Source organism: Convolutriloba macropyga, chromosome 9 (assembly GCF_964194025.1).
Source record: "Convolutriloba macropyga chromosome 9, txConMacr16.3, whole genome shotgun sequence".
Lineage (NCBI taxonomy): Eukaryota > Metazoa > Xenacoelomorpha > Acoela > Convolutidae > Convolutriloba > Convolutriloba macropyga.
The window spans coordinates 52,278,125-52,328,866 of NC_134476.1; the positions used below are offsets into that span (position 1 = coordinate 52,278,125).

Genomic DNA, 50,742 nt, shown 5'->3' on the forward strand with positions numbered 1-50,742 from the left:
TTCCATTAATTTGGCCGGATTGAAGGGAAAAGTAATTTGTAAATAAAAAAAACTGTAATTCAGCTGCCAGATACAGAAATTTCAGCCCAGGAGAGTTTATCCCGGACCTGTGTGTCATAACAATTCAGTACTGAATCATAGAATTTCCATTATGATTTTTACTATGACCAGAGTTCTGATCATGGCACTTATTAGACATTTCATGGTAAAATTCATAGTAAAATTCTGAATTTCTTATGAACATAATGATTTTTTCTCTGTATTTATTCTGAACATTATGAATTTTTGTCTGTTTTTGAGCTGATCAGAATGAAAAAAATGGCCACTTTCTGAGACTTGGGAAAAAAATCGTTAGGCAATTTTAAAAATTAATTCGCCAAAATTATGGATAACTAAAAATGAATAACAAAGGAATTCACATATTCATAATGTTTAATGTTATCACACATTAATTAGTTATTTAATTATGAGAATTAATTTTTCATTTGGTACGCACTGGTACACTGCTATCGCAACAGGAGATATCGTGGTCGGCGACATTTTCGATCGCAATAGTGTCTGATCAGAACCGTTTTTCAGCACAAAAAAAATCTTTGAGCAGTGGAATGCTGGATGAGATGCGTTGGACCGCCCCTTAGTCTAATCAGAAGCTATATCGAATAAATAAAAGCGCTCAAATAAATAAAAAAATTTAATACTAATCTCTATAGGAGATATGTATAGCATTTTTCATCAAGTTTACAAAAAAAACAGAAGCTACGTATTGTAATATCACTGTTATAATTTCTATCATTAAATCAAATTACTTCCGAAAACGCTTTAAAATGTTTATCACTACAACCAGAAACTGAGTGCCTGGAATTTGTAAAAGAAAAATTCTGGAGAGCGATGATGGTGACGTATGTGTTAGAAAGGCTTCCTGTCGTCTTGAGTCAGATTGGAAATGAATTTAAATCTACAATATTGTGCTGTGCAATAAAAAAAAATTTTGTCGGAGACAGTTTCATAAGAGGCCATTCTGGCACGGATGGTCTGTCTGTTCAGAAGTCTTTCTGGGATGGGAGGTAATTTCAACCTGTTGTCTGTTTGTCTGTTCTGAACTCATTTCAGTCTAATCTGTTCAGAAGTCTTTTTGGCCTAATATGGTCTGTTCAGAAGTCATTTTGGCCTATTATGGTCTGGTCAGAAGTCATTTCTCCTAGTCGGGTCCGTTTAGATGTCAATTTGACCTCTTATGTTCTATTCAGGCGTGATTTTAGCCCGGAGCTTCAACCAGGGTACTAAAACGTCCACCATACGTCAATGTATTTGGCTGAATGGGTGAACAGACTTCAAACAATTAACAAAATCCAGCAATTTTGAAACCTCGAAGGCATCTGACAGAGTTAATGTTTCCGGCCCAAATTACTTTAGATACCCAATCTTTTTCCACCTTGTTGCATCAAAGAGAACATTGAAAGCTGTGATATATTTTTTAAATTCATGTCACACTCAAAAATTAGAACTTTCAATTGTAAAAACAGCGTCAAAGGATTAGAGTTTACTTCTTAAAGAACTAAAAGGTCTGGAAAAGAAAAAAAACAGTCCCGAAAGAACTGCAAACTTTTATTGATTACAAACATTATACAAATTATGGGTCGGTTAGCTGGAAATCTATCAGATTTAAGAGAATTTACTGAACCATGTTTTAGGAAAAACAACATTGTGTGGTCGAGCTACGAATACATTAATTTAATTTCACTTAACTATTTGACTTAATTCTCCCACCGATGCTTTGTTTCTTGTCATCAAGTGAATAAACTACAGCTGTTTTGCCAAAGATACCTGAACAATATGTTGACAATGAATTGAAACATGAAACTCTTTGGAATTGGGCCAAATATTTCCCACTATTCTACCCCAGACCAGTCCAGTACAAAATACCGGCGTACTCTTAGAAGAAGATTGCCGGCGTACTCTAAGAAAAAGGTCAAGACCGATGGTCATCGGACACCTAATGTGTACAGATTTTTGAATACTCGAATTGCGCCAGTATGTCTCAATACGACTGTGAAGTTTAATAAACCAAATTTACTACTACTGCGGTGGCTCCATGTGAGGCTGTATATCGACTTGCTCATACCGATTACACCGAAGAAAGAAATAAAATCATGGCAGCAAACAGCAGCCAATCATTTGAGTCATTTTCGTAAGACTGCAATGACTTTTCTCGACTGAAAGACGTCGGCAAATTATGTGTTTCTGTTCCTGTACAAGACTTTCAGTGAGCAGTTGAAATTTTCAGAAACTTAGAAAACTCGAGTGCTTTGTTTTATAACGATATACTTGAATTAAGCAAAATCTAAATCTAGTCAAAGTATTTGATAAAAATCCTTTACAATTATGCTCTGCTAAAACTGGACTAGCTATTGTAATTAATGTAAGATCATAAAATGCGATGAAGTTTTATATGTTATCTAACTTCATTTTAACACCATTGAAAACGGTGGAAACTTCAGAGAAAAAGAGGGCACAGATATTATGAGCATGTTTTCGGTAAAAAATATGAAAACAGAATTCACCTTATTGAGGTATAAAACGCGTAAATCCTCTCAGACAATGAATTCGACTGCACGCTTATACCTCAAATTTTTTCAGAGTTGCAGGTTTTCCATTAATTTGGCCGGATTGAAGGGAAAGGTAATTTGTAAATAAAAAAAACTGTAATTCAGCTGCCAGATATAGAAAATTCAGCCCAGGAGAGTGTATGATTAAAACATACAGAACAGAATTGAAAAAAGTACATAGAAAGCAATTATAACTAAATCTATAATCTCTCCATGATAGTCCTCCAAATTTTATTATAGTTTTGAGGGGTGCCCAAATATTTCCAAAACAATATGTAAAAAATGTATATCTTCCGAATACATAGTCATTTTCCACAAGGCAAAACATTTTGAAAGACATGAGATCAATCCATAACCTGGCAGCTCCATCAAAAACGTAATTATTCGTGCAGTTTGTTTGTCAGTTTATTCAAAAACGTATTTGTTTTGAACCATTGCTTTGTTTGTTTTGAAGAGTCTTCAAAGTTTGGAAAGCAGAAACTCTATTTAAATTTAGCCTGATCGTAAAAATATTTTTTATTTTGTTTTCAGTGAATTTTCAAATGGCAGTATTTGATACTTCAATTTTAAGTGGCATGATGAACCAAACTTTGTTTGGTGTGAACTTGATTCTGATGCCCACTTTTGTTGCTTAGCCAGTGAAAAAAGTAAACAAAATAGGATCTTTTGCGTTTGTACCTCTCAGTACGTTATTTCTCCCCCCCCCCCCCCTATGACAGAGCACCTTTCACCACACGTTAAATCATTATGTAAAAATATGCCACGTGCGTCTGGGGGTGTAAATAATATACACCCACTAAGCTGGGTGTATATTATTTAGCGGGACAAACGGAAAAGATCCAGAAACTTGAATGGTACAGAGCAACAATGCACTATAATTAACAAGAATCAGCGCCAGTGTTTAAAACATTTTTATAATCCTCACATCAATTGAGAATAAGTTGTTATATTGTAAATTACTTTTGTGCTGCTGGCAATTTTTGCAGGAAGTTCACTACCGCATTTTGGTAGCTTAAATTCATATCTGGAAAAACATTTAAGTTTTTACAGAACTTTTCTCATACATTAAATCGTCTTTCTAGTTAGTAAATATATCTATTACGGACTAATTTTTAATTTCTTATGAAAACACTATGTGATATTTGGATTCAAATTGAGGCTTTTAACTGATTTAGCTCTCTAATGTCAAATAAGTTCTTCAGATTAGTTTGTGACTGAAAATTTCCGGTAAATATCAAATGTTCATCAGCAAATTGTGCAAGATAGTAGTGCTTGCTAATATGATGACGGAGGTTGTTTTTATGGCGGTTGTAAAGGAAGGGACCAAGAGCCGTCCACTGAGGAACACCATGGTGTACCTCATTGCAATCATTGTTTTTACTATAACTTCTTTTAGTCTATGGCGCGAATTCTTGGATCAATTGAACCACATTTTAGTCAAAGCTGACTAATATTAACATTTGGTATTGAGTATTTCGCTTCTTCGATCAAAAATGTTTTTGAAAGATATATTCTTTTCGATAATAAGTTAAAGAACTGTTTCTCCTATGTATATTGATGTATAATTTGTAGAATAATGAGCTCAAAAACCAGCTTGTTTTATAGCTAGCAGATGGCCAGAAGATCCGGGTTTAGAGAGCAATAAATTTGTTTGGTTGAAGGGTATGGTGTCAAACACTTTTTATGATGCATAAGAAATTAAAATAGGTCTGTAGCTCTGTGGGTTGTCCATTTTTTTATTATAGAGGGTAGTGACAAACCACAAACCTTTTCTTCACAGCCCACGGAAGATGACATTTTTCAATGCGTTATGTAGGACGTGCAACCATTAACAAAGCACCAACAAGCACCAACAAAGCCCTGACTTGACAGAAAGTTTGTTAGAGTTAAGTTAGTGGATTTTCGACCCATATTGATGCAAGACTTTGATTGTCTCATTGGTAGTGAACCCAAGATATGCATCTATCACTGTATCTGGGTATAAATGTAGAATCAAATTTGTTTGCATTAATTAACAGTACCATGACTAAATTTCAACGGTTTCCTCAAATGAAAAATTTGTTAAATGCTCTCACAGTTTCTCAGCTCAATATTCACGATTCTTAACTAGGTGATCATGACGCACTGCCATCATTGTTGTGAGTCCCAGAAAGTTTTTCGTCCTATATCAGTTTTTTAGAAAAATTCTCTGCTCAAATTAGGTTTTTGGTTTTTTTTTTGTTTAGATCAACATCTAGATCACTTTTATTTCGACCGTTATGGGTTCAATTATTAGTAAATTTACTTCCTCTGAGATGTTAAAAAGTGTCTTTGGAGAATAACACTTGACACTACATCTTTCCGGTCTTTCTAGAAAAAACCGAGCAAGGATATTTGAGTGCAATGTTTTGCCCGCGTGGTTGCTTGCCAGGTGACAACGGACACATTCGATATCTACAACTGATATCTTGAAGCGCGAGCTACTCTTAGATTCCTTGTCTCAAGCGTTAAGTGGTGAGTATTCGTCAAATATTGTGTTACCCAATGAGAGGGGGACAACGATTCTGATGAGTTTTGACGTCTCGCTCAGGGGAGTGGAGCTCAAAGTTTTATTTCTCAACATTTGGCTCGTTAATCAGAGGCAGCAAAAACTTGGGAGCAAATACAGTAGAATTAGCAAGGATTTATCCAAGATGGCAGAGAGTGCATTTCCACTGATGATTCAAACTGAACTGGTATTAATAACAATGATCGTTCCTGAACCAAGATCTTCCCAATGAAAAAAATTTAATCTTTGTGAAAAAAATCATATATTCTGAGTTATTTGGTTGGCACCGGAAAAACATCTCTATTTTAAACTTGTTCGTTCATAATAATAATATTTTAATAATCATCATGAATTTCACTAAACTTGTTTTCACCAAGTTTCGTAAGTCCCGAACGGAACTTGAATTTTTTTCTCTCAAACACTGTTTATTCATATGGGTATGATTTGTACTTAAGCTTCTTCTGAGATAAAAGAAATAGATATCCTTTGACTTCTCTTTTGAATTTGGGAGGACCTGAATATGAATTATAATTTGGAAAATCACGCTCCAGTGACATCAATTTGTTGTAGCTTGTAATTCGGTAGCAAAAAATAAATCGCCAACGCTGGCAATTGCATTCGCTTCAGTATAGAAATATTTTCACGTTAGATCGTGTTTTGGGATATCAGTTTCTCTTTTGCCAAAACTGTTCTCCCTGAAGTGGAACTTTATTTTTCAAAACTTTGTTTAAAACTTCGAGATCCAAGAAGACAAGTTGATATGAGATTGGAAAAAAAATTACTGATCGAAGACGATCAATTTAATCTGTATCAGTAAAATGACTGCTTGACTGTATCTATTTTGAATCTTTTCACTGAAACTTTTCCATTTGCCTGACAAAAGTTTTAATGGCATACCAAAAATTTGATCCATAAAACAAGACAGATATTATGTATGTTTTGACCAGAACACATTTTACTGACATTTTTTTTGACTTGGTATTGATCTCTTTATATGTGCAAACCTCAGATTACCTTTTTTTAGAACAATACTCAAGTGATAATCTCAACATAAAATTTCATAAAACTATATGCCAAGGTCTTTGAAAAATGTTTCCTGTGAGATGATTTCTTTATTGGGAAGACGCAAAATCTGCTTATTTCATTTTTTGTAAGGAATCTTTAACTTTTTTAAACTTATTGAAAAAGAAGTTTAACCAATTCTCCATGCTCCAAACAATAGCACTCCAAACAATAACACTCCAAACAATGTTTTTTTCCAGCTGCATTTTATTGTCTAAAGTACTGATAATTTTCGTGTCATCGGAGTATAAATAGCACTCATTGACTATCATTTCGGGGAGGACATTTACAGAAACGGAAAAAGAAATTCTGTAAAAATTAACCATTGAGGCCCACCGCTGGTGATTGATCAGAAATAAGATTTTCCTCCAAGATATTACAACTCTTTGCTGTCTGTCAGTCAAATATTACGCAACAAACCTCAATAAAGCACTACCAAATCCCATTTGCCATAAATTTTGAAATATGATATTAAAACTAGTGGTATCAAAGGTTTTTGCTGTGTCGAGATACACTGTCATCGGCATTTCGTTTGCCTCAAGTAACTCATGCACACTTTTGAAGTAGAGAAGCAATTGCACTCTTGGGGTATTTTAACTATTTTTTTTGTTTCTTAAAATTAATCAATTTGATTTCTTCTTATATTCTTTCATAATGATTTCAGACTACGAGTCCATCTATTCTGTTTTCGTGTTTGTTCTCTTCAATCAGAGTTGTTGGTGAGATACCACTCATTTGAGGTCTCCCGAAATGATTCAAAATGAACCTCACAATGGGGTCATCAGAAAGGTTTATTTTATTTTCCTAAAGCAAAATTTTCCCAAAGCGGTAGCATGTAAATTTCCTGAAACGAACTTTGACTGACGCACCTTGCCGAGACACGCAGTCCCTTTCGGTTTGTGCAGCCACAGTAAACAAGACACTACAAAGAACCGATGAATGGAATCCCTACTTTGACGCTAATTTTTACATGCTTTTTTAAATTGAAACATGCGCAAAGATCTTCCTAGTTCAAGCAAACATGTCAGATGTTTCCATGCCAATTACCATGAAAAAGTTTGACAAAGATAACCATGATCTAGAATTTTTCGTATTGCCAAGGATAATAAAATTTGTTTCACTGGTTTGAGGATTAGATTAAATTGTTGTTGATTTTGAATACAATCCGATGATAGATCAAATACAAAATAGTCTTTTCAACAAGTGAGCTTCCTATTAAATTCTAGAGAACCTTTTTTGATGGGGCGAGCAAAAATCATTTCATGGGCATTGTGGATTGAGTATTGTCTATTTATTTATGGTCATTTTGGGTTGAGCAAGGGTCGAGAAATAGCATTATAAGAGTCAAGCTATGAACAATGTAGAGGTCAAGCAAATTCCTTTCTTGGGCAAAAGTCTTAAAATAAGTCTGCTTCTTTTCTATTCTGGAAAACTTTTTATCCATTTTTGCTGCTGTATGATCTGAAAGCACCATAGACTCACAATTATACAGAACTATATAGTATAACTTAAAGGTCCGTTGTACAAACGCAAAACTTTTTTGATTTTTTTTCTATTTCTATGACAAGGCTCTTTTCATAAATTTCATTGAGTGAAACTATGTAGCTTAACTGTAAAGGTATCTTTCCATTAGTCGAAAAACTGCCATTTGCAGTAATTTTATTTTCCAGGACAAAATGCACAAGACAAAGGGGCATACTTATTGACTACGCAATTACTGAAGTTACTGGTCGAAAATGGTCATTCCAAAAAAAAATGGTAAACTGATAAATTCTTCAGTTGATTCTTAAATTGCAAAATATAGGCGGAATAATGTCGTTCAATAGCCGCAAAATAAACTATGGAGGTCCTTCGAATAAATTCAAAGTACTGTATTCCTAGAACGATTGCGCATGAATGACCTTTGCTCAATTTTACTTTGAAGTTTATTCTGAATTTATATTCAAAAAGTGAAAGCAGAAGTATTTTAATCAACTCTCTTTGCGGTAACAACAGTTACATAACTTACCAATGAAATGTCACGTTAGCGCCCAAGTAACATTACGAAATCTGCTGTGTCGTTAGACTACAACTTTATAGCATTCTCGTCTCACCACTGCTGATGTATAAATAGTGGCCATAAAAGAGTGGGATCTATTCTGTTTCAGCCCCCCAACTTAGTGAGCATAAATCTTTTGTGACCCCCAGGCGCACGTGCTATTTTCTTACATAGTACCATGCTAGATAACGATATATAATTTGTAACTGGGGGTCATAGAAAACACTGAGGGGCCAAAACAGATTAGATCCAAAGAGTGTAATAAAATCGTAATCTAGCAACGGCAAAAGTGTGACAGTTTGATCTTTTAATCATCTCGTTAGTCTACAATTACAGTGTGGTGTAACTTATATAACTGTTGTAATTACAACAAGAGTTGGATCTATTCTGTTTCGGCCCCAGTGTTTTTTATGAACCCCAGTTACAAATTATATGTTGTTATATAGCACGTTATTATGTAAGAAAATACACGTGCACCTGCGGGTCATGAAAAATTTATGCTCACTAAGCTGGGGGGCCGAAACAGAATAGATCCGAAGAGTTGAATTAAAGCATTAGCACGTGTTTGTTATCACTTCTACGAAGTTATTCAAGAACTCGGGTTCGCCCTGGAGATTGATATTTTCTCGAGGTCGATGACAGCCGTGTGGTAATATTCAATTAATTGTGATAAAGTCAGGTATTCCTGGCTCAAAAAAGATCAAACGATTAATTTGAAGACCTATACAGAATGCGGTGCAAAAACCTAAGAATTGAAAAAAAAACTGCAGAGTAGTAGCATTCACTCCAAAAGGTTGCACTCTGACTTCTAGGCTCGTGATCAATTGGTCGTAACAAAGAACACGGAAGACAGCCTCGGATATCGAAACGGAAACGACTCGATTTTCGAGTAAAATAATCTCTAATCTAGTGTTACCTAAATCAGAATTATGGTGGCGGGTACGCGCGAGGTTTGGTGGATAGGTAGGTTTGGGGTAGGTAGTTGGCGTCAAGTAGCCGGTTAGAGAGCTAGGTGGGTTGGGTGAGGTAAGTGGGTGGGTGATGGGTAGTTTGGAGGGGGGGGGAAGGATTAGGTAGACGGGAGGTCGGTGTAGGTAGGCGGGAGGGTTGTAGGTAGGCGGGAGGGTTGTGGGTAGGCGTGTGGAGAGGTTTTACAGGACAAATAGTTCATCTCAAAATGACCTCAACTAGGCTATTGTTAAAGCCCGTTTGAAAACAAACCAACGTTCTAAAAGAGAAGTTAATGTTCGAAAACAAAAAATGTCTCAGGTCAAGTCAACAGCAAACTTGCTTCAGCTTAAGAAAAAACAACCAGTAAGATGTCAGAAACGTCTCGAGGGCCTGCAATAAACTAACCTAACCTAAATTAGCAAATTTAAAGAGAAAACAGATCATTTAAAAATTTAGAAACTGTTCCAAAAATTGCAGCCATAGTTTTTGGCGGTATGCGTAGGTGAGACCAGCGACTGGTTGTGGTTGTTCAAATGAGTAGAGTTGGGGGTTGGAAGCTGGTTGGTGGGGGGTAGATAAGTGGGGCGAAGAGGGGTTAATTACATGAGTAAGCGGTGGGAGGTGAAAAAGGGTTTAGGTAGGTGTGAGTGGGGTGTCTATAATTTGCATAGGGGTAGGGACAGATTCAGGAAACTTCTCTGAATTACTTTTCGACAGTAAAAAATATCAGCTGTTCTTTACTACTATTTATCAATATCTAAGCGACTGTTGAAGTCCAATGTTTGAAACAGAGGGCAACGTTCTAAAACTAGACAAAGTATGCGAAACAGTCAAAGTTCAAGTCACGGTCAAACTTGCTTCAGAAAAAATAACGAAGCAGGACAAAGCCTAAATTACAATCAATGGAAATATATTAAATAATGTACCAACTATCGGCATTTTCCAGCAACAATGAAAAACAAAACCAAATATGCTAAACCCCTTTTTTTCAGCGTACCATATAACTTTTAAAATAAAAATATTTTATAGATTCCACTAGATACAAAATGGACAAATATTACAATAAAAAACCAGATTTCCCCTAAACCATTGAAATGCTAACTAAGTTGAGAAAAACATACGTTAAAATTTGGAAATGGTTACTCCAGTAAACTACAGAGACTTTAGAAGGCCGCTGAGGCATTTGACTAAGCGTTAAGTCCACAATGCAAACAATCACAGCGAGCAAAGGGCGTGAAACATGGAGAAATTTTTCATGGAAGGAATTATAATTAAGATTAGAAAACTATTATCTTCCAAATTGAAAGCATCACCTAAATGCTTTTATTACACCTCAGCAGCAAATTATAATGTCTGTCACTAAAACAATAACTCAAAACATTATATAGTTTCTTAGGCCTAATTGGAAACGGATGAGACCTGTCATTATTGGGACTAAGGCATCAAAATTAATGGCAAATACGGGCAAGTAATTCAAATACAAAATCTGAAAAACTACCTAATTATTTGTGACACCAGATTGAATCAAGGTCGTGAAAGCCAGCAGATATCAATTGGAAACAAAGAATAAGTTCAATATTACCTCATCAGAAAACCAATACGACCTGTTGAGACCAATTATTATTACAACAGAAGCAAGATACGGTCAATAAACAAAAATTCACAAATATTTTTTTTGAAAACTAATACACCGAAATCATACAAACCTGTAGCTATACACTCAAACGATTCATTAGATCTACTTTTGCCTCATTAGCAACAGATGAAAACTGTCATTAATTAAATTAAGCGATAAGACAAAAATAACACTATACGCGCAAAACCCAAAAATCCGCTGTTATTTTATGAAGACAACTAGGATCAAAGTTATAAAAAGCGTGAAATACCCAATGAACGATTCAAGCATTGACAACTTGGCACAATTAGATAATATGTTAATCTTTTTTTTCCACATAAGACTCAAAAAGTTTAAATAGAAATTAGGTTTTCACAGGTTAAAAAAATTCCTTCTTAAAAACCAAAATTTTGCACTCCAACACCGATTTCTCACTCGACTTTAAAAGCAGTTTTAACGATCACGCGTCAAACTTACTCGCAGTTTCCCTCCCTTTAGTACTCTAGTTTAACTGAACCTCCACTCTAATTTGACTTCACTTTGACATCAAAAGGTCGGAAAAGTGTTAGTTGCTTAAAGAAAGACAGCGTACCAATTTGAATTGTCAGAATCCTTTAGAATACCAATACACCTCTTCGAGTCGTAAAAACCTGTTGCATACCAATACTTCTTTTCGAGTCGCAGAACCCAAAATGCGGCATATTATAGTTTCGCTAGTGCTTCGCGGCTATCAAAAACCTCGATACCAGAGCTGATAAATTAATTTTTATTGAAAGTGTAAATTTCTATGTTGATTCAAAACTCTGACAGAACCTTAGTTTCTGGCAAAACTTTCTATTCTGTCTCGGCTGGGGTATATCTTGCCAAGAACAATTATTGGAAGTGGAAGTTTCATGATGAAAAAACTCGGGTTCATTTTTAAATTGAACTGCACGGGAACTTTGTAAATACTGTTAATTACAAATTAATTGCTCCAATACTGTATTTCACCTTCAACGCATTCAATCAGAAATGTTCACGAATCTTTAGAACAGCATCATTGAACAAAAATACAATGAATTGAAAGGTACAACTTAAATATAATCCGTCAAATGCAAGAATGATGTTTTTCACGATTTTGAAGTACAACTTCTTTCTTCGACTATGCAATATTTGACTCAATAAACTCAGTCATATTAGGTAAACAACTGAAAAGAAACTCAAGTTTGTAACTAAAATAACAATATGAACAATGAGGAACACCCGATCGGCCACAACTGCCAAAAATCTCCATCTCAAGTCGTCTTTCTGTTCTTCCCGACGCCGTTCATCTTCGTCCTCGTCAACCGAATCTCCGGACGGACTCTCGCCAAGTCTGTCAACCACAATCGCAGCCTGCTCCGACATTATCCGTGTTAGGGCCAACTTCAAGTTCAGCTGGACAGCCCTGTTGGAGAGGGGAGTCAGTCCAATGTACTTGAGATAGTCTGATGCAATCAAGTTTTTCAGCCCTTGGGTCATACATGGTCTCCAATCACTGTGTGTAAGACTCACAACTGAAAACATAGCACGTGACTAGCTGATCAAATTATTCTCATGACCTTGATTGGTTTTGAATATTTTCCTAGAAACAAATATCAAAAGGACGTATCAACTTGACTAGATTCGGTAGTTTGGACTGTACGGAAGTGGAGAATAGACTAGTAACATAACAAATCAGCATTAGATAAATTAGAACAAAGTTTAGGTTACGGGCATCTAAAACTCATGGGTTTATCCTGTTTCTCTTTTTTTATTTTCAATTTTGACAACACCGATTGAACACAGCGAGCGAAGCATGAAACTAGCCTGGAAATCAACGCAATGATTTGACTGGCACAGAAGCCCGTAATGTAATATCCGTGCACTGTTACTTTTTGGTTTGGGGGTTTTTCTTAAGCACCAAGTTTGTGAACCAATTGTCAGTAGATGGCAAACAGCGAGAAAACCGTCGAAATCAATCTAGGGAGCGAAGTAGTTCCCGGGGACAGTGGGGTGACGACAGACGTTATAGAGGACATCAACAAGATCGTGGGTTCAACGATCGGCGGCGATTTCCAACGCCAGGACCTAGTCACCGAGACAGATCTTTCGGAAGAAATGTGTCCTTCCTGTCCACAGGCTCTGCGCTTGAAACCCTGCCTGTCGTTCCTCCTTGACGGTTCATCTCTTCCGAAAGATCTGTCTCGGTGACTAGGTCGTGGCGTTGGAAATCGCTGCCTATCGTTGAACCCATGATCTTGTTGCTGTCCTCTATCACGTCTATCGTCACCCCACCGTCCCCGGGAACTACTTCGCTCCCTAGATTGATTTCGACGGATTTCTCCATATTTGTCATCTACTGACAATTGGTTCACAAGCTTGGTGACGGCCTCCACTAAATCCTCTGTTTCATCCCGTCTAATTACCGCAACTTTCAGTGTTTGCTCGTCCTCTTCTATTCTTGTTACGGCTTCCAGATGCAAAGCTCGTTCCAAAACTTTCAATTTTCATATCCTTGCGCCGATTTGCTTTCTGAGATCTAACCTCACCTGACTATGGTTGATTCCTTCTAGAAATCCTCTCAGAACCAGATGGCCTCTAATGTCCTGCGACTCCGTTCGGTAAGCTTTCAAAGCCAAGTGCTTTAAATCTCTCAGAAAATTGGTCAGTTTTTCTCCTGGTTGCTGTACGCGGCGAGCTAGCCGTCCCCAGAAAACGACCGGTTTTTCGCTATAGTGTTCTCGAAAAGCTTTAACGCATTCATCATAATTTTCTCTTGTAGCTTGCGGTAGAGTGCGATAGAACTCTATGGCAGATTTTTGTAGCCTAAGTGCAAGGTAATGCGGTCGTTCATCAACTTCGCGGGTCGGATCTCCTGCAGTTCTTTTCCACTTTTGTAGTTCCTCTAATAGAATAGCTCAAAATACGTCACGTAGCTTTCCAAGTCTTCTGAACCGGTAAACGCTTCCGGTTATAGCATTCTAGAGGTCGAGCCCGTTGCCATTTTGCTGTTCCCTACTTGTATCGTGCCTCTTTTAAAACTTTGTTTAGTTGATGAAAATAATAGTTTCTATAAAATAATTACCAAGTAGATCGTCAATGGAAGGTTTTTATTTTTATCTTTGAATTTCTTAAAACACTCTTTATTTTACTGTTTAAAAACTTCTGGTTATAAAACCTAACTATTATTTCAATATGGTATTTTCTTTTTAGTTATATATTTTTTTTAAATTTTGAAGAAGTTTTAATTTACAGTCTTATAGATGACTGTCCCACCTAATTTCTCTTTATTATTTTAATATTATTCTAACTGAACTCCACTTTGTACTCTTTCATTGATGTTTATAATTTTTTTTTCAAATTACGACAAGGATGATATTAGGTGCTTTAATTTTCTTTTACTTTGTCCTGCTTTTTGTTACCTGATCAACTTTTTTAATTACTGATAGTTTCAGAATAAGTCAATATATAACTTTCAGAGTACAAAACAACGCAATTGTTTTAATTGATTTTACAAAGCAAATATCCTGAAGTCTTTTCCGATGGTTATGCCGCTCGTTATCTTCAAGTCAATTTAGCAACTAAGATCGAAAGAAAAAATATTTCCTAGACTAACAAGACTAACAAGACGAACGCAGTGGCGATCAGTTTTAATTATCAACAACAACTAGAGAACACTCTTTATTTCTAATCACTTGGTATGATGCGCTCTTTCCACACAAAGAGTTTTCGCTCTTCACCAACGTGTAAAAGTTAGCCCCACGCGAGTAAAATCTCACTTGTGAAAACTGATTTCTGCCTCTGATTCCGCTGTGACTTCTACAACTGACTCCCACAAAATTCGGTAGAAATTTGTGGAAATTGGTGATTTGTCATCTCAAGTCGTGTTATTTGTGTATTTATCTGGATATTAACTCGATTCTCGGGTTCTCGGGATTAAAGTGCTTTTTATTTGCGTCTTCCTACTGACAAATTTGTTAAAGATTTCAAAATGTTAACTTTTTTTAAATCTCTGTCGCCACTGTAATATCCGTGCACTGTGCACTGTTACGGTTTGGGTTGGGGGTTTTTTCTAAAGCACTTTAAATCTCGGGGCTACTGATAAAAATCTCTACTAAGACTTTAATTTAATTATGAAGATGTAAATATTCAAACGGTTTAATACAGAGTTAGAATTATTGGTTGGAAATACAAAACGTTTCAAAAGATGAGAAGATGTAAAGCTACTAAGAGAAAGGCAGCTCAATTATATGAGGTTTAGTTTCGAATACGGTCTTTGGTTTCGGTCCTATCAATGGTTGATTAACCTTAGATTGTTTTTACCCATTTTCGTTAATCTCATTGGGATTTTCTCATAGTTATTTTCTACCGCACGGGTCCCTGTTAGTTAAACTAACAGATAACAGGTCTACCTGCCTGACGAATCCCGTCAAGAACAAACATTCCTTGACGTCTCCCGTCACGATGAAATTCCGTGATGATTCCCATCATTATTTATGATGCTTTCTTTATATTGTTAAAATTCGGTTCACTCTTAGTAACCATCTTTTTGTTCTCCCACTTATTGTGAAATATTCGGATAGTGCTTTCAATATGTATTTTTTGAGCATGTCATACTTTAGATTCTATGGTTTACTACACTATGACCTTGCAATTATTAAAAACAGCAATTTTCAAAGAAAAACAGAAGATCTAAAAACAATTGCAAAAAATGGCACAACCGAAAAGTTCGCTTATGAGGGAAGATTAACGGTATCTAACCCTCACTGAAAAAAACATAAACCGACTAATGTCAGAAGAATTGCTCTCGAAACACACGCGAGGCAACTTAATTCAGGGGCTGTAGTGTTGATAAATTTTTCTTAATGGGTGCAAAAATCGCTAACCACGCCGAGATTCGAACCACGGACCTCCAATACCTCCGGCTATCAGTCCTTATTGTAGCTATGCTGCAATCGATTTATTTTAGCAACAAGCTTTACTTCGGAGTGAGAGCAAAAGAGATCACTCAAAAATGAAGAACGAAAACGTAAAAAAGTCACTTGTGAAAGAATTGTCTAGAAGGAAAAGCGCAAAACCGGTCAAGCGAAAAATTTGCATAAAAAAGCCCAACACGTTTGCAATGATTGCTACGAACTTCGTTCGAGAGCAATTAAACAACGAAAACATTCAAAAAGAACAAGATGAGCATAAATAGAAATGTCATAAAATTTATTAAAAAAATACTAACGATTTTAAAAAAACAAATGAAAGGCAACAAATGCAAGGAGACCTGCAATGAGGGGCTTCATAAAAATGCGGCAAAAATGATTATAGCAAATTTTCCCACAACTCACAATTGAAAAAACAGAAATTAAAAAAATTAACATTGCTACATGCAAAATCTAGCTACATACTGAAACATTTAAACAGCAATTTCGTCAGAAGGACCTCCCATCAATGAGACTCGGTATGAAGGCAAGAAAAAAACAGATAAGAGCAGAACTTGAAAATAAAGAATTTTAGCAAATAATTGTTTTTAAATTTAAAACAAGTGGTTGTCAGAAAAACAATCAGCTACATAATACTGGACTGACATATTTGCAACTAGGTACCATCAAAACAAAAGAAAAAACTCCAAGGGAAAAACTTTCAAAAGTCGAATTGGTCAGCGCGAGCAAAATAAACAAGATTTGATTTTTTTCAGTCCATTTAAAACAATCACTTAAAATAATCACAGTTACAAACTCGCTGATCAAACGTTCAAATGTCTCCTATTCGTAACAAAATGCATTAAAATCTTCGATAATCAATTGCACATAAAACTACTCTAAAAGCCACACGAGAAAAAAGTAAAAAGCTTCAATAGATAAAATGTGTTGCTCAAAATTGCATCTAAATATCTAAGAAATGCTTAGAACGTTCAAAAATGCTTCCAAAAGGTGCAATAAGTTGTTTACTTATGTCGGAGAGCCCACTTTGATTGACGCAGTTAGGAGTTAAAACACGAACTGCTTTAGTTGTTGAGAATTTCTGGGAATCGATAAATTGTTCTTAACTGACTCTAGTCAGTAAACGTTCAAAACTGAAGGACAAATATGTCCTTGTAGGGTAGATCTTTGACTGTTTTAGACATTTTTTCAACTGACACTTACCCGCTACGGACATGATACAGAGTAGAGTCATATGCATCATTATCACACATACAAAGTACAGCAGAAGAGGTACATTGCTAGAACTGGCCGGGAACAAATCACTGAGGGCTGCAAAAGCCACCACCTGAGCCAGCAACACAGTCATAGCAAAGCTCACTTTCTCACCAGTATCGGCGGGCAGGAAGAACGAGAGACCAGATAAGAGATAGATCGTAACAATGGGTATAATCAGAATCATGATGTAGAACAGTGGCTTCCTTTTTAACTCGACAGTGAATCTGAGTTCGTAGCCGGATCTGATGTTGGTGATCTCGTTTTCTAAGTTCGTGACTTCCCATTCGTCATCTTCTATGTAGTGGATGTTGGTCGCAAACCCAGACTTGCCAGTGGTCGCTAAACGGAGAACAGCGAGGTCATTGCATCATAAGATTACTAAAGTCAATGTTGTTCGAATACTGATGAAGGAGTGCATTTTTATTTAAGTCAAAAATAATGAGAGGGGCGAAAAATCCCAAAAATTCTATTTTTGTCACACCCAATGAGCGGGAAGTCCATATAGCAGTCAAGGGTACGAAATTCACAAAATTGAAGTAACTCATGAAAAAGATAAAGGCGAAAAATAACGCTTTTTGAGGAAAACATGGAGAAATTTTCTCGGATTAAGATGAGAATACAGGTCAAACATCGTAATTTACTGTTTTGTAAATTGAATTTTCTCTGTGAATGTGGATGGCAACAAGTCCCTCAAATCGAAGCTAACCTAATACTTCCAACTATCTGGTTCTTCGGTAAGGGAAAAAAGACATATTTTTAGATCTGCATAATAATCACGGATCTCTTCCGTTTGTGCCCCCCCCCCCACCAGTAGGGTTATGCTCCCCAGTTACAGAGCACGTGTCATTACATAGTTAAAACATTATGTAAAAATATAGCACGTGCATCTGGGGGGTGCAAATAATATGCACCCACTAAGCTGGGGGGGGGACACAACCGGAAAAGATCCATAAACACCAACAATATAATTGAATGTGTATACTGACTACTAACTTAGTTTGTGTAGATCTCGGTTTTCGTTCACCTCGATGGCCTCAAAGATGACGTCACAAGACTGTCTGTCGAATGGGAACTTGTATACATTAAAGTCACATGACATGGTATAGGTCTCTCTCCTGTTTTGCGATCTGATGGAGCCATAGTGGAACAGACTTATTGTGTCATATTTCTGGTTATGCTCTGTTCTGATCGCGTTTCGCGCAACTAAATCAACACAAAAAATAGAGATAGGAAAAAAGATATTTTAGAGCTGCACAAGATCTGAGATCATGTTGGGTTCTTTGATTATTGCTTAGTAGCCGGTTGAGTATTATTTTGTCGCTTTTTACTCATTCTTTTGATGATAATTTCGATTAATGTTTCTAATTGCCCGTCTTGCAAGGAAGAAATTATAAGCATGGGAAATTAAACCGGACTAGCGTCAATGCCGAGTGAGACCCTCTTTAAATGGCTTTCAAAGTATAGATTCAAAATTCTAGATTCCGAATCTTGGCTGTGAACACATCATTGTTTTTTATCAGTTCAATTTTCATGACACAAAATCAAATCCATTTTTTGAGCTCCCCGTCATCAAGTGCCAAATCCTGAGAAAAAACCACTCATATTAGAACAGCAATAGATAATTTCAAACATTTTTGGCGCTCATCGGAGATCTCTTGCAAAAAAAATGACAGATGAGAACGTATTGATATAACTTAGACAACCTGGGCCGACCAAATCAACTCTAATCCTCTGGGATGTAAACTTCTGCTAATTCCGTTAACGCAATCAACTTAAGGGTCTTGAAATAATTCAGGAAATTTCCCCAAACAATCTTATTCCCTATAGTGAATAAATTGGATTCAAGCTTGGCTATGACAATGCTTTAATTTAATTGGACGAAAAGTGTGTAAAATTAGTAGTATAGCATGCCTTTGAGATTTTCTATCCACTATTCATCCCTGCCTTCTTGTCCATCGACCTTCTACAACCCAGCAGCATCGACCCAAATACAACTTAGCAGCTACAACAACAACCAACAAGTTGACAACTACAACTCCTACCGCAGAGTCCCAGGCCAACCAACGTTCTGTACGAGAGCGCCCTCACGGCTATCCAAAGCGCGTGTCCGGGAGCCTTCTCACACCGATCGAAATATCAGGACCAAATATGCTAAGCACCACAGCTTTGTCATAATTGGAGTAGGGCTGGACACGAGCTTAGACGAGATCAGAGCAGCCATTAGCACAAATTACCCTGCAAAGATGAGCCCAGAGCACATCAGAGCTCCAGCCATGCAAGCGCCAACTCAGCTAGTGAGAGCCTTTACCAGATGCAAGACCACGAATAATATCCTGATCAGCCGCGGCCTGATGATCGTACCCACCCATTAGAGTTGAAGAGTCCAAGACCAGCCAAGCCCTATTCTTCTCTTCCGAGACGTGATGTGGTGATTCAATGCTATCAGTGCAAAGGTTCTGGCAAGAAGTTGAATGAATGCTCCCAAGAAGCCCCATGCACCAGATGTGATGGTAATCACAAGGGAGCTGACTGCCCTGCTGCCGAGATACCCCCAAGAGTGTCAACTGTCAAGGAGACCATGCAGCCACCTAAAAAGGCTCCAAAATGTACTAGGAGGAAACATAAGTCAACCGATCCGTCACTGTGAAAACATGCCTGCAATCTCCTCTCAGCATTCATACGGGATCTCTACATTTCTAAAGAGTTGCTATGAAAGCGTAAAGTGGATAAAAATGAACAACTAATACGCAAGCGTTTTACCTTCTCAGTTGTGTTTCTATTTTCCCCGCCTATGCTAACTCCGCATCTACGCGTGCTCCGCAGGCTCAGCGCTCCTATATAGCCCGCCCGGTTTTCCTTTGTGAAAACATCTTCCCCAATTAGTAGTTCTGGAGAGAGCTTTACGACACGCCACCTGCAGACTCATCTTTCGATAGAATCGTTGCTGATTAAGTTGCTCAGTCAGAATCTGCATTGATTTTTCTATTACAACCAATTATACAAGTATATAAAACCCTTGTGTTTCATTGTAAGACAATCTTAGAGTAGGTTTGTGTCTGATTCGCATTTCCAATTTTTTCGATTGTTGAAGTTCGCAGATACTGCTTTCGGAACCTGTCCCATATGAGATTCGAGTAAGCTTGCGTTTCTCTAAAGAATTTTCAATGATCAACAAATTCCTCTGCGCATGTTAAAAATGGTAGACAAACGGTTCTGTTACGCATCAAGAAAAGAATTTTGTGTGGGGTTAATAGCTTCTAAATCGTTTACGTCAGAACTGACTGGTCTCAATAGCTTTCAATCAATATTTGCTCAAGACACATTCTGGTTGAGAGGACATATACGGTAACTGACCGGTTCCCCAACAATCCATACATTGCTCTCTTGTAACTTCTGAGCAGTCGCTCCGACACTCCTCCAAAAGGAGATGCAGCATGTGGATTGAACTTCCACCTGCTCCCTTTTTGAAATAAATGTTCTTTAATTCTTTCTTTGCTCCATACCGTGACATACTCTTTAAACTCCCGGTCTGCGCCAATGAAATTTGAATCGTTGTGACTGATGATTTTTTATCGGTTTACTTCTTGAGCTATGAACCGCATAATTGCGTTCAGACAACTGTAAACATCCAACTTTGGGACTATCTCTATATGAACGGATCGTATTGTTAGACATATGAACAAACAAAACCTTCACTTTTCATTTCTGCGCCCATTTTTTACTAACGAAGGGCCAAAAAAGTACTTCAACGTTAACGAAAGCTGTTGAAGAAACAAGCCCTTCTGTAGGTAGAACAGCCATCACTGGAATCATTGTCTGTGCTCTGCCTATTCGGAACGTCATACATTCATTCTTTATGGAACGTAATGTAATTGTTACACCAATAATCCTAAACCGTTGATGAACAATGTTTCCAAGATGTTCGGTCCCCTCTTGGTTTTTTTCCTTGTGCTCTTTACGCAAGGAAATTTCGATAACGTGATTTTTCCATTGGAACAATATTGGATGCCTTTCATTGACGTTCAATTGAATTTTGCCATTTCTGCCTCTGGCACAAGTGAGTCCTCTTTTGTCAATGAAAGGTGAAATCTGCAGAACCTTACTGCTTTTTGAAATCTCCTTTTGAACTTTGAGACATTTCATCACTCCGGCAAACTGATCTGGCTGTAGTAACTAACGTGGCCAATTATCGTTGTTGTCGCTTTCGTTTTGCTCGATGCTACACATATGCCATTGTATTCATCAGTCGGTTGAATTTGCTCAATCGTTCCCACTGAATTATGGTTCTCTTCTCATCGGCCTGTGTTATGAAGGCTGAAGCAGGTATGTTCTGCTCGCCTGAGGCAGACAAATTTGCCTAGCTCAGTTCATCCATTTTCGGGTTGCTTCAACCAGGCAGGCCCAGTAAGCGACTCGCTTCCCTTGAGATCCTCTATATTAATTACTCTGGTGCCAATATCCGCTGGGTTGTGAACACCGCTCACGTTTCCACTGTGAAACAGCAATTGTAATCAGTATCTCAACCACACGATTGGCCAAAAATATTTGTTGTTTACGGTAGGAGCTATGTATCCACTGCCACACGGCAGTTGAGTTCGACCAGAAACTGCAACTGTGTACATTTACCTCGTGTTCCTTGACAATCTGTCTTTCAATCTCACTGCCATGACCACTGCGTGCAATTCCAAGCGTGGTATTGAAAGATGCCTTATTGGTGCCCTCATCATTTTCCAATTACAAATACCAAGTCAGCTGAGTATTCTTTTGGCCGAAAACGTAGATATGCCAATGCACACATCAAGTCTTCGAATGCGTCAGCAAACAACTGAAGTTCAACATTAACCTTTACTGTATTGGAGAATCTTCTATGGATGCTGCTTTCAGCTACAATGTGAAATTCTGCTACAATGTGAATTCTGCTATTGTACAGGGTTCCACTTCGTCGAAATATTGTTCATTTTTTGTCAAGATGTTCTTCAGGAGTCGTCTCATGTGAACACTGAATGCAGCAAACAATCCAATTCGGTCAAACACTGAAGATACCAGAGAAAAGAGCTTCCTTTGGGCAATGAGAGCAACTTCTTTGTTAACACCTATGCAGATCTGAAGACAATCAGCAGTAACATTCCATTGCAGCCCAAGTATAGATGACTACGTTATTTGGCTCTTTTTGCAGATTGATTTTAAGTCTTCCAGTATTGTTGCCTTTACTTCATATTTGCTGCTGATCAATTCCTTCTACTCTAATCCATGTTTTGAGAGGAGAGGCTGTAGTTGATTGAACACCTCGATAGCTGCTTCCAGTGTTTCTACTGATTTGATGAAATCGTCCATGTAAAACTTATTGTGGATTGCTTTTGCCTCTATAGGAACCTAATTTTCATCATCGAAGGTGACTCGTTTGAGGGCGTATTTTGCGCATGTTGGTGAATTTTCGCTCCAAAAACATAGCGCTAGTACTCATATACTTGCACCGGTTCATTAATTTTTTGTCTCCATAAGAATCTTAGCCAGCTCATTTCTTGTTCAAGCTCTTGCACTCGCAAAAAAAATGATTGGATAATCAGATGTCAGGGCTATTGGTCCTTCACGAGCTCTGAGATTGCTCCGATCGAAACATGCACCTTATCAAGTCAAGCTACTAGCTTGTCATTCAGGCGCACATATATCATGATGCAGCGTTGCAAACACAGCGTACTTCACCGGGCTTGTTAGATTGAGCACTGGATGGTGTGGAAAATAACTTTTCGCAAAGCACACTTGAATTTTGATTCCTTCAATTCCTTCAAAAACCCTTTTTCAATCCCAAGATTGAGCCATAATTGTTCAGTAGGTTCCTCCACAGCATTCTCACTTCATAAAGATTGCCTGTAAAATTTGTCATACTTCCTAGCTTCTTTTGTGCTTGCATTTCCTTCTTTGACTGACTGACGACGTTGATTTTGGAAGCTAGGTTTTTGACGATTTTCCACTATTTTTCATGTTTTCTGTGCAGGCGAAAAGACAAACATTTCGCGTTCTTTTTCCCTTCATGGGTCCACTGACTACCCATCTTAATTCAGTCAGGACAGCGACAGGTTCACTTCGTGTTCCATCTGGTACTCCGATGCTTTTTGTAGTTCACAGTCATCTTTTATAGAACCATGCCCACTTCCATCAAACTGAAACTTCTGTTTGGAAGTACACTCAAGTATTGAAATTTTATTTTGAGTTTTTGTAGTCATAGTTTGTATTGCCCCACAAAATCGACGGGTGTACAAATATCTCAAGCGAATGCACCTTTGAAAGTAATATCTTTATTTTTACAGGAACTTTCCGGTCTTCAGATCTTCCGTTATATATAAACGGTCTGTATTAAGCGTAACATTGGTGCCTTGGACTTGCAATTTCTATTGAATGCTTTGATCAAAGAACGGCACCGTTGTTCTACTATCGAGGAGGGCATATTTGTTGAGCCTTTTCCCACTGCTCAGTATTGAGACTGGAATTATTTTTAAGAAGGCTTGTAACTTCGTTATGATTTATTGTTGCTGCGCTTACGTTGACTGCGTGGTTACCCTCGTCCGTTTGGTTTTTCTGATTGTAGCAATCGGTTGTGCTTTTTGGTACATCCATTTATACTGCACTCGTTGACCTTGTAATCTGTGTTCGTCCTTTTCCCAGAAATCGTAACGTAAGCGTTGCTTTCCAACTGCTAGATATCGATCGTTAATACAAAGGTTATTGAATAATGGGCAATTCCAAATACAATGGGTGTCATCAGCTAGCGGACATTGATTGCCTTGCGCGGACTTCGTTTCTTTCATGTTCTCGAACTGGCAGTGAAATTTGGTGTCTTCGAGAAAAATTTTTCTTCTTTTGTATTACGTCTGTCTTCCTCTTCTGGTTCACCTTTAAACGCTGAGAATCCTTCATGCACTAATGGCATTCTCAGAAGCCATTTTTCAACCACGATTAGATCAGGCCAGTCCTCGTCCTTGACATAAAAACATTTCTTTCTGAGTATCTTTGTTATTTTATCAACTGCCATATACAATGTTGAACTTGATTGCAGATGACCAATTCGTATGTACTCTTTGAATACGTTCACAAAGTTAGATACAGTAACAGAAAACTGAATCAGTGCCTAATTTGATTTGCTTTTCACAGGCTCTCAAGCTGTGCATCTATAATTACATGCGGTTTTCCATCTTTTCTTTCTAGAATGCCCCAGGTAGCACTTTAAAACTGTCCAGAATACCCCATTCATGAGATTGCAGATTTTGCTTTGCTTGTTAGTGGCCTCTTCCAGTGGCTCCTTTTCTCGGAGTTGAAAAAGTATGCTTTTATCCGCTGTTGCGATAAAGATGCTAGAGCACTCCGGCGGATTCCCATCAAAGCTTTTCAATTTCACTTTTGAAAGTTGACCAATGCTGGTTTGCCTAGAAGTGTATTTGAAGCTAATTTCACAAGAAACTTCCTGCTTCTCGCAGCTACAAGAACAATCAAGTACGTTTGTGAATCGCTCAATACGTTTCTGTTCATTCAATGTTTGGCTGCCGCAAATAATGGATTCTGGTCTCAATAGAGGTCGGGCTGTCGTTAATTTCCTCGGTCCAGTATGAGACACTTTTCTTTTGTGACTCCCGGTTGAGGGGTGACTTTTCACGCAAACTGGCTGGCTGAGAATGTTAGTCATTGTTCTCTAGAACCGTTCTTTTTAATTTGCACTCTTGCTCACATTCTTCTTCGAGGTGTCGCATTTCAAGCTTTCTCATATTGAGCTCTAGTTCTAACTTGTCACAATTTAACCGTGCTCGCTCAAGTAGCAAAATTGCTTCGAAGTTTACGTCAAAGTCATTCAACTTTTCATCTCGTCTTTGTTTTGCTGACGAAGTCTCAGAGGCCTTCTCGGTATCTCGACCGTTCAATAATGCGTTGTTTTGACAGGACTGAGAATAATTCCCCAGTTTGATGAGCGCTGTTATCCTCGGTGTTATTAGCTTCCTGCTTTGCGTCGACTGAATCGTGAATCATTTTTGATTGCGTAGTCTTGTTTATATACTGAAACCAATCTTTGTCCATAGTTTCTTTGATCTCTGCTGCTCATCGTCTCCTCTTTTCAAGAAAATTTTGCAATGGTTTGACTTTATTATGAAGCTGTAATGGCTTGGGAAGTCCCTAATCTAAAGGGTGAAAAAATTGTTCATAAAAATTTAAATTCATTTGACCGATATGAATCTTTTATTTGGTAGTTATTCTCTCCTTAGCTTTAAATCGTCTATGCTCAGCTCTAAATTCTATCGAAAAGTATCTTCTTGTCAAGCTTGTCTAGTAACAACCATTTCGGTTCTTGTTTTGTAACCTTAGGTTTTCAATATCGAACAAAACTGGATTGCTACAGATCGCACAATACGGGACCCCTATGTATAGCAGTTCAATCCGATAGGGAAACAAATCGAACACAAAGATATGTCTAAAATCTGTGAATGCAGAAACATTTAAACCTTAACTTATTTTGGGTTTTGCTTATTGCACTCACGAACTGAAATTCCGGAAGCTGGGGTTCGTAACAGTTGAATTGCAGCTTAATTATTTCTTAGATACAGGACAAAGTAAGAAATAACTTATTGCTCAAAAATTTTTCACTACAAGACACATTAATAATTTATTGCTCAAAAAAATTAAAAACGCAAGACACAGTAACACGTTATTTACTGCTTAAGAAAGTATATTTAACGCTCAGGACAGTTTATTTTGTTTGACAGTTTTATTTAAACTTTATCAGATAGTTTGTTGAGCTATAGGAAGAAAGCTGTTTCCTGAGGCTGCTTTAGATGAGAGCTAGTTGGATTGCTATTGTTCTGTCTCCCTTTTTCTTCGTATAACGTGGCTATAACTGTAGTCTCAACTATAACTAAAATGGGACGATTACTATCACTAAACAGTTGCTATGACAACAAAAAAGCGATAATTATGAACATCTAATATAAAATAGTTTTCCCTTCTAAGTAGTGTGCTTCTGTTTTCGCCGCCTACACAAGCTCGCAACTGCGCATGCTCCACAATGTCAGCTCGTACACTCCTACCAATGACACCAGCGACTACAACTGCGACAGATTAAACTATTGCAAAAGCGGACCTGAGCGAGCAGGAATTAGGATGTTCAAGAAGGGTGACAAAACCTACATTATATCATCATCCATTTTATCACCTGCCTGCTGGAGTTCAGTTGCTTCAAAAATTTTAGTTGCTTCAGTTGCTTTCAAAAAAATATTCTTTTTCACCGGACTTGCGCTTGGAAAAGCACATAGCAAAGACAGCATTGAAAGCTATATTTCAATTGGCAGCTTTTCAATTCTCAGCCAATGTAGCTGAACATAAATTATTTGTATGCGGTCGAACAATTTCCCAATTAAAATTTATATCAAGTTTTCAGAAAGCGAGTCCAATTTGCGACAAAGCATCAGGTATTTTTCGTTTTTGTTGTTCACTGTCAACTCCTTCATTGACACTTTAATCTCAAGGTTGAGTTGTGCTGGTTCCTGATGGTCAGATTTAATTTAGTTCCATTTCAATGAAATTAGGAAGCTGCCATGTGCTTTTTTGTGTTGTGTCAAGATTTTCACTGAAAGCTGCCGACACCTACTCAAACAGTTATTTTTTTAGCTGTTTTCATTTTCTAAATGATTCAATCTTTGTTTACATTTTTTGTTTCGGATTAGACATATTTTGACGTTTCATTTTTTTCTTATTTCACCCAGACAAAGGTATTGAGAAAATTGCTGTCCCAAAAACTAGCCGAGGTGATTATTAGCCGAAAAAGCAAAAGTTGGCATACTGACAGAACTAATTGCCTAAGAAAATTGCTGACGCTAACATAAGTGCAACGCGCAATTATCAAACTCGCTTACAAATGAAACTTACGCAATTGGCATTGCTTCACAGGCCACGGCCAAGCCTCCGTGGCTTATGGACTTGATATGAATCTATCACAACCGAACATTAATTCTCGCATTAACATCTATGAGTTCTCAATTCTGGTTGGTTAATGTTTCCTTTCAGCTAACATTCCATTCTGATAATTTTTCCTTTAGGCCCAATTTCCTATACTAATAAAATTAGCATAATTGATTATTTTTTGTATTGGTTTATTGTCCAGTAACTTATGCACACTCTTGGCTGAGTTTTAAGCGCAATATTCGTTTCTTAATTTACAAGGTTTTTTCATTCGAGCGAATAAATTGTGCTTCACAAGTGGTTTTCCAGAGTCTCAAAATTTGTTCTGGCTGAAATGCAGGCTATTGATTTCAAAAATGGCCAGTGTTCCGCAAAAAAAAAATGTTTATCTTGTAAGAAACTGGAAGCAAAAAATTGACTATCTTGTAATAATGACCAAAATTGGGTATCTTTTAAGAATCTGGCAGAAAAAAATGGCCATCTTTTATGAATCAGGCAATAGTTTTTCCAATTTCTATTTATTTTCGGAGCTATTAACAAAAACTCGAGCAAAAATTTGATTGTTTCGAAACGAATTATTTTGTATTCTCATGGAAACAATATGTTGAACAGCAAAGCTGAACATTTAGTTATTGAGACTAATTGAGTATCGAGTCATGCAACGGTAATCTACAGCATAGCGTATAACAGAGTTCACAAAAGTTAACTGCAAAAACGTAATATCCTGACAGATTTGAAACCGCGGAAACGAACTAGGCGGTGTAAAATTTTCCTTGTCTTTGATAGGAGATCCGCCGTTACACTATTAAAAGCCATTTTCCTGGTAACATTAGGTACTATTTTTGTCATTAGAATTTTAATGATACAAGTTTATACAAAGCAACCGCAGCTATTATACGTCAATCTACAGCTATATTTTAAAAAGTTCTCTTTTTGACACTTGTTCGACTTTTATTGAAAACAAACGCCTGGCTTGGAACAATTGTTGTGCTTACCACAGCAAACCGCAAGTCGCCTTACATGTGAGTTATGGCAAAAAAGGATCCAATTGCCCAAGGGATGTTCGTACGACTTTTACAACTACTCGGGCAATGTTTTGTCAGGTAAAACCAAAACAGTTTTTTCAAAGATCTTGCACGATAAACATTCGCCTTAAAAAATCTTGCCAGAAGACAAATCATTTTGGAAGATAAGCATTTTCTTCATTGTTAGAAAACCAACTCTATCCCAATTCATCCGACAGAAATAATGTTTCAGCAATAACAAATTGTGTCGAGGTAGAAAATATTTTCATGTTGCATTTATCTCTGAGCGGTTGATTTCGAGTGTGTTCATCAGAACCTTATACTCGCTTTGAATTTTAAAAAAGAAATTGATGATTCGAAACATTTGATTTCTCAATCAGAGTATAAAAACATATTATGTTTTCGTAGTTCATAGATGAAGGAATTATTATTTTTTCACGTGTGCTGAAAGTACTTTTAGCCTATTGGTCGCATTTTGAATTTAACTGTTTGAACAAAAAAAAGTTTGAAAGACAGTGAAGCTCACTGTTGTGTTGTGTTGCTTACCACATACTAACCTACAGTAGGAGTCCAAAATGTGCCCTTTGGAACAAAGAACTCTTTGATTCCATAATAGGAAGAATTCCAATCAAATTCATGGATTCTGGTCTCAATAGAGGTCGGGCTGTCGTTAATTTCCTCGGTCCAGTATGAGACACTTTTCTTTTGTGACTCCCGGTTGAGGGGTGACTTTTCACGCAAACTGGCTGGCTGAGAATGTTAGTCATTGTTCTCTAGAACCGTTCTTTTTAATTTGCACTCTTGCTCACATTCTTCTTCGAGGTGTCGCATTTCAAGCTTTCTCATATTGAGCTCTAGTTCTAACTTGTCACAATTTAACCGTGCTCGCTCAAGTAGCAAAATTGCTTCGAAGTTTACGTCAAATTCATTCAACTTTTCATCTCGTCTTTGTTTTGCTGACGAAGTCTCAGAGGCCTTCTCGGTAGCTCGACCGTTCAATAATGCGTTGTTTTGACAGGACTGAGAATAATTCCCCAGTTTGATGAGCGCTGTTATCCTCGGTGTTATTAGCTTCCTGCTTTGCGTTGACTGAATCGTGAATCATTTTTGATTGCGTAGTCTTGTTTATATACTGAAACCAATCTTTGTCCATAGTTTCTTTGATCTCTGCTGCTGATCGTCTCCTCTTTTCAGGAAAACTTTGCAAAGATTTGACTTTATTATGAAGCTGTAATGGCTTGGGAAGTCCCTAATCTAAAGGGTGAAAAAATTGTTCATAAAAATTTAAATTCATTTGACCGATATGAATCTTTTATTTGGTAGTTATTCTCTCCTTAGCTTTAAATCGTCTATGCTCAGCTCTAAATTCTATCGAAAAGTATCTTCTTATCAAGCTTGTCTAGTAACAACCATTTCGGTTCTTGTTTTGTAACCTTAGGTTTTCAATATCGAACAAAACTGGATTGCTACAGATCGCACAATACGGGACCCCTATGTATAGCAGTTCAATCCGATAGGGAAACAAATCGAACACAAAGATATGTCTAAAATCTGTGAATGCAGAAACATTTAAACCTTAACTTATTTTGGGTTTTGCTTATTGCACTCACGAACTGAAATTCCGGAAGCTGGGGTTCGTAACAGTTGAATTGCAGCTTAATTATTTCTTAGATACAGGACAAAGTAACAAATAACTTATTGCTCAAAAATTTTTCACTACAAGACACATTAATAATTTATTGCTCAAAAATATTAAAAACGCAAGACACAGTAACACGTTATTTACTGCTTAAGAAAGTATATTTAATGCTCAGGACAGTTTATTTTGTTTGACAGTTATTTAAACTTTATCAGATAGTTTGTTGAGCTATAGGAAGAAAGCTGTTTCCCGAGGCTGCTTTAGATGAGAGCTAGTTGGATTGCTATTGTTCTGTCTCCCTTTTTCTTCATATAACGTGGCTATTACTGTAGTCTCAACTATAACTAAAATGGGACGATTACTATCACTAAACAGTTGCTATGACAACAAAAAAGCGATAATTATGAACATCTAATATAAAAAAGTTTTCCCTTCTAAGTAGTGTGCTTCTGTTTTCGCCGCCTACACAAGCTCGCAACTGCGCATGCTCCACAATGTCAGCTCGTACACTCCTACCAATGACACCAGCGACTACAACTGCGACAGATTAAACTATTGCAAAAGCGGACCTGAGCGAGCAGGAATTAGGATGTTCAAGAAAGGTGACAAAACCTACATTATATCATCATCCATTTTATCACCTGCCTGCTGGAGTTCAGTTGCTTCAAAAATTTTAGTTGCTTCAGTTGCTTTCAAAAAAATATTCTTTTTCACCGGACTTGCGCTTGGAAAAGCACAGCAAAGACAGCATTGAAAGCTATATTTCAATTGGCAGCTTTTCAATTCTCAGCCAATGTAGCTGAACATAAATTATTTGTATGCGGTCGAACAATTTCCCAATTAAAATTTATATCAAGTTTTCAGAAAGCGAGTCCAATTTGCGACAAAGCATCAGGTATTTTTCGTTTTTGTTGTTCACTGTCAACTCCTTCATTGACACTTTAATCTCAAGGTTGAGTTGTGCTGGTTCCTGATGGTCAGATTTAATTTAGTTCCATTTCAATGAAATTAGGAAGCTGCCATGTGCTTTTTTGTGTTGTGTCAAGATTTTCACTGAAAGCTGCCGACACCTACTCAAACAGTTATTTTTTAGCTGTTTTCATTTTCTAAATGATTCAATCTTTGTTTACATTTTTTGTTTCGGATTAGACATATTTTGACGTTTCATTTTTTTCTTATTTCACCCAGACAAAGGTATTGAGAAATTTGCTGTCCCAAAAACTAGCCGAGGTGATTATTAGCCGAAAAAGCAAAAGTTGGCATACTGACAGAACTAATTGCCGAGGAAAATTGCTGACGCAAACATAAGTGCAACGCGCAATTATCAAACTCGCTTACAAATGAAACTTACGCAATTGGCATTGCTTCACAGGCCACGGCCAAGCCTCCGTGGCTTATGGACTTGATATGAATCTATCACAACCGAACATTAATTCTCGCATTAACATCTATGAGTTCTCTATTCTGGTTGGTTAATGTTTCCTTTCAGCTAACATTCCATTCTGATAATTTTTCCTTTAGGCCCAATTTCCTATACTAATAAAATTAGCATAATTGATTATTTTTTGTATTGGTTTATTGTCCAGTAACTTATGCACACTCTTGGCTGAGTTTTAAGCGCAATATTCGTTTCTTAATTTACAAGGTTTTTTCATTCGAGCGAATAAATTGTGCTTCACAAGTGGTTTTCCAGAGTCTCAAAATTTGTTCTGGCTGAAATGCAGGCTATTGATTTCAAAAATGGCCAGTGTTCCGCAAAAAAATGTTTATCTTGTAAGAAACTGGAAGCAAAAAATTGACTATCTTGTAATAATGACCAAAATTGGGTATCTTTTAAGAATCTGGCAGAAAAAAATGGCCATCTTTTATGAATCAGGCAATAGTTTTTCCAATTTCTATTTATTTTCGGAGCTATTAACAAAAACTCGAGCAAAAATTTGATTGTTTCGAAACGAATTATTTTGTATTCTCATGGAAACAATATGTTGAACAGCAAAGCTGAACAATTAGTTATTGAGACTAATTGAGTATCGAGTCATGCAACGGTAATCTACAGCATAGCGTATAACAGAGTTCACAAAAGTTAACTGCAAAAACGTAATATCCTGACAGATTTGAAACCGCGGAAACGAACTAGGCGGTGTAAAATTTTCCTTGTCTTTGATAGGAGATCCGCCGTTACACTATTAAAAGCCATTTTCCTGGTAACATTAGGTACTATTTTTGTCATTAGAATTTTAATGATACAAGTTTATACAAAGCAACCGCAGCTATTATACGTCAATCTACAGCTATATTTTAAAAAGTTCTCTTTTTGACACTTGTTCGACTTTTATTGAAAACAAACGCCTGGCTTGGAACAATTGTTGTGCTTACCACAGCAAACCGCAAGTCGCCTTACATGTGAGTTATGGCAAAAAAGGATCCAATTGCCCAAGGGATGTTCGTACGACTTTTACAACTACTCGAGCAATGCTTTGTCTGGTAAAACCAAAAGTTTGGTCAAAGATCTTGCAAGATGAACATCCGCCTTAAAAAATCTTGCCAGAGGACAAATCATTTTAGAAGATAAGCATTTTCGTCATTGTTAGAAAACCAACTCTATCCCAATTTAACCGACAGAAATAACAAATTGTGTCGAGGTAAAAATATTTTCATGTTGCATTTATCTCTAAGCGGTTGATTTCGAGTGTGTTCATCAGAACCTTATACTCGCTTTGAATTTTAAAAAAGAAATTGATGATGCGAAACATTTGATTTCTCAATCAGAGTATAAAAACATATTATGTTTTCGTAGTTCATAGATGAAGGAATTATTATTTTTTCACGTGTGCTGAAAGTACTTTTAGCCCATTGGTCGCATTTTGAATTTAACTGTTTGAACAAAAAAAAGTTTGAAAGACAGTGAAGCCCACTGTTGCGTTGCTTACCACATACTAACCTACAGTAGGAGTCCAAAATGTGCCCTTTGGAACAAAGAACTCTTTGATTCCATAATAGGAAGAATTCCACCCAAAGTCAGTGTGAATGTTGTACACTGTGAACGTCATAGTAGCTGTCCAGATTCCCTCTCTCTCATTGATCTCAATGATCTGGATCAAGTCTGGATTCACCAACAATTGCGCTTCTGGATATTGGGAATATCTGGGAACCTTCTTTGTCAACACCTCCAGAAGTTCCCTTTCCATGTTTACGAAGGTTGAGGAGTCGAAAATTGGTGATTGCTCGTTGTTGAGAAGCGAGTTATTAATGGCATTAATTGTACGAAAAGTTAAACTGACCAACAAAAGAATGTGAAAAACAAAATTTCTGCTTGTCGACATCTTGAATGTTCAATTCTAAATCGACCGTTTTTGCAAGAATTCGATGATCACTTTCGGAAAATTTCACTGCATGAAACCAAGAAAATGTCTATGGCGACTAAAAACCAAACAGTCAAAATTGATTTCTATTTTCTAGGTTAAATAGTTTGAAGAATAAAAAGGAAAAATTTTCCTCGTATGATGACTTCAAAACATGTAACTTCAGCTAGCCAAGATTGTTAACAAAAGGAAAGTTGAAAATTTCGGATAACGAAAATCGTTTCAATTGTCATTTAGTAAAGTGGAGATAGAACATTTAGACGAATGGGCGTTTAGCAGAATGAGATAAAATGAGAATTCCAGCTGAACCATGATTGAATGGTTCAGTCAAAGAGAGCTTTCATTAAAAAGCGCCGAAAGACCTGGCATGATTCAAAACGAGCCCAAACCAAATTTGCCTTTAATAACCCTAAATAACCCGTAACACTTCTCAAATATGTTATAATTTGCGCTTAAATTTAATTGGCCATTTCTCATTCTGCTAGACGCCCATTCGGGGTTAGAGGAAGGCAATAAAATTACATGTATGATTGAATAAGAACATAACAGTCCAGTGGTTACGCGTACGCAAAATTTGGCGGGTAAAATTTGTCTGAATTCGAGTTTTAACGAGTTGCAATTATAATTGCAGCTATAATTTGGGTGTTATTCTTGGAAATTAATTAAGACAATTAATGCTAGAACTGAGAGCGAATGCTATCGTAACCGAATACTATTCTCTAAGGTCTTTCTCGTCAACGTGATTTTATCTGTGTCAGATCAATGACAGGTTTCTTTGACTGTGATCCCAAGGCAAACCAAAGTGCCATCATAGGGGTTCTGTTCAAACATGATAAACATTTTAAGATTTATTCCAATTGTGCAATAGTCAAACAAAGCACAGTGAAGAAAAGTTAATTATAGTTGAAAACTATTATCTATTTTAATTGATTAACAGGTAAACTTATAAGTAAACTATGTCGACGTAACGCTGTGTCGATTACAAGATTTCCAAAAATTATAAGAATTTTGCGACGGCTAGTTAAGGACTGCTAGACGGCCGTGTCAACCCATAATGAAATATCGGATCTTTTCCGTTATTGACCCTTCCCCCCCCCCCCCCCCCCCTCATTTGGCACATATCCCCAGTTTATATGTTTTATAGCATATGAATGGCTTTCAATACTATTTACATATACATATATTTAGTGCCCTAGTTCTGGATGTATTACAACCAAACATTGGATCCGTCTACTATGATTGTGTTCGAAAAACACAATACTTCAGATTGCATTTAATTAAAAAAAATTTCCTTGCAAAGTTTCGGCACTATTGCTTAAATCCTCTGTCGGTTCGCTTATACGTCGTCTTAATTGAACATAATCAATTACATATAATAAGTATTGTAAATGCACTAAATTGCCCAATTTTGAAATATATTTAATTGTGAGGGAGGCTTATTAATTCTAAGTAAGCTGTGATGCGCCCTACATGTCTGGAATATGGTTGAGTTTGGAGATTTAGCATATAAAGGGTAATTAATTGGCTTGTTGTCTGAAGTTATGTTCCTGTAATTTTATTGCCGTAAAGGCTGCTAGGAAATTGAATCGAAAGGAAATTTAGCCGAATGGGATCTTTTCTGTTTTTGCCCCCCCCCCCCCCCCCAGTCCTATATAACCAGGCTGTTTGCACCCCCCAAATATGTACTTTTTTGTCCTTAGAGATCCTTCAATTTAGGCACAATAACGTGCCGGCACCAGCACAAGATTGGACGGATTTTTGTTTCCGGTTATCAAAAAAATTAGTGTCATAAAGCCAATCCTATGGAATATAAGCGCAAAAATAGTAAAATGACGCAATGTTAATGCTAGAGATTAACTTCTTACGTTTATTGTGTTTTCCCGCCTTTTGTAAGTTGATTTGTTTCCAAAAGTTGTAACGAGAAAAGTCATGATGATGAAATGTTGTAAAACCGGAAATGATGCTCTTGCTTGAATTGTGTAAACTGAAACAAAACATGAGCAACCAAACTAATTGAAACTTAAAGCTAAGACTCAAGACAGATAACGACCTATCACCCTTCCCAATGCGGACCAGCGGAATCATGGCGTTATCATTTTGGCGCTCCTGGGAACTCAGTGAGCGAACCCAGGACCTCTTGCTTAAGTTACTTTGAGTGGTATGTGCTACATTGAGACATTGAGATGGACTGAGATGGACATCCCTTGAGATGGACAAAAGAGATGGCAGAATGGAGATGACCACCTTCAAATACTGAGGGCTGTGAACCAAATAAGATTTTTTTGCAATATCAGTGATTTGATATAGTAGATTTCGTTGTCCTTGGGGTCCTAAGTTCCCCAACCACAAGGGATAAGGAGCTATCTAAGTTTTGTCATTTCAATTGTTTGAAATAAGCTAAATACCGAAAAGACTTATATTAGTCCTATTGTTCTGAGGTATTTGAGTCCTGTTGTTAACTTTTCCTAAATGAAATATACAACCGCGCGAAGTAGCTGTTTTTGGTTAATTTTTGAACAAAAAATTTCAAAAAAGAATTGTTTAGTAGAAACGGTTCAAAAAACAATAATTAAACAACCACGCGAAGCAGCTTTTCTTGGCTAGTTTTGTTGAACACTTTCAAAATTGGTTAGATACGGGTTGAACACTTTCAAGATACGGGTCCGGTGAAACACTTTACAAAGATTTCATCGTCAAGCAAGACAACGAGGATGTCGCCAACCCACTCAGGCCAACCTGAGTCATCAGCAGCAGCACCAAACAGCATCCAGTGTTCTGCCAGCAGAACCAGCTTGCAGTAGACTCCCACTACTGCCCTTCATCAGTCAGCCAGCCCACTCAGGCCAACCTGAGTCATCAGCAATTGCACCCAACCGCCTCCAGTGTTCTGCCAGCAGAACTAGCTTGCAGTAGAGTCCCACTACTGCCCTCCAACAGCCAGCCAGCCCAATCAGGCCAACCTGAGTCCTCAGCAGCTGCACCAAACAGCCTCCAGTGTTCTGCCAGCAGAACCAGCTTGCAGTAGACCCTCACTACTGCCCTCCATCAGTCAGCCAGCCCACTCAGGCCAACCTGAGTCGTCAGCAGCTGCACCCAACCGCCTCCAGTGTTCTGCCAGCAGAACCAGCTTGCAGTAGAGTCCCACTACTGCCGTCCAACAGCCAGCCAGCCCATTCAGGCCAACCTGAGTCATCAGCAGCTGCACCCAACTGCCTCCAGTGTTCTGCCAGCAGAACCAGCTTGCAGTAGAGTCCCACTACTGCCCTCCAACAGCCAGCCAGCCCAATCAGGCCATCCTGAGTCAGCAGCAGCTGCACCAAACAGCCTCCAGTGTTCTGCCAGCAGAACCAGCTTGCAGTAGACTCTCACAACTGCCCTCCATCAGTCAGCCAGCCCACTTAGGCCAACCTGAGTCAACAGCAGCTGCACCCAACCGCCTCCAGTGTTTTGCCAGCAGAACTTGCTTGCAGTAGACCCTCACTACTGCCCTCCAACAGTCAGCCAGTCCACTCAGGCCAACCTGGGTCATCAGCAGCGGCACCCAACCGCCTCCAGTGTTCTACCAGCAGCACCTGCTTGTAGTAGAGTCCCACTACTGGCCTCCAACTGTCAACCAGCCCACTCAGGCCAACCTGAGTAATCAGCAGCTGCAATCAACAGCCTCCATTGTTCTGCCAGCAGACCCAGCTTGCAGTGGACTCTCACTACTGCCCTCCATCAGTCAGCCAGCCCACTCAGGCCAACCTGAGTCATCAGCAGCTGCACTCAACCGCCTCTAGTGTTCTGCTAGCAGAACCAGCTTGCAGTAGAGTCCCACTACTGCCCTCCAACAGCCAGCCAGCCCAATCAGGCCAACCTGAGTCATCAGCAGCTGCACCAAACAGCCTCCAGTGTTCTGCCAGCAGAACCAGCTTGCAGTAGACTCTCACAACTGCCCTCCATCAGTCAGCCAGCCCACTCAGTCCAACCTGAGTCAACAGTAGCTGCACCCAACCGCCTCCAGTGTTCTGCCAGCAGAACTTGCTTGCAGTAGACCCTCACTACTGCCGTCCAACAGTCAGCCAGTCCACTCAGGCCAACCTGGGTCATCAGCATCTGCACCCAACCGCCTCCAGTGTTCTACCAGCAGAACCTGCTTGTAGTAGAGTCCCACTACTGGCCTCCAACTGTCAGCCAGCCCACTCAGGCCAACCTGAGTAATCAGCAGCTGCAATCAACAGCCTCCAGTGTCCTGCCAGCAGAACCAGCTTGCAGTAGACCCTCACTACTGCCCTCCAACAGCCAGCCAGACCACTCAGGCCAACCTGAGTCATCAGTAGCTGCACCCAACAGCCTCCAAATTTCTGCCAGCAGAACCAGCTTGCAGTGCATCTGTCCTTCAGTGACAACCCCCAAGTGACCTACAGAAGTCACCCATTGTCCCCCCAGGAACCCCCCAAGAGACCAACAAAAGTCACCCATTGTCCCCAACGGACCCCCCAAGTGACCTACAAAAGTCACCCATTGTCCCCCAGGGACCCCCCAAGAGACCTACAAAAGTCACCCACTGTCCTCCAGGTACCACCAAGTGACCTGAAAAGTCACCCATGTCCCCCACGGACCCCCCAATTGACCTACAAAAGTCACCCACTGTCCTCCAGGGACCCCCAAAGTGACCTGAAAAGTCACCCATTGTCCCCCACGGACCCCCCAATTGACCTACAAAAGTCACCCACTGTCCTCCAAGGACCCCCCAAGTGACCTGAAAAAACACCCATTGTCCCCCACAGACCCCACAATTGACCTATAAAAGTCACCCATTGTCCTCCCGGGAACCCCCAAGTGGCCTGAAAAGTCACCCTTTGTCCCCCACGGACCCCCAATTGACCTACAAAAGTCACCCATTGTCCTCCTGGGACCCCCCAAGTGACCTGAAAATTCACCCATTGTCCCCAACGGACCCCCCAATTGACCTACAAAAGTCACCATTGTCCTCCCGGGACCCCCCAAGTGGCCTGAAAAGTCACCCTTTGTCCCCCACGGACCCCCCAAGTGACCTACAAAAGTCACCCACTGTCCTCCACGGACCCCTAATTGATCTACAAAAGTCACCCATTGTCCTCCCGGGACCCCCCAAGTGGCCTGAAAAGTCACCCATTGTCCCCCACGGACCCCCAATTGACCTACAAAAGTCACCCATTGTCCTCCTGGGACCCCCCCAAGTGATCTGAAAGGTCACCCATTGTCCCCCACGGACCCCCCAAGTGACCTACAAAAGTCACCCACTGTCCTCCACGGACCCCCTAATTGACCTACAAAGGTCACCCATTGTCCTCCAGGGACCCCCCAAAAGACCTACAAAAGTCACCCACTGTCCTTCAGGGACCCCCCAAGTGACCTGAAAAGTCAACCATTGTCCCCAACGGACACCCCAAGTGACTTACAAAAGTCACCCATTGTCCCCCAGGGACCCCCAAGTGACCTACAAAAGTCACCCATTGTCCCCCAGGGACCCCCAAGTGACCTACAAAAGTCATCCATTGTCCTCCAGGGACCCCCCAAGTGACCTAAAAAAGTCACCCCACCTGACCTCTAAAGGGTCAAACAGTCAACCAACTTGACCTCTAAGTGACCTCTAAAAGGTCAAATAGTCACGCAACTCGACCTCTAAGTGACCTCTAAGAGGTCAAACAGTCAGCCCATTTGACCTCTAAGTGACCTCTAAAAGGTCAAAAGGTTACCCCACTTGACCTCTAAGTGACCTCTAAAAGGTCAAACAGTCACCCTTCTTGACCTATAGGTCAAACCAATTGACATCTAATAGGCTAAACCGCTTGAACTCTAATAGGTCAAACTACTTGACTTCTTAAAGGTCAAACCACTTGACCTCTAACAAGTAAAACCACTTGACCTCTAATAGGTCAAACCACTTGACCTCTCTGACCTCTAGAGTTCAAAAAGTCACCTCACTTGATCCTTAAGTGACCTCTAAAAGGTCAAAAGATTGCCCCACTTCACCTTTAAGTGACCTCTGGAAGGTCAAAAATTCACTCGTTGTGACCTTCAAGGGACCTATATTCACCCCACTTGACCTTTCAATTTACCTCTGAAGTTCAGAAAATTAGACCAATAAAGAAAATGGGAGGCCGAAAACCATCAATAGTTGGAACAGTTAGATTGTTTCACCGAAAACTAAACATTGTTAAAGAGCTCAAACAGGAGCTGGAATATCGAATATACTCAGTTCTGGAACTCGAAGTTGTGTCAGTAACACATGATGAATTCAAGAGAACGATGTCACAACTAGAGGAACTTGTCGACCAGCTTACACAATCGGAACATGTGCATGCTGAAGACTCTCTCAACGATGCAGCATGCTTGACAAAGCTAAAAGTAGAAGTCGCACAAAGTGTAAAGAAGCATGAACTTTCATCCGAAACACTTCAACGCGTCCAAGCAGCGCCTCTTCATCACGCAGTAATCGAATACTTGTTCCCTCTGCACCTGAGTCTCCGGGAGTTCAAAGTATGCGAGATACACGACAGCAACAACAAATCAATGATTTGGCAGACCAGCAATCAACATCCGACCCGATTACTATTCATAGGCAAGTGCAGTCTGCCATGGGAATTTTGCAAGAAAACTCCAATAGAGTCATCAGTTCTGATGTACAGAACCGTCTCCAGCCATCAGCACTCGAACAAACAGACTCTGACAACGTAGCAAGCAATCAACATCAGCACCTTCAACCAATAGCACCAATTGTGAATAAAGCAATTGTTTCACAGAGCTCTATTGACGCAACTTGTGCGTTCCCACAATTGTCTACAGCTTCAAATATGCAACTGCCAGTTTTTAGTGGAACACTTCCTCCGGCTGGAAATACTTTCGCTCCTGCCAGGCCCATTAATAACACTGGCCTCTTTGAAAATGTACCTGACCATAGAACACCTGTTCCAGTTTCTTTCGGCAATCGTTTCCCAACGCCAAGCCATCCCGGCCCATTTCAGGCATATTGCTCAAACAGTTGGTCAAACTTAGCAAACGATAGTTTTGAGCCCTTAAACGCAACCCCTCGTGGACCTGTTTACCCGAGCAGCCAAAGCTTTGGTAATCAAAACTCCAACCCATATCGTCAACGGAATATCCATCGCTCAGTAAAGCTGCCGGACATCCGAATTCAGAAGTTCGATGGAGACCCGCTCAAGTGGAACGAATGTAGCAGCATGTTTTCCTCGACCATCCACAACAACGAAGACATCAGTGACACTGAAAGAATGAGCTATTTGCAAAGTTTAGTCATTGGACCGGCAAAGGATTGCATCTCCGGCTTTCTTTGCAACCCAAACTTTTACTCTTCCGCCCTTCAAGAGCTCAACAGACGCTTTGGAAACCCGCAAAACGTTGTCGGTGCCCTAACAAAAGAACTAGAAGCTTTCCAAAGACCGGCTATGAATGACCACGCAGCTTTGATAGCTTTCGCTTCGTTGTTAAGAAAGGTTGTTCAGACATTTGCCTCACATGGCTTCAGTGCCGACCTAAATGCCACGTACTTGCTCAGGATAGCTTGAGATAAGCTACCAAACCCAATCAAGTTGAAGTGGACCGAACATGTTGACAACGACTGGACAAACCCAGGTCTTACAGAGCTTTCCGATTGGATGGATCGGCAATCCAGAGCCTTCGAACAATTACAAGACACATTTTCATCAAACACTAACAACCATTCAGGTCAACAGAACCAATCACAGGGTTCAAGTTCCTTCAACAATCGGAATAAGAACCAAAATCGTTCAAATTGGACACAGAGATTTCCAGGAAGTAAAAGTTCATTCCCCAGCAATAAAAGTTTTGAACATAATAATACAGCAAATAAGAACATCGGTAGTGCAAAGCCTCAGCAATGGACGGCTAACAGTAGCATTAACACAAACGGAAGCTCCTCTTTCTCTGGTCCAAAGCAGCCTATGCGAAATGCAACAGCAAATAGGAGCAGAACAAAATGCCCGCTTGATCAACAAGATCACTACATTGGCAAGTGTCCACAGTTTCTCAGTCTCGATGTCAGCAGACGCAATAGCGAAGCAAAGAAGAACTCTCTGTGCTTCAATTGCCTGAGCTCCAGTCACGCCGCCAAAAACTGCACGTCAAAAGTTCTCTGCCGACATTGCAATGGCAAACATCATAGCCTTCTCCACACAGACAGACAAAAAGCACCCGAATCGACAAACATGACAGCAATTGATCTGCCAATGTGTGAACCACTGGATCAACAAGACAAAAACAGTGACATTCAAACTCAGGTTTACAATCCTGGTTTCCCATCAAAAACGAGGAATCAACTACAGGTAATACCTGTCACCCTATTCGGAAATGATAATAAAAGACATAATTGTTATGCCATTCTGGACAATGGTAGTACCATTTCATACGTCCTCAACACCACTGCCGACAAGGTACGGGCTCCAAAGACTTCAGAATTCGATCTGAATGTATCGCACGCATTTGACGAATCCGTCATGCACGCAAATCTTGTTCGATTGGACATTGGAAAGTTCAATAGCGGTCCGTCTAAACCACTCTTCCGTCTAAACTACGTTTATGCCGTGAATAATTGGACTTTCAACGATGCGCCTGTGAACGATTTGAACGAAGCGTGTTCGTCCTACCCTCACCTTCAACACATACATTTTGCTAAACTTAGTGACAACAAGATACAGATAATTTTAGGTGTTGACGCTACCCAATACATTTATGGAACGCGAGTTCCTTCAAGGACCCTCAGGAAGCACCTTTGCTTTACGCAATCTTCTCGGTTGGACAATTACTGGCCCAATTAAACGAAAAAGTAATCCAATCCAACAGTAAACAAACTTCCTATCCTATAGTTATAGAGCCTTCGACCACGCGCTCACAAATTTAACTGTTGATACTGAAAGACATCTCAGTGAATGTGTGACCAGTTTCTGGAAAATAGAGGATACAGGAACCGAGTTTGAAGAAACTGCAGATACTTCAACAGACAGTAAAAGAGCAGTTCAAATATTACAAGATACAATCCATCATATCCGAGACAGACATGAAATTGGTTTACTTTGGAAACAGGACAGTAAATTAGAAAACAACTATCCGGTTGCCAAAGCACAACTTGACAGCCTTCAGCGCCAACTCAACAAAGACATTGAGTTGAAACAGTTGTATGAGAAAACTTTGGAAACAGATTTAGAGAAGGGTTATGTCAAACCAGTAACTTTCTCAAATCCAGCACCAGAGAAGATTTGGTACCTTCCCCATAAACCCGTCATCAACCCCAACAAACCTGGGAAAGTCAGGCGTGTTGCAAACGCTGCATCTGTTTTTAAGAAGCAGTCGCTCAATAAAAACCTTCTGTCAGGCCCCGACCTTCTCAACAACCTGGTCGGCTTACTACTTCGCTTTCGCCAGGATTCTGTTGCAGTAATTGCAGACATAGAGGCCATGTTCATGCAAATTTGCATACGAACAGAAGATCAGTCATGTCTCCGTATTCTTTGGCCGTCAAAGAATTCCGTACAGCAGTTCCAGTATACGCGACTCATCTTTGGAGCCAGATGTTCACCAACTACAGCAATATTTGTCCTCCAACAAACAGCAAAAGACTTCGGAAACACCGCTACAAAAGATCTAATATTCAACAGTTTCTACATGGATGACTTTTTACATTCGTTTGTCAATGAACAGAAAGCTGAAACTGCAGTTCAAGACTTGCGACAAACACTCTCTAAAGGAGGTTTCAGTCTGACTAGGTTTGTCTCAAACTCTGTTCAATGTCTTAACAAAATACCCAAAGAGCATTGTGACAACGAAAAAGACAAACATCGTGTCTTAGGTGTAATGTGGAATACAGTTAATAATACTTTCTTCCACCAGAAGCTTGCCAAAGTTCAGGAAGACAAAACGGACTACACACTCAGAAAGTTCCTTTCCTTAATTGCCTGCTTGTTCGATCCATTAGGAATCATTGCCCCATTATTGATTACACTCAAAATCATCTTGCAGGATACTTGGAAAGAAGGACTTGCATAGGATGATCTCCTGTCAGACGAGAAACAGAAAGCAATAAAAACTTGGATAGAGCAATATCTGAATGTGCCAGAAATATCAATGCCACGATGTTTTGTTTCTCCGAACGAGCCATCTCCGATAAACCAGTTACATTGCTTCTGTGATGCCTCACAGCTGGCTTATGGAGCAGTCATATACATCAGATCTCACTCAGCTGACAACATTTCAACTGGGTTTGTCATAGCTAGAGCTAAAGTTGCCCCACTAAAGCAAATCAGTATCCCGAAACTAGAGTTGCAAGCAGCCGTGCTAGGATGTAGACTAATGCAATTTGTTTCCCAGCAGCTAACAAAACCAGTTACCTCAAGACACATTTGGAGCGACAGTGAAGCTGTCCTTGCCTGGATCAAAAGCAAAGTAATTGAAAACTTTTATTGCAAACAGAGTACAAGAGATCCGCAACAACACAGACGTCTCCAAGTGGCAGCATATCAGCGGAAAAGTCAACCCTGCAGACCATGTCTCCCGAGGAATATCAGCCTGTGATATCAATGTGTTGTGGTTAACGGCTCCGGCTTTCTTAAGTGATCCCGAAAGCCATTGGAAGAACTCCTTGGGTAACATGGAGGAGACAAACGTCACAATGGAAACATCGAACGATGAATGTATTATCGACGTCAGCAGATTCTCAAAGTGGACGAAGTTAATGCGCTCTATGGCTGTTGTCATTAGGTTCATAAAGAATCTCAGATCGAAACAAAGAGGCAAACTAGAACTCGACGACATTAACGAAGCCCGAATTTTTCTCTTCAGAAAATTGCAAGAGAAGTCCTTCAAAGACGCCATCAAAGACATGAAACAACACAGGCCTTTGTCAAAGAAAGATCGTCTGCTCTGTTTGTCCCCTTTCTTTGAAAGTGGACTTCTTCGCGTCGGTGGCAGAACAAAACGAAGCTCGCTACCTTTTGACGCCAAGCACCCCATCATCCTGGACTCTAAAGAGCACAGCACTCAACTCTACATACAGAAATGCCACGAAATTTGTATGCACATTGGAGTTGAATACACCCGCAACTACATACAACAGACATGCCACATTCTCGGAATCAGAGCTTTCCTGAGAAGTTTGGCCTTCAAATGTTTCAACTGTCGCCGCTTCCGAGCACAGGGACTACAGCCACCGATGGCAGACCTGCCAGACATTCGTTTCCAGGAAACTCAGTCACCAGTCATCTTCACCAATGTCGGCGTGGACTACCTTGGACCGTTTGCCGTCGCTCATCGAGATTCAGAAGTGAAGACCTACATCTGCTTATTCACTTGCTTCGTCACAAGAGCAATTCACCTGGAAGTTGCAGAGGATCTCAGCACAGACAAGTGTTTGAGAGCAATTCGACGCTTCGTCGCTCGACGCAGCCAACCGCGCTTGTTCCTGTCAGACAACGGATCCAACTTCCTGGGAGCAAGAAAGCAGATCAGAAGAAGACCACTGATGTTGGACAACGACTACATCAAAGATCAGCTACTGAACCAGTCTGTCGAATGGAAACTCAACCCTCCTTCTGCTCCTCACTTTGGTGGGGTGTTGGAGAGACTCGTTCAGTGTGTTAAACGAGCTCCTCTCTTGAACCTCGGCTCCGCAAAACTCACCCCAGATGTCTTTGCCACGATCGTTAGTGAAGCCGAGTGTCTTGTCAACTCGCGTCCACTCACTCACGTGAGAAGCAACCACGAAGACGACAACCCGCTTCCACCAAACCACTTCTTGCTTGGAAGGCCCTTCAGCAATGTTCCTGGAGCCGTTTTCAACGAGACACTTACCTTGAAGAGTTCGGCGTGGACGCAGGTGAAGCAGAGACTTCAGCAGATTTGGAAGAGGCTGCTAACCGAGTATGTTCCTTCGCTGAACAAACGACAGAAGTGGACGTCTTGTGAAGCAGCTTTGGAAGTGGATGATGTTGTCTGGCTTCTTGAAGAGTTTACACCAAGAGGAATCTGGCCGCTGGGACGAGTCACACGGACTTTCACCAGCCCCGACAACATAGCTAGGTCATGCGAGTTTAAGACCGCGTTAGGCAAATTAAACAGACCAGCAGTAAAACTTATGCATGTCTACCCCAAACCCACAACCAAGTTAGGGTTAGGTTTTGTGGGCCCGGAGGATGTTAATGCTAGAGATTAACTTCTTACGTTTATTGTGTTTTACCGCCTTTTGTAAGTTGATTTGTTTCCAAAAGTTGTAACGAGAAAAGTCGTGATGATGAAATGTTGTAAAACCGGAAATGATACTCTTGCTTGAATTGTGTAAACTGAAACAAAACATGAGCAACCAAACTAATTGAAACTTAAAGCTAAGACTCAAGACAGATAACGACCTATCACCCTTCCCAATGAGGACCAGCGGAATCATGGCGTTATCACGCATTATTCTTTGTCTGCTTACAATATAAGCAAAGTTCAATTACCGTATACGTCTTAATTTCAAAACTTCGCTGCATAATTAAATTGTAAATGCCGTTTGTGCGTAATTGTATGTAATTGTAGAAAATCCAAACAATATGCTTTAACATGCGTAATTGGGGGGTGCAAATGGACGTGGGGGGGCAAAATCAGAAAAGATCCGCCGAATGGAGTATTATCCGAAGCGGAGACACTAACCCATCAAATTTGAGAACAAATGTTACTGCGAGAATAAGATGAGCCGTGATATTTTGCTCGGTTGTCAGAGATTCATATCAATCCCCATGGGCCTGGGCCGCTGGGATCTTTTCAACTATTGCCCCCACCCCCTGGTACCTAGTAGAAAATCGCCCCTTTCAGTGCTGTACGTTACCACAATGTTACTTGGCATAAAATTTACATAACCGAATATCAGTTGACGCGCAATTGTTGACCTCTGTTCACAGCCATCCATCTCATGCGCCGGAAATTGCGGGTCCGGAAATCTCGGGCGCCGGAAATTGTGGGTCCGGAAATTGCGGGTTGGTTATCCCGCCAGTTGGAAATTCTTTTCACTTTATATTCCAATTCGGCTAATTGCCATAGCATGACTGATTTTATTCTATTCAATTTAACATAGTAAACGGTGTCCGGAATATTAGCCGACGTGGAAACTAGCCGAAAAAGACAAAAGAAGGAAAATTAGAAGAACTAATTGCATGAGATAATTACGGTAAGCAAACATAAGTGGGACGCGCAATTATCTAACTCGCTTGCACATGAGATTGTAAGTCAGTCAGTAAGTGCCTTTCTGTCAAAAATTTCAGCAAACTGAAAAAATTGTTTTTTGGAAACGAAATGCGTGAAGTGGCTAATTCAATTAAAAGACTTAAGTAACAGTGTACAGTTTAGAGCAAATGTCCCAAATTCAAACCCGAACTCAAAAACTCTTGAAACTGCTATTGTAAAAAACTTGATTGTTAATGGTTGTACATGAATTTCTCCTTTCTCCGGGTCTTCATGGTTTCGATCTGCGTTTGGTTTTGAACTTTCGCAAGCTGAATAAAAAGCGTTTATAACTAGGTAAAAAAATTAATTTCTCAAAAAAGAGAATAACAAAATGATATTTTATAGTAGAATTTAGAGATTTACAGGAGAGATCTGATTATTAGATCAAGATGGTGATTTGAATTTGTGGAATGGAAGAGACTCTAAAAAGCTGGTATTTATACTCGAAAACAATGGGCATATCATTATTTGAGTCTTTTGTTACATTGTGATTCATGGTGGGATAATGGTATGTCTATTAACTCACTGCTATTATGGCAAATCATACAAAAGAAGGCAACTATTCGTCTTAACAATTGAGCGGTTGAAATTCACTTTCAGTTTTTTTGAACCGTCACATCAATTGTACGGGCAAGTTAAATTCTCATACTTTCTAAGATTAAGATTAACAGTTTAAGTTTTAGATCATTTATCTCAACACCCCCACTCAGACTTGAGCTGATTGCGTAGAGTCTGTTTTCATCAAAACTGCTCTGAATTCCTCCACTTTCGAAACGGGTAAGGACTTTGTGAAGATGTCCGCTGCCATTTTGTCTTTAGGAACGTAATGAGTTGAAACAGTCCCATCTTCCGTCTTGTCCCGAATGAAGTGAAACTTTGTCTCAATGTGCTTGCTCCTCTTGTGCATGACTGCGTTTTGGCAAAGTCTGATACAACTTTGGTTGTCCTCTCCAATTGCTATTGGACGTTTCTGTTGAATGCCAAAATCCTCTAGAAGTTGTTTCAGGTAGAGTGCTTCCTGAACTGCTGCTGCCATGCCCTGATATTCTGCTTCTGATGAAGAAAGAGCAACTGTGGCCTGCTTCTTGACACCCCAGCTGAGTGCTGCGCCACGTCCGTTGAGCTTGAAGTAATAGCCCGTTGTTGATTTTCTGTCGTTCACGTCTGTGTTAGTAAGTTTTAAACCTTTTGAACCTTGAAGATATCGCAGAAGTCGTTTTCCGCATAGCCAATGTTGATTGGTAGGTGCGTTCATGTCTCTGGACAGAATGTTGACTGTGAACATGATGTCTGGCCTCGTCTGTTTGGCCAGATAGGGAAGTGATCCAATCAAGCTTCTGTAGATCCTTTGATCCACTTCATCGTCTCCGTTCTGTGCTGCCTGAAGTTTCAAGTTCAAGTCAGCTGGAGTCCTTTAGGGTTTGCATTGGTCCATTTGAAAACGCTCATGCATTGTTTCCATGTAGCGCTCTTGATCGACTGTGACTTTGCTGTCTTCTCGTCTGATTCAAAGGCCCAGAAACCAGTGTAGTCTCCCTCTGTCTTCAATGTGAAACGTTGCCTCTAGTGCCTTCTTGACATCGGAGATCACTGTCATACTTCTTGATGCTACTATGATGTCGTCAATCCAGACCAAGATGAAGGTGTGATCCTCTGCCTCTGATCTTGCGAACAAGCAATGATCGTTCCTGCTTCTGGTGAAACCCTGTCTCAGTAGAAAGTTTGCCAACTCCTTATCCCAGTTGTTAGCAGCCTGTTTCTAACCATAAATTGATTTATTCAGTCAACATACTAACTTCTCTCCATCTGATCCTCGTTTTACAAACTCCTGTGGCTGTTCCATATACACTTTCTCCTCGATTGGTGAGTGCAGGAAAGCTGTTTTGACATCAAATTGGAGCATCACATGGCCCTGCTTTGCTGATAGCTGAAGTAGAATCCTGAATGTCTCTGGCTTACAGGTAGGCGCAAAAATCTCAAAGTAGTCCAGTCCTTTAACCTGTTTGAAGCCTTTCGCCACATAGCGTGCATTGTATTTGTCCACTTGAGCACTGGGTCCCAAATTCAATTTGTAGACCCATTTGCCCGGTATGACGTCCCTGTCTGTGGGTGGTCTCACTAGGTCCCAAGTTTCGTTGTCTTGGAGTGCCTTGACCTCGTCCTTCATTGCCTGGTACCACTGGTCCCAATCGTCACCTTGCTTGGCTTCGTAGACTGTTCTTGGTTCCACATAGTCACCCTCAGTCACAGCAAGATGGGTCCAAACTTCTCCAAAAATTTGCGGAACATTCCTTGCTCGTGTCCCTCGTCTGGGCTCTGCTCTGTCTGCGTGCTCCAGTGCATCTTCATTGAAGCCAACTGTCTCGGACTGTGAGATGTCTGTATCACTGTCTTCCGGTGACACTGAGTCTTTTTGACTTCCTCTTGTTGCAGTAGATCCTTCATCTAGTGCTGCTTCCTCAACATCCGAGGCTTCTTGTCTCAGTGTTGTTTCTTGAGTATTCACGCCCGCTGCGTCATGCCACTCCCTCTTTATTGCAGTAGATGTGCCCTGTCTTTCTCTGTTGTCATCTTGATGACCATCATCTGGGTGCCGGATTCCCAGTTGTTCTGACCCTTCATCTAGTAGGTGAGCCATCTCTGTTTTGTCAGGGATTGAGCCCACTTCAAAATCCTTGATGATCACATCTCGAACTGCCATCACCTTGCGTGTGTTGGGTTTGTACACCAGGTATCCGTTGTCTCCTTCAATGTAACCCACAAACTTTCCTTCCAGTGCCTTGGGTACAAGTTTGCTGACGTCTCTGTCCCTCTTCCTCATGAAGAATGTGCAACCAAAAATATACAGTTTACTAATTGGAAGCTTAGGTTTTATACCTCGCATCAACTCTGCTGGGCATCTGCTTCTCATTGTCTCACAACCAAGTTTTTGATCATTGCTGCGTGAAGAATTGCGCTCCCCACATCATCTTGGAAAGTCCTGAGTCAATGAGCAAACATCTTGCCATCTCCAGCAGTGTCCTGTTGCACCTCTCAGCTAACCCATTCCGCTGTGGCGTCGCTGGTATGGTCTTCTCCTGTAGAATGCCTGCATCTAAACAGTACGTTTTGAGCTGCTCTGGGAGAAACTCATTCGCATTGTCTTGCCTCAGCGTCTTGGGCGTCCCCACAATGAGAACAAATTTCTTCAGGCTGGCCAGTGCTTCATTCTTTTCCTTAAGCAAGTCCACAAACACAAACTTCGTGTACTGATCTGCAAACACAATGCAGAACCGGAACCTTGACAGTGACTCTACTCTGAAAGGTCCCATCACGTCTGTGAACACCCTCTCCAGTTTCTCTTCTGCTTGGGTACTGGAGTCTTTGTGATCTTGGCCAATGCGCACACATTGCATATATCATCGAGTTCACCCACTGTCTCTGGTGCATTCCTGACCATATCCGCTTGATTCAATTGACCCAATCGTCTGTGCCACTTCTTTGCACTGTCAAGTTTCACGCTGTTGGAACTCATCTTGAATTCTAGAACGCTGCATGGTAAGTAAAACAAATCATTTTCTTGTGTTAGTTTTACCCGAGTTCCCTTCTGGAGTTTCATGCAGCTGTTTCCTTTCTCGAAAGTGAAGCTATGTCCCCAACTCCGTGCATCTTGAGACTGAAAGGAGGTTTGAAGAATAGTCAGGCACACACAAAACAATCCTGAGTTCGCGTTGGAATTCCCTTTTCTTTGAGGGTATGCTGATCCTCACACAGCCTCTGCCCACCACTCTGTTGGGATTTCTGACCACTGATTGAATGGGCACAAAGTCCAGGAACGCATCGATGTTCGTCACTATGTGATCTGTACAACCACTGTCCACTAGCATGCCTGCTGTCTTCGTCTTCCACTGGGTAAGAACTGCCCAGTACTCCTAGTCTGGTGTAACCAATGTTGGACCCATTTCCACTGACATATGTTTGCCTCAATCTTTTTGTCTCTTGCATGCCCTATCTAGGTGACCCTTCTCACCACACTTGCTGCTTTTTGCTGTCTCTTTCCTCCTGCAGTCCTTGGCAAAGTGTCCAGGGATCCCACACACAAAGCAGTTTCCTCTCTTGGGCCCCTTCCTGAAGTCGCGCTTCAATGCCAGTCCACTGAACCACTTTGTCCCTTGTGTCTCTGCACCGTGCTCTCATGGAAGTTCTGCAGCCTTTTCCTCAACTCTGCGAAATTCGTTGCCGGTTTGAAGCTTTCCTGTATAAGAAAACTTTCATACCTCATGGGCAGACCATTGAGGACCAAGGCGTTGAAGAGGGCCTCTGAGACTGCTTCACCTGCTTCTTGTAGCCTTGTGAGCAACTCCTGTCCTCTGATGAGGAAGCTGTCCAAATTCTCAGAATTCTCGAGCTGGAGCCGAGCAAGCTGTGCCACCAAAGTCACCACTGTCGGCGTCTCCACACTCTGAAATCTCTCTTGCAAAAATTTCCAAGCCTTTGCTCCATCTCCAATGCCGTCATCTCTCACACAGTCATGTCTCATCAGCATTATATATGTATCTC

At 39.9% G+C, this 50,742-nt stretch overlaps 2 protein-coding genes across 2 annotated transcripts; one reads left to right on the forward strand and one right to left on the reverse strand.

Annotated features, from left to right (window-relative positions):
* Nucleotides 1–11,705: 11,705 nt before the first annotated feature.
* LOC142345446 (neuronal acetylcholine receptor subunit beta-2-like) lies at nucleotides 11,706–33,217 on the reverse strand. Its single transcript, XM_075397502.1, has 4 exons — nucleotides 32,532–33,217; nucleotides 17,981–18,190; nucleotides 16,934–17,326; nucleotides 11,706–12,334 (listed from the first exon to the last, which is right to left on the reverse strand). Exons 1-4 carry the CDS (start codon nucleotides 32,911–32,913, stop codon nucleotides 11,970–11,972), a joined length of 1,350 nt encoding a protein of 449 aa, XP_075253617.1. The 5' UTR covers nucleotides 32,914–33,217; the 3' UTR covers nucleotides 11,706–11,969.
* A 7,375-nt stretch (nucleotides 33,218–40,592) lies between these two features.
* Nucleotides 40,593–45,157, forward strand: LOC142346263 (uncharacterized). Its single transcript, XM_075398777.1, has 3 exons — nucleotides 40,593–41,746; nucleotides 41,895–42,716; nucleotides 43,420–45,157. Exons 1-3 carry the CDS (start codon nucleotides 40,593–40,595, stop codon nucleotides 45,155–45,157), a joined length of 3,714 nt encoding a protein of 1,237 aa, XP_075254892.1.
* Nucleotides 45,158–50,742: the final 5,585 nt, after the last annotated feature.

Excerpts from the sequence above, each read along its gene's own strand:
- LOC142345446 (XM_075397502.1), bottom strand. The coding sequence starts at position 32,913 with ATGTCGACAAGCAGAAATTTTGTTTTTCACATTCTTTTGTTGGTCAGT. Across the intron at positions 18,191-32,531 it reads ATTTTGGACTCCTACTGTAG|TTGCGCGAAACGCGATCAGA; the intron begins GTTAGTATGTGG and ends GTGTTGATTTAG. Across the intron at positions 17,327-17,980 it reads CCGAGATCTACACAAACTAA|CGACCACTGGCAAGTCTGGG; the intron begins GTTAGTAGTCAG and ends TTCTCCGTTTAG.
- LOC142346263 (XM_075398777.1), top strand. The coding sequence starts at position 40,593 with ATGGATCGGCAATCCAGAGCCTTCGAACAATTACAAGACACATTTTCA. Across the intron at positions 41,747-41,894 it reads TGCTTTACGCAATCTTCTCG|TTTCTGGAAAATAGAGGATA; the intron begins GTTGGACAATTA and ends ATGTGTGACCAG. Across the intron at positions 42,717-43,419 it reads GGAGGTTTCAGTCTGACTAG|AGTACAAGAGATCCGCAACA; the intron begins GTTTGTCTCAAA and ends TATTGCAAACAG.